The sequence below is a fragment of the Anguilla anguilla genome, chromosome 4, assembly GCF_013347855.1.
Source record: "Anguilla anguilla isolate fAngAng1 chromosome 4, fAngAng1.pri, whole genome shotgun sequence".
NCBI lineage: Eukaryota > Metazoa > Chordata > Actinopteri > Anguilliformes > Anguillidae > Anguilla > Anguilla anguilla.
The window spans coordinates 16,296,758-16,368,846 of record NC_049204.1 but is presented as its reverse complement, the minus strand read 5'-3'; the positions used below and the strand labels follow the sequence as shown (position 1 = coordinate 16,368,846).

The 72,089-nt window shown below is 40.9% G+C and overlaps 2 protein-coding genes across 2 annotated transcripts in view; both read left to right on the top strand.

Moving 5' to 3' along the window:
* LOC118226596 (PX domain-containing protein 1-like) overlaps positions 1–9,020 on the top strand; it is a 16,245-nt gene extending 7,225 nt beyond the window's left edge. Inside the window, exons 2-5 of the mRNA XM_035416360.1 lie at positions 5,699–5,790; positions 6,334–6,451; positions 7,395–7,506; positions 8,332–9,020. Coding sequence (XP_035272251.1) covers positions 5,699–5,790; positions 6,334–6,451; positions 7,395–7,506; positions 8,332–8,452 — 443 coding nt within the window. The 3' untranslated portion in view covers positions 8,453–9,020. The remainder of the gene's footprint in view (positions 1–5,698; positions 5,791–6,333; positions 6,452–7,394; positions 7,507–8,331) is intronic.
* A 5,163-nt stretch (positions 9,021–14,183) lies between these two features.
* Positions 14,184–50,294, top strand: LOC118225709 (protein disulfide-isomerase TMX3-like). Its single transcript, XM_035414572.1, has 16 exons — positions 14,184–14,292; positions 14,582–14,633; positions 15,505–15,544; positions 18,048–18,171; positions 19,326–19,371; positions 20,793–20,873; positions 25,251–25,350; positions 26,619–26,696; positions 28,718–28,784; positions 36,878–36,976; positions 39,008–39,065; positions 39,373–39,426; positions 41,753–41,809; positions 45,791–45,920; positions 46,456–46,524; positions 48,656–50,294. The coding sequence occupies exons 1-16, from the start codon at positions 14,199–14,201 to the stop codon at positions 48,920–48,922; spliced, it is 1,416 nt and encodes a 471-aa protein (XP_035270463.1). The 5' UTR covers positions 14,184–14,198; the 3' UTR covers positions 48,923–50,294.
* Positions 50,295–72,089: the final 21,795 nt, after the last annotated feature.

Sequence of the window (72,089 nt, the reverse complement as noted above, 5' to 3'; positions counted from 1 at the left end):
TTCCTGTATCCACACCAAAAACTTGCACATGAAAGCAATGTGCATTTGTTGTGTGTTTCTTGCCTTTATGTGTATCAGGCTTTGTACATTTACAAACCATTTTTATGTATTTGTAAGCATGATATTGTGTGTGTGTGTGTGTGTGATTTGATTACGTCATTTTGTGTGTGTATAGCTTGTGCAGTTGTTTATCTTCAGTGCCAGTTGAACTGTGCCCTTCTATTGGATACCATGAACAGCTCATGCTCACATGATGATGTGTCCATTCTTCACATTTGTCATGTAGGTGACGAGACTCAGCCTTGGCTAAACATTGACTTGATATTAGTTCACATCAATCATCAACCATGTGCGCAATCTGGCCAATGTGCACTGTGACATGGAGCGGTCTGACCCATTAGCAGAGATGACCCTTGAGATACGTGCTGTGGCGATAGCAGGGGATTGACCTAGTTCCTATCTCATTTGGTGACGAGTATTTTCTTGCACTGTCACTTGGATCTCTGTTAGCCACATACTGTATGATTGCATACAGTGCCCCAGCTGTGCCCCACCCTGCGATTACGATTTGTTTTCCGCAACAAATTACAGCAACGTTCATGATAGGCCTCATCTATAGTCTGGGAGTGGGAGCCCCATAGGGTGGAGCAGTGCTGGCTGTAGTGTTGCCCTGGGATGAGAGATTTTCAGTTGGCTGGTATGATAGTATTGGGCTTGACTGGGCACCTCCAAGTCCACGTGTTAAGCTGTCAATGAGCCTCTGACTCATGTCTGTGTGAGCCCAACTTGCAATCTGCAGTGCGATAAGTGGTAGCAGACGTCGTATGGTTCAGGGGAATTGATAATGAAGGTTGTGGGAACGAATAACATTTATGGAAATGTTCTATTTTGATATTAGTGTGAACAAAGCCGTAACGTTGCTGGATAAAACATGCAAAACTCCACTTTTTTTTCCAAAAAATGAATCCCAGGATGTTGTTTCTTACTGCAAAAAATAAGTAAACAACACATACCCAAAACACAGCACATGTACAAAATAAATTACCTAATAAATGAACTACCTAACTAACTGGATGCACAGTATACAGTACGCTGTCAAAGTTCCTAAAGTTCTCATAGGTTTTGAAAATTAAGCTTTTTCTATTCATTTTGTCTTCATTAGCAAACTACTTAACAGATCATTTTTGATTGTATGAACAAGAAAAGTCACTATAGATTGCTGGAAAAGTTAATAGGGAAATGTTCTGTATGAAAGTGGTTATAACAACTTTGCCTTGTTTAGGAAATACATTTAGAAATTTATTTTAAAACAATGTAGACTTTGTTCAATTGTCTACATATTTGACAATAATATGTCTCAATAATCATGTTGAAAAGGGTCGGTCATTGGAAGAGATTCCCAGCCACTGACTCTGTAAATACTTTTAAGAGAAAGCCATTGAGGAAATAAGGAACTGGCTAGGAAACACCCATTTGCAACAATACCACATGGTAGTATTTTCCCAAAGTAATGGTATTAATGTGGCCAACATATGAAACAATTAAATAATATTTTATAAATATTACTATAAAGCAAGGGCTTTGGCAAACCTATCAGTTCAGTGGCAGATTAATCTTAAAAACCTGAGCAACATTGTGAGTGTGAAGAGGCCAGTTAGTATAAAGATACTTTTCAAGGTTTTCTCAATGAGGCCCAATACCCACAGGAAGTACCCTCAGGAAGTTTATTCAGCCAGCCTAGTAAGAACAAACCTCAAATAATCTTTGGTATTCTAACACATTAGCAACACACAACTGTAGGACAGTTCACAGAAGCCTGCCTCTTATCAGACCCAAACAGAAAACAGACTGTTCACTGCTGACAGGGAGTCAGCAAGTGTGATTAAGAGACAGTGCTCAGTTGCAAAACATCTGATTGGATCAGCATTGTAAAACTTAGGTGCTTCTGTAATACAGTGTAATCATGTTTTGTATTGATTTAAAACCGATATCATGGGGAACAAGTTGGAGTCTCAGCTACAATGGTTAACCCAGTGTGATATGCTTGCAGAGACAGTGCAAGCAGGATTCCTTGTTGTACTGTTTTGTCATAGTTATGTCTTTATTTGATGACTTGGGGTTTTTCCTTGTATATAAAGAGAGAAGTGCACACACACTTTTGCAACATTGAATATCACTGAACACTCTGAACAATAAACTGCATTCATTTTAACCTGCCATTTCTCTTTGACTCTTACCACTGCACACCTAACAGTTTTAAGGTCCTAACATACATATAGAACTCTGCACCCCGTAGTCACTCGCCTGTTCACTAGTGTTGTAGCAGGATAAACAATTTCATCTATGACAGAGACATGTTTGCTTGGACCAAGTTAGATAGTTTGCAGAGGGGTTTCTTACAGTTGTGACCTCGATGTGAAAAGTTTTGATTTCTTGCTGTTGGTGACCTCTACGCACTGTTTGGTGTATCTGAGGAGTTTCTTACACAACAAATTATCTATTTATTCTCTGGGCTGGCACATAATCAATGAATGTTATAATTACACCAGAGGATCAATCTGCATATTTTTGAATCTGTGCAACAGTCAGAGTCATGCCCATTAAGTCTTAAATGCTAATTCTAGCATTTTGCCCATAACTACTTTGCGTTTTGAATTTGCCTTCATTTTTTTACTTTTGTGAATTTTCGTCTTGTTCTGCTGGTCCTGTTTATATTATATATATATATAAGTCTTTTACTCCAAAGAAACTGGGAAGATATGACAAAAAGATGAAAAATACAAATCTGTACTAACATATAATCAAAGCCTGATTGAAATCTTTGTCAAAAGATCAGACTGTTTCACTTTAATTTAATTTGACCTAAGTGAAATGATGTCATCAAAACATTCGTGCTGGCAAAGAACAGATATGTATTAATGCCTGTTATCCGTCCCTGATAAAGTGTCCATTCATTTGTATTTTGCTGGCATGTCTGTAAAATAACATCATTGGGACCAATAACACTATTCAATGGGAGAATGGGAACACCATTTTTAAAGAGACAGACATCCTGACAATTCTGTGAGTGGGAAGAAAGACAGATAGAGCTCCCAGCATGCACCACTCTTGTTTCCTTCCTTGCAGAGCACTCCTTTTATGTTCACAGAGGGACACTTGAATAACAGAGGATGAGGCAACGGATTAGGCCCTAATTTTGGTGCAGGTTTTATGAGAAACCATGCAATTTTGAAATGAAGGTTCTTTAAGGGGCCTATTCTGGCCTATACAGATCAGTCTGTTCTAACTTGAGTGTTTTTTTCATGCACATTTAACACACAAAAACATACTTGTGAGTGATACATATTTCATATTTATGTGAATTTAAATGTACACTATATTTTCATATATATTTATTTATATTTTTCAATTACGAAATTATTAACCCACGTGTTCTGTTTACTTACTAGCACCTGTGAGACTGTTCTAGCCTGACTCAAATATACCCAGGACATTATTGGGGTTTTATAGCAATACAGAAATAGATTTATGTAAAAATGGTCAATGTATATTATTTTTTACCTCTGCTAGATTGCATTTAACAATGAAAGTGTCATTCATTTTTCGTGATAAAGACCTAAAATTAAATATGTTTTTCATGCAGTAGATTATTGATATTTATTGGTCTGAACTGACATTCTCATTATATTTAAAGCAACCATATAGGTAAAAAGGGTGGCATGGTGGTGCAGTGGGCTGCACTGTCGCCTCACAGCAAGAAGGTCGTGGGTTAGAATCTCAAGCTTCTATGATGGACCAAAAGTTAACAATTCATATTTTTTGAGGTTGAGGAAAACAGCAGTGTCTGTTTGGGGCTTTGTCACATTTCAGTATTACATATTCCAAAAACATTATGTGAATGCTCTGTCTCGGAACTTTAATGTCGTAATGTAGAAACACAGTATCCCTGTTCAACTCCATGTGCCATGCTTTACTAGAAATAATGTCCTTATATAAAAAGTATACAACAAAATTGTATACCAATAATAGTGTTTGAGTTGACAATTTTCTATTGTTATTCATTCAACAAAATATATATTCACGTAAGGAAACCCAATTAAATTAGAAACAATCCTACTGGATGAAACACGTTTCCTTAAACATGCTGGATGAGATTTACATTTTTTTTAGTAATTAAATAATTAAATTTTTCCTCATAACTCTGCAGGTGATGTCACTACTGTAAAAAATGGCAGGTTAAAAAATGTGTGGGCTTTGGTTGCATGAGAAAACATGACCTCACCACTGCAACAGAAATGCATATATTTAGCTGTTATTTTTGAATGGTTGTTTTCTTAAATGGTGTGGTTTTATTGCTCAACCATAGCTTCAGTTGCTTCTGCTTCTCCTTCAGTGGAAAGACAAATATAGCAAACTTATTCTGGAAGTTCAGTACAATTTTTAAAGTACAGTATATTCAATGACTGCCAGACGAACACATAACCAAGCTATGGGTATAGTTTTTCCAGAGATATCTCCAATGAAAATGCAAGTCTTGTAATGATATTGAATGCAAATGTGTTGCATACATGAAAATGGTTTATTCCTTTTTGTGTACATACTGAAGAGCTGTTACCAATACAACCAAATGTAACCTGCTACTGAGGAAAAGTGCATTACTATGCAGGATTTTTATAAAATTTAGACAATGCCAGTGTGTTAGGCCAAGTTAAATTGAGCTCTGTATTAAGACAAGCAGCTGGCCATTTTGAGTCCATGGTCTGTGATCTGCTTTCCTGAAGAAAAAAAAAACAGGAAATGAAAAATGATAATGGTAGAGTGGTGTGAGTACATTTTATCATTTGAAATCAGTCAGACTATATTAGCTCTCTCTTTCTTTCTCCAAGATGTTATTATATCAGCCAAATCATTAATGCTTTTTACACGGAACTGAACAGAAGAAAGGTCAGGACACATTGGTTGTTTTGTTGCAGACCTTCCTGCTATTCCCTCTTTTTTACATTACATTACAGGCATTTAGCAGACACTCTTACCCAGAGCGACTTACACAACTTTTTTCATAGCATTTTACATTGTATCCATTTATACAGCTGGATATATACTGAAGCAATTCAGGTTAAGTACCTTGCTCAAGGGTACAACGGCAGTGTCCTACCCAGTAATCGAACCTATGACCTTTCGGTCACTAGCCCAGTTCCTTACCCACTGTGCTACAGTGCTGCCCAGTAAAAATGTTGTTCTTGCAACATTTTTCCCCCCAATTATTTCCTGCCACGAATATAGCGCCATTAATTTCACCTTTGCGGGAGACCTCTGGACCCAGATAGAAACAACATTAATGGCCATACACCATATTTTAGAGTGTATAATTCAGATATGAATGGTGACTACATTTAAGTGTGTTAAGCACACAGATATGTTCATGGGCTCATAGCCTGCATTTGGAACAAAGGCTTTGTGTCACTAAGTATTTGAAGTCTTGATATTTATGGCCTTTTTGAATGGCCTCAAAGCTTTTGATGTTGACATAAAAAAGACTTTGTTTCGAAGGCTATGAACTATGGGCTAGTGTGCAAAATGTATCAGGAAGATGGATTTGTCCTTGTATAAGCTAAGGACTGTTCAATGTTAAATAAAGTGAAGTAGGCAAACAGCAAGAATAGATTGATTTCTGGTCTGTGCACATATGGTTCAACAGGATTGGTGAAGATTAAAGAAGCCAATGACACTGAAGTCAGGCTGAATGAGGTGGAGAGACTGCTGAAGAATGCTATCAACATGCCCTGGAAGGTGGGTGCCTCTGCTACAGTACTTGTATTTGCATACAGATACAAACACAGAGGTGTACCCATACATGCACTCTCACATACAGACACACTTGCACATGCTCACACATGGGTAAACTCACACACATTCATAAATATAAGTGCGCTCGCACAGATTATTTTATATTATATTATTCTATAATATAAATAATAAGAAATTTGGTAACAGTCCAGAATGGACACACTGAGTACCTGCTGTGTCTACATACCCTTTAAGTGGTTTTATACTCATTGAACGAAAAGGTCTGTTGTTTATCTGTTTGGCTGGACCGAAACAGCGGGGCCAGCCCTACAAACGCGAGTGAGTGACTGAGTGACTGAGTGATGAAGTTACACTATTGGTCGGCCGGATCACGTGTGTTAGGTCCAGCCATATACTAGGTTTTGACCTGTTCTTATTAATTAAAAAAAAAAAACAATAAAGGGAACAATAAAGTTTCAAATCATAAACATTAATGTCTCCATTACAAGCATCACAATACTGTGTGTGATATCCTCTTGTGCTCAGTTTTCCAGGTCAGAGGTGGTGCTGACGTTTTTTGAGAGATCACCGTTGGACCAGGTGCTAAAAAATGACGATGTTCACAAGATCCAACCGTGCTTCCAGAGTCCAGTGAAGATATCAGGTATGTCCTGTTTGCCACGGTCTTGACATTATCATTCAAAATATTTGGGGTTTTCTGTTTTACATCTGTAAAAATGTTCTAAGTTTTGTTAACTTGTTACAGAAATAACAATTGCACGACAAGGTGACATATTCTATGTAAAATGAATATTTGTGGGAATTTGGATGTATAATTTTTTTTTATATTGCATCCATTTCACAAAATTGATTGATTCACTGTTTAATCTATGTAAAAGTAACTTGTATTGTTGTTGTATTGTAGTTGTATTCTCTCAAAAATATCAAGCCACATCAGAATAAATAAACAGCATAAGTATGTACTAGCACTGTGGGGAGTAGGTAAGCCTAGGGAACTAACAAAAGGTCAGTTTGTTTTCTCTCTAGAATATAAATGCAGTGTGTTATTTATATAAATACTGAAGGAGTCTGAATGTTATTTTTCATGTTAGCATTCAGTATGGTTTGCATTAGCCTTCACTTATCATTAATTCTATATAGAATAACAGTTTTTACTCAAGGAACACTGCTGTATGTTTACATTTAAGTATGTTTTCAGCTTTAAATATTATATGCACTGGACTCCTTATAATATGACAAATTTTTCTTGATTTGGGTCTTTACTCCACAATTTTAGATTTTTAGATCTTAAAGTGAAGATGTGTAATGTAAAATGCTGTAATTTTACATGGTGGAACCAAAAATGTATAAAAATACCCTGTAATAAAAGCTGTACATTTTAGCCACACATTAACTGTTTTATTACAAATCTAAAATTGCGTAGTACAGAGACCAATCAAGAAGAAATGTCTTTGTCCAATAAATTATGGAGCTCACCATATATTAGATATCAGTTTTTTATACTAAATGATGAATGATCACATCGTAAGTATATATCGGCCAAATCTGCAGATTTGAAGTGAATTTCACGTAATGTGTTTTTGCAGAGATCATGAGATCTAACGGGTTTTGCCTGGCTAACACTGAGACCATTGTATATGACGACAGTCTGTCACATGAAAAGGAGAGACCCTCATCTACAGACTCAGCAGAACATGTGTAAGTTATTAACTTTTCATCATTATGAATTAATGATAAACTACATCCGCTGATAGCTGTTCATGAATATAGGGCCTAAACGATTTGCTAAATGCACGCATTTATCCTGGACATCTCTTGCGGGTTAAAATTTTACACGACCCTCAATAATTTACATTTCACTCAAACAATTTCTGGGGAAGAGCAATAGGTGCTTGACTTTGCTCAAAAATTCATCCACAGTTTCCAACTGGGTGTTTGAATGTGCAAAGCTCGGGTTCTAGCTGTGTCAACACTGCCATGCTGCTCATCCAGTCTGTTTCATGTGTTTTTTTTCTGTTACTTTCATTATAATGCATTGATGCAGTGTTTTGTGACAAATCTAACATGCAGGATTTGCTCAAAATCCTAATTACAATGAATACTTTGGGGATAGAATGTAAAATTGCATGTCGTGTGTGGTTGGGGTTCCTGGAATGCAGTCTAAACCCAGGGTCCCCTCGTTTGCAGGAAGTGGCTCAGAGCTGCATTTCCTTCCCTGGGTGTGAACAGGAAGCCAGGGGGAGCACTCTCAGTGCACTCTCACCAGAAATCCCTGATGTCAATATCAGGGACGTCTCAAACAAAACCGAAGTGATCAGATTGCGTACTCTGAAAATATATTTTAGTGCAGTTTTATGGCAGTGCACTAAGTTTGTCATTTACGCCTGTCAGAGTTGAATTGTGTAATTCTGAGTGTCTTGATTTTTTCACTTGTTTTTAGTTCATAAGTCAGATAATAAATGCCATTTTACACAAGGCTAAGATTTCTGTGCCCGCTGTAGTCATTGATTTGTTTCTCTACAGGTTTGACAATGGCGAAGAGTTTCTAACTGAGCCAAACAACAGTGACGATGACCCAGAGGCCTACGTAACCAACTTGTCTTATTACCACTTGGTACCCTTTGAGACAGACATCTTGGAGTGACGCAGGCCGCACCCACACCTGCATAGAAACGGTCCAGCTGTGCAGACGCTCAGTCCAGCTGCCAATCCCGGCTGCATTAGCGTGCCAACCGTGCTGCCATCGCGACGCTTGCCATTTGGGGGTTGTAGCTGGAGGGTGGAGAGGCATTCTGGACACCCATGGCTGTGTGGAGATTGTGATCCGTGACATCAAACTCTCAGAGTCACTAAGCTCAGTCAATCCGATCAGTAGTATGGACGAGTCCCCAACATCTTTCTCTCCATCACCAACGTGCCTCATATTTTCATCGACATAAGCAAACAAACATACACTTGCACACACATGTACAGAGAGCGGTGGCAATGTTCTCATTTGGAGCACAACCAGGGGCCTCACATTACCCCTGGACCAATCACTGCCTTCTCGTCAAATACATTTGGGCATATGAAGGAGCAGGATATACCCCCGTAACTCTTCAACGCATCATGACTCCAGTCTGCATTTCTGTTCTTCTGCTCTTCCAGTGAATCTGACATCTTATCAGTTTAGACATGGATGGGCTGATTCATCAGGATAGCACTCACCTGTTGTGTTTCAACAAAAATCAAAAAATGGGCTTAAATGTTAAAAAACCTTGGTTTGTAATCCGTACATGAATTATCTTTCACATTTTATTTAACACAATGCCTCCTACAGTGACTTTCACAAAATGCTTTGCAGTGCAAAATGGGAAAGGTATTGTAAGAAATTAAGCACATTAAGTGATCCCGCCTTGTAGCAACACTGTCTTCATCTGGATTTTCAAGGTAGAAAGGATGCAGTGTTTCTGGGGGAGTGTGTGGGATTTCAAACGCTAAGGGAGTGTGGGGGGTTGGGGAAGTCGGTCCTCCAGAGGGACAAAATCCGCAAACCTGTATTCACTAGAGGCAAGCACCACAAAAATGGAGTGAACGATCAGAAAAGCCTTGGGATACAGTCTGGCTTCTCACACTAATCGCCTTTCAGTCCTGTTTTCGCTTGCTGCACACAAAAACTGTCCAGTCTGGGAATTCACCTCACAAGAGTGCCATTAAGAGAGATTGCTTGGGTTCCTGTCTGTCAGGTGAATCAAGATGGAACTGTTCTCCTTTGTTGTCTTACAAACAGACAAGACTAATTCACACGTAGAAAAAAAACTTGATTTGGAATGCGTAATTTAAAGCCAAAATAATGTGCTGCCTTATTCTGATAAGTATTACGTGAGATTTTTGTTTTCTTGTGAAAGCCCTGCTTCTTCTATGTCTATAGTGGGAGCTGAATGGGAATTTAGCTTTTGTGAGAGCAGGCTGATTATGCAAAAGCTTCCTTTAAGGCTCTGGCCAAGAAAGCCGTCTGCAGTGCCAGTGTAGGGTTGTTACCCATGCTCCAAAGCTAGAAGGATAAGCTGCTTCTTTATCTGTGGTAAGCACATGTCCGTTTTGGGTGGAAAATACAGTAAGTACATAGGTAAATTGTTTTATTTACAAAAAAAGAGAGCTTTTATGATGTGTATGTGAATGTAATAATAACTGGAACAGTGCCAATTCAAGTACAATTTTGAGTGTGATTGGGCTATTCAGTTTTTTTTCGGTTTGTCCTTGTCCCTCGACAGTACATTTGCAACTAGTGTAATGTTTTTTCTTACAGAACATTATGGATTCAGCAATGCAATGTATTGATAGTATAGAAGTGTACTGAATAAACAAAAAATAAGGCCTAGAATAGGCTTACAGAGTTAAGGACAAAGCACAATATGGGTAGATTGAATATAGCCCTTCTGATTAGTACAAGAGATTAAAAGATGACGTAAGTATTAGTTGGAAGGTCGTGTGGTCCATCTCTCATTGCAGTTTGCAGTTGGGTCAGGCAAGTTCTTACTGGACTGTTGTGACTTGTTATTCATTGAAAGGATGTTGGTGGTTGAGGCCTACACAAAGCGTCTGTCTCGTCTGCTCAGAGTCTGTTCCCCAACTGCTGTTTTTGCTGCATTTGTGTAGTTACTCTGCTGAGGGGGCTCTCTTCTGAAGAAACCACTTCTATCAAGGCAATGTACACTCAGAAACTTGGCACTGGAGCCCCTTGCCTGTCCTCGCTTAGTCTGTTTAGTAAAGCAGTCATGTCTACTACTCACTGATGAGAAATAGCTGTTCTCTTTCCATGTGAAAACATTCCTGTTTTTTCCCATGGATTTCTTCTTCCTTTTTGGTCGTCAACTGAGAAGAGAATCAAGAGGTTCCCAGGATTTGTAAAGTTTACATGTTGTTTGAAAAAACCTATTTGGGAAACTTGTGTTGAAATGAAATTGAATACTGTCCATTGTCTTCATGTTCTCCGGTTGAGGGTGATACCCCAGTGGAGATCATTTCTATTCCTGAGGATCCTTAAACATGCTGCTAAATTCTGATTGGAGAATTTCAGAGGTTCTCTATCCACTTTTTGTTGATGTCAGCTAGTCATACCAAAGGTCACACAGACACACAAGTTTTCAGGTATGACTATGATTTTCAAACACAATATAATCAAAGTCCCACCTGACATCTGCTATATTGGTGTGACTGTATCAAGCTGAAATCCAGTACAATGGACTTAGATGTTAGATGCCCTGGACCACACAAACGTACAGTTAATAGTAGATTAATAGAATAAATGAACTGAAATGAGATTTTATACTAAAATTGTAATTTAATATAATGTGAAAAATATTTATTTTTGTAGTTACTGATCACTTTAAAACAAAAAGCCTTTCTCTATCGTCTAAGATGACTGGCAGTCTAGAATCGCTGTTTCTGCACCTGAAGCACAGCATTGCAAGCTTGGTGCAATGTTTGGTTATTGAATGGATACCTGTGTGTACATAAAATGGACTTTGACTTTACACATATCATTTTAGCATACCGTGTGACAGACATTTCAGTTCAGTATTATTACTTGTATAAATTGCTTAATACAACTGCTCAATGATTTTGTGAACCAATAGTGTATAACATATCTATTAAAAATCAATTCTAATAAAACAAATTCTTGTTGTAGTATCATTGAATCCTCCCATAATTGCCCAGATATGTCACAGTATTCTAAACATTTGAACAATTTCAAATGGATTCCAGGAAAACACACGCATTTCAGGAACTAGCAGCTGGGACATGGTTTTAGATTCCTCCAATTTTTGTTTATAATTTATTTTTGCTACAATCACTCTAATTTAGAATCAGAAAAAAACTCATAATGCAATTGGAGCTATTGTGGAACTGTTCCATTAATTATCCAGAGGGCAAATGAAAGGTTTTTAATTAGATTCAAGCTATAACAGATAAAAAAAAAACACGTACTCACGCACACGCACAGACACCCTACCGTAATTTCAATAAAAAAGAAGTTACAGACAAAATGCATTCAGGTTCCATTTAACAGTTGAATATTGTTCAGAGCAACATAGTCCTATTTATGTAATACTGCCACCTTGTGGTTAATTCTATTCTGTAAAACTGAGAGATGGTTTACATCCTGCACATTTCCTGCACTTCTTATTTTGCAACAGGTTACAAGGGGTGTCAAACTAAATTCCCAGGAGGCTGCTGTGTGTCTTTGGGCTTTTGTGACTTCCCTTCTGTCAGCTGCCAATTAAGGCCTTGAGAACAAGGTGTGTAGTTTCATTAGTCGATCAATGACTTAAATGAGCACCCCGAAAACCAGCAGAAGCTGCAGCCATTCAGGACCGTTTGTCACGTTGAGACCGTTAAATAGTTTCATTTTTAAAGTAAGATGATTGATGTTAATGTCTCAACTTTTCTTTCTTCATCAGCCTTGAGAGATATATGGCTGTAAGTAGTATGAGATATTTATTGGCTATTACGTCATGTCCTCATGACCTCATGAACGACCTGGACCCAACAGCTCAGAGCCCAGCAACAAACTGAACTCCACCCATTCAATCTGCACATGAACTGATGGAAACGTTTAGACTGATATAGGTCGATATTGCAATGCAACCGATTTATCTTACTGTTGCTGAAACAGATTTACCCGTACAGTCACTTTAACTAAAACTGCCTTATTGTGAGCATTTTTCCCCATTGAGGATCTTACGCACACACGCACACACACACACATAAGCATAATCCCATGTACAAGACAGGAAATACACAATTAACTTCAAAAAATGACAGCATTCATTGTCCTTTTATCTTTTAGTCATTTTTAGCAAGAAAGTAACAGATTTACGTTACTAATAGTTATGATGGCATAAAATCATATACACAAAACGTTAATTTAATAATCTTTTACGATTCACAAAGATGCAAAGGAGTGTTTCTCAACAGGCCCACAGTATAAAGATTTCAACAGAAAAATATTCTGTCAGTATGCCTAGTCATTTTTTTAACTAAAACTCATGATGTATTGAACAAAATGTAAAATGTATTGAAGAAAACTCTGAAATGAACTATGAAATAACAGCTTTTTAAAACCAGCCCGTATGTCTATTACTATACTGTGCCTTAGTACGCCGTTACACAGAGACAGCAGTTTCTTTTATGTAGGTTTTGACTGATACACAGGCATCATAGGAATTAGGGTAATCAATTATGCAATTAAGCAATGACATTTAAGAAATAACAACATTAAAAGCTCATGTTCACTCCACCTAGTTCAGAGATTCAGCCGGAGATTGCTTTTGCATTGCATCAATGCCTCTATGCTGTATTTTCAATGCTACGTCTATGCTGTATTTCTTCCTTTTCAAATGTCTTTTGGAATTTCACATCCGTATAAAAAGCAGTGACAGGAAACCACAGAATTAAAAGGCAATAATTTCACATATTATTTAAAATGACTTCATCTCACCAATTTCACTAGTGAAAATTACTAACAGGATTTGAAAACAGAGCTCTGTAAAGACATACAGAGACCACTGTACCTCATGACACAACATTTTCCAAGGTGAATCACATTCAGTTCCATTTCCTTTGCTATAGGAATTCAGGAAACTATGGTATTAAGTTATTAGGTACACAGAAATGCCCAGTTTTCGTTCGACTCTAACAGAGTAGGCAGCATATGTGTCCAGTAGGGACCATATGTAACTACCTCTGTTTACCTGGTCTCTTTATAAAAACGGAAACCAGTAGACCCTGTGCCTTTCCAGGACAAGGGAAATCCTGCATAAGGATGTAACACCCCTGTAAATGATGTGCATATATCGAATTCAAAACTGTATTTGAGTTTTTTGAACGTTAAATAGTGCCATATTACATTTAACCTGGATAATTTAAACCAAGTAAAATTGAAGGTTTAGGAATTCGGCAATAATAAAAATACAAAAACAGCGACAGCGTACGGCTACGCGCCTTTAGTACTACAACTACACTGATTACACAGCCGATAAGTACACAGCAGGTGATCTTGAACACACAGTGGGGTATAGCCTACAGTCTTATAATACTAATTATAACGATACTACTACTAGTACTACATATAATACATTAATAGAGGAAGAGCAACAACGAAAACAACACGATTAGCAACAACATTGTTTCCTTACAAGTTACCGTTAAATTGATTAACTTTGGCGCCAATTAATGATGACTTGGCATTATGGGGGGTTGCTGAAGCGTCACTTTTATAATTTCTTATAAACTGTATTTGAAACTGAATGAATTTTTATCCAGTCGATGACATCTATTTGGCTGCTTATTTGAGTAGCCTCTTTTCTGAATTCAAAATTGTCTTCCTGTTAAACGTTTTTCGGCGCATGCTCACGACAGTTGCTTTTACTTTCTGTATTTCCTGCTTGGTGTTTCCACTCGTAAAGATGGCAGAAGTGAGATCCACATTGGTTTGTGCAGGTAGCTTTCCTGAGATTTTTATTATTTTTCTTTCTGTCGGTTTACACCTGTGCCATTAACTGTGCCGACTGTAACGTGTCTGTACATTATTTACAGTATTTATCTTCTGTTAATACATTGTTTTGCCTTTTGTGCTTAGCTGGTATTTCACGAGGTTGAATCCTACCTAGCTCGGGAGCTAGCCAGTAATTACAGAACGTAGCTAGCTAGCTAGCAAGCAAATGTGTTCTATCTTAAATGACAGTGTAAGCAACTAGAGTATTTATCATACGCCTTTCTTTTACTGCAGTGGTTTTGTTAAGCTCAGCGGTCTTTGCATTTGTTGAAGATCTCGATGACACGTAAGTGAACAATACTGGCTTGTTAATGTAACATTTATTGGTAACGTTCATTATTTAATTGTCTGTATCAGTTCGTGGCTTCTGTACTATTTTGAGATTATACTAGTGTGGACCCCATGCATTTTGCTTTATGTATCGAATACAAGCGGGCTATGTTAAAGTATTGCCTTTTCTACGGCAACTTTAGTGGGGGCACCTGCATGTCCTTCAGCCTGCTTGTCACTAAAATTTATTTGTAACCTTGAGCTGGAATTCAAAAATTGACGTTCCATGTGTTAATGCATTCTCACAAATACAGGCTACAGATTTAAACGGAAGCCTGTGTAGCTGTGGTGTCACAGCACCACAGACGTCTTAGGCTGTGGTGTCACAACCTAAGACGTACGTGCAGACTGTTGCATAACTGATTTTGATTTGCTAATTGATAAGTTGTCAGTTTTTGATCTGATATAGGGAAGTGATAACTCCATTAAAACTTTGAAGCCCTCTTTGTTCATGCATTTCAAAGACCAATTCTTTATGTTCAGAAGAGATATGATGTCGTTGGTTTGCACATTTTCTATGCTTTTCATGTTTTGTGTGACTGATGGATTGGATTTTCTGTTTTCTCAGTTGTCTTTCATCATTATAACATATTATGAAATAACAGGTGCCGAGTTGGTTTTTATTTTAATATCGTTAGACTTGTCTGTAAACTGTGGCTTGAGATGTTTCATTAAAAAGCCTTTTCAACTTAATGCTTTGACTCATAGAAACTAGGCAATAATCAGCAAATGTTACATTTGCTCTGCATGAGCAATAATACAATGTTTTCTTCTCACTTTATATTTCCAATTGTAAGCCATTATTAAACATATTGTTTCTGGTGCAGGTTTAAGGATAGCAGAATGGATGATGTGTGGCTGGTGGATGTAAGTACTGTCTACTTATTCATGACCCAGCTATCTTGATGAGCACACCAACGAGTTTACTCCAGTGCTGCATTTCAGATCATCCCAAACGGAAGTGACTGTGGGCTGCATTGTGTGTTTAGGATAAGTGAAGTCATGCATGCAGAGTTTATTCCCTCTCATAGACTAGGCCCTTTGCAAAGCCAGCTGTCCAGTTGGCACTGATAACAGCTTAGTCTAATGTCTGCTGGAGCTTGCCTGACCAACACAATGGAGTAGGCTGGCAGGTAAACAGGAAGACATGAATTGATAGACAGATGGCAAAATGGACACTGAAGGACCGAAGTGTGCAGGAAACAATAGATACACTATATGGCCAAAAATATCTGGACACCCCTTGGTCTGGTGCTGTTTTTCATGGTTTGGGCTAGACCGTTTAGTTCCAGTGAAGGCAAATCTTAATGCTACAGCACACAATCTCATTTTAGATGGTTCTGTGCTTCCCAAACAATTTGAGGAAAGCCCTTTTGGTATGACAGTGCCCCCCGGGCATACAGCGAGCTCCATATAGAAATGGTTTTGTCAAGAACGGTCTGGAAGAACTTGACTGAGCTGCCCAGAGCTCTGACTTCAACCTCATTCAGCACCTTTGGGATCAATGGGAAGGCCAGCATCTAGTATGAAGCCTTCCCAGAAAAGTGGAGGTTGTTATTAGCAGCAAAGGGTGGATCATATTCATAATAATGCCAATAATTTTGTATGAGCTGTTGGATGTCAGGTCTCCACATACTTTTGGCCATGTAGTGCATGTACATTCCTGGGCAAAAAAATGAGCCACGCCATATTGAAATATTTTCTTCCTGCTGTTATTTAATCATAAATTCAAGGGCAATAATAGCACTGGAAAACAAATAATGAATTAGTATGGGATAGCTTTTCCATTAGATTTCCTTTGATTACTTAGTCTTTTGGGCAAACGTTCAGAAAGTCTCTTGCACAATGAAATATCAATAATGTTTAATAGCTTCCCGCAGTTGATGAGAACTAGAAACTTTTTGTCTTACTTGTGCTGAATTTGGGATATTTTCAAAAGAGTTCAAATCTGGACTCTGACCTGGCCAAAACTTGAGTTTCAGGGACTTTCTCTGTAGCAACTTTTTGGTTGCTTTGGCTGTATCGGCAGGAGCATTGTCTTGCTGTTCTTTCCTGTTGAGAAAATAACTTGTGGATGCTAGGAAGCCATCCGTTCTCTAAGACTTTCTCGTACTCCTTTGCATTGATTGACTTGTCACACCACACCAGCTCACAGACACCATCAGATGAAAATGCCCCCCACACCATGACTCCACCTCCTCTGTGCTTAACTGTCTTTGAGATGCATTCTGTGTTCAGTCTTTTCCCTGATCTATGAAGGCAGCTGTCTGGAGGCATTCCATAGCTGGAATTTTGACTCATCACTCCATGGGACTTCATGGAACAAGTCTGACTCGCACTTCCCATATTTGGCTACAAAGTGCATTCTCCCACAAATGTTTTTCTGAGAGAGCAGTGGCTTTTTAGTGCATCTTGTTTAGACGAAACCAGCATCAGTCAGCCATCTTAAAATTGTTCTTCTGGAATCAAGTATCAGTAGTTTTAAATTCATCTGCCAGTTTCCGTTCGTTTTTCTTTGTTTCCTAAGGAACTAAAAATTTTAGTCGGTGGTTGTCGGCCCTTCCAGAGCCTTTCCTCCTTTCTGTGGAACCAAATTTCTCAAACTGCAGGCCTATTTTCTTGATTGTTGATAAAGACGTATGCATTTCCTCAGCCTTTAGAATTTTGTAGATTTCGTAATAAAGCTTGCGGGCTTGATGAAGACCAGCTAGTCGATTCTTGACAGCCACATCCTTCAGAGGAAATATAAAAAGCATTGTTCAGACTTATTTCACAACTCATGTTTAGGAAAATTAGGCATTGTTTCATAGAGACCAGCAGCTAAATGTGAAAAAAAGACCTTAACAATGATACAGACCTTTAGGGCTCTACTTTTTAAACAATAAATGCTCCAGTCTATTCATTTCTTATATTTTACAACCCAGGATATATTAATTTTGAAATTTTAGATAAGAACATGATTTACTTTTGCGATTTAGCCTCTCTGAGATAATGAATATGTAAGCAAAAATCTGAGAAGGCAGACATTTCACTATTTTCAGATTATTCAGAATAAATCATATAAATCCATTTTGATGATGAATATTGATAAACAGGCTCAGGAAGATCGGAAAGCTGTTTTAACATAATGTGGGTATTTATATTACACTTGCGTTAATTCAGAAGACATTAATGACTAAAACAGCATGGCTCGTTTTTTATTTATTTTTTTGGAGTGTACTTGCATGTGGTGCAGTGGCCTGGACGTTTACTGAAGGATCATATAGATGCACGGAAATGGTCTCCTACAGCAACAAAAACAGGCAAGACTGACAGTTGTGACCACAGTAGAGGCTGCTTTTATTCAGTACGTGTGGGTTGTGTTTTGCAGTTCTATGCACCCTGGTGCGGATATTGCAAGAAACTGGAGCCTGTGTGGCAGGAAGTGGGGGCAGAGCTGAAGAGCTCTGGATCACCTGTTCGTGTGGGCAAGGTCGACGCTACTGCTTTCTCTGGTAAATACACACAATGGCAACATTTTTGTTCTTCCAGATATGCTAAGTAACATTAGGGGTTAAGTGACTTGATCCCTTTTTTCCAGATTTGATCAAATAATTTTGTTTTTTGTAGGCTTGGCGGACATTAACATTTGCACAGTGACATTAACTATGCCAGCCTTGAATAAAGGCGCTTAGGTGAATCCAGTACATTTTGAACTCCTTGAGATGGACAGCTCAGATGAACAAATGTTAAGTATGTACTTCTAAGGATGTGAACCTGCAGTTTTGGTGAAACTGGATCTTCATAGGCCAGAAAACATAAGTGTTTGCAATGGAATAGTGGACTCTTAAGGCTTGCAGGAGTATCTGTAAATATTCTTGGTTGTTTTAAGAAGTACATTACTGGCCAGAACTTATAAGACCATGGACATCTTAAGGTGCCCAGTCAAGACTGCCACAGCTGTTCACTGACAGGATTACTGTGTTTCTTAAATTGGTATAATTCTCTGTGATAGGTAATAGGGAATTGGCTTAGGGTTTGGTTAGGGAGTTTTGCTTGTGGGATAATTTTCTATGCAAATCCTTTAATTGTGGTAATTCCTATGAGATAACAAGGTTCATTCTGTCTTGGACTGCAATGCATTGGATCATCCTGGTTTTTATCTTCTGTAGTCATGAATCCTCTCAAGTCATCCTAAGAGGCAGACAATGGTCAAATGGAACACAAAGGAAAAGGGTTACCATGGTTATTTGCCTAGTATTAGGGATCCCCTTTATAGCCCGTTGAGTTCCAGTGCTTGACTCATGATTTTTGGGCTGTTCGTTTCATTCCAAGATAATTTCACTTTATTGCAGCTGAACTGTCAGGCGGTAGGCTAAGCAATTGGTATACAGCCCCCAAGAGCGTGAGAGCTAAGTATACAAAATGTGTAATGTTAAACCTGGGAGTAACAATCCTTCAGGGGCAACCAAAATATCATGCTGTGTTATTCCTCCATTGTATTGGATTATTCCATTTAATCTGCAAATAGGAGGTATATGTAGATTGTTACAGATGCTAGGATTTCTAAGCATGAAGGGAAGCATCAATACTTCTGTTTTTAATCATCAATACATTCTGTTTTTAATATTCAATAACTGTGTCAAATTGAACTTTTACTGTTTTCTAGGTATTGCCTCAGAGTTTGGAGTGAGAGGTTACCCAACAATAAAGCTGTAAGTGTTCATAAGTTAACTGTAAGAATATAACATTATTTAAATTTGTAGCATAATCAATAAGTAGCATAATCACAAGCATGTGACCCTTTACTGTAGTAGGGGTATAATCACCAGTGGTGTTTTACTTTAAAATGACCCCAAGGTTTAGTCTGGCTCGTGCTGACTTATTGTTGTATTAATTTGTTTTTGACTAATGTGAATAAATTAAAACTAACATCACTGATATGCCACCTGAATGATTCTCTAATAGCATAATTATGCTACATAATTTGCTGCCAGTTATCTGTTGCTGTTCTGTTGATGATATTAAGCTTTGTTTAACCGGAGGATTACCCAGTGCCCTGCACCTATGTGGTTTAACGACTTGGTCTGTGTGGAAGCTTGCACCTTGCAGCTCTGAGATTTAAGTGTTAAAGTTATCTATTTAGAATAAAGCAAATGGGAAGTGTAATAGAGGCCTAATTTCATTTACTATATTTATTATTATCACAGAACAACTTGAAGCATGATAAATCTCTGAACAATAAAAATCACAAATAAGCAGCAGGAAACAAAACGGCACTGGATCCCGCAAGCATTGAAATTTCATGAAAACTGTACGTTTCCTCAGAAAAGGTTCTCATGTCCGGTGATTTACTGTTAGCCCTGAGCAAGTATTCATGAACAGATAGAACACGGTGTTCTGCTCGCAAAGTCATTAGTTGTTATGGCCTCATTCGGTAGCTGTAACAGGATCATTTTTGCATCACTAAGCTCAACACTTGACAGGTGTTGAATAATACTGGTTTGGTTGATGAAGTATTGTCATGAGGTTACTGTGTAATAAAGCCTTTGAGAAAGGCTTCCATTTTCATCCTGGTTCATTAAAATAGGCTGCTTGTGTACCGCTGTAACCCTGGCGAACAGTCCTTGATGTATTTGTGAGCCACAAGGGTCTACCTGTAACAACAGCAACGGCCACAGCAGCGCAGCGCTCCCCTTCCCTTAGAGAACCACTGACCCGAATCATCTCTTCATTCTCTCTGTGTTGAATGGGGGGGGAAAAAACAGGCACCCGAGTGTATTTGTACTGCATGTAGTTCCACCAAGGCCTTGACCAGATGGAAAACACCGCCCTGCCCCGCTAATTTGGGAATGTGAAACCACATGGAGGCCTCTTATGCCTCACGGTTAGCGTTTTATAACCGCCACTGTCAGATCAAGACTACCAATTTTGCACCATGTGGTGTGGGACCACATTTCGTGGCAAATGAGTAGTTAGGAAAACTTGTGTCCAGGTATGTTTTTAGGATTTTGGTCGAGTAGGAGGCCTTCAGTTTCCAGTTGTGCAATTAGAAATGTGCCGTGGTACGCTCCCTTTGATTCTAATTCCAGTTTTGCTTCTTTTCCCTTCCGTATCTCTCCCTTTGCTGCCGTAGATTAAAGGGGGATCTGACCTACAACTACAAAGGGCCCAGGACCAAGGATGACATCATCGAGTTTGCCAACCGAGTTGCAGGGTAAGGGAGGTTGTTCTACATCTCCTTTTTCCAAGCGGTTGTTACGGGCTTCTCTTTCTTCTATTACACCATCAGTCTTTCTCTGGATCCCTTTACCTTGGGACATTTGGTTTACCTTTGAATTTTGAGAAGAGTACAACTTTGTTGCACACAGATAACAGTCGTGAATCAAACTATGGATATGTTTGTGCAGTATAAAAGCAATTGAAAAGAGAACTTTGCCCTAATAAATTGTTATTGTATTTTATTGATCTTCAATAAAATCCCTCAATTGATCCCTCAGGTTAAAAAACAAATGTTTTTGTGTGGTCTTTAGATAACTTGCTGCATTCTGCATCATAAACATGGCTCTTGCCACAGTGGATGATAGGGAATGTTAATAAAATTACTTTTACTAAACCATTTAGACAAAGAGCTAGCTACTGAAGACCTGTGTAAATTAAGAATGTGGCTGGTGTGATTGATTGATAGACTACTGGTTTGCTTGCTATCCAGGCTATCTAAAGAATATCAAGACATCTACTGTAAGCCTGCCACCTGCTGCCTAAACACTAGTTTGACCAGCTGGCTATCAACTACATAACATTATCCAGCTGTTGCTTACTTGTAATAAGGCTGCTCTTCTTGTCCACTTTGGCCTTGCTGTTCTTTCAATTGATTCTTACACTGGAGAAGAAAGTTTCTAAAATGGCATTGTGTAGTGTTAAGTACTGATACCTGAAGAGGCTGATGAAGAGGCTAAGGTTGTTGCTGCCTTTCATACTTCCTCGTTGGTGTACTTGGTTGGGCTTGAAAGTAAGTGTCCTCAAAATGAGTGTCCTTCGAGTAGTCTCCTCAAAATCATGCATTAAATTGCATTCTTAATGAAATTCATCCAAGCAATTGCATGTCCTTCAAACCTATCATTGCTGGTGAAATATGGCTAGCACAAGCAGTTCTTTTGATGACTTCTTTTCATGTATATTCATAATTTGTTCATAAGATGAATACTTATTAGGCCTAAGTGGATTTGGATTCTACTGTGTTGTGCACTATAAATAGCCACTCTCCTTGCAGTTTCAAAGAACCATTTTGAATCCATTTAAATCCAAAGGAACATTTTGAAATTTTGAATGTTTACATTTTAAACTTTGCGTATTAGTCCAAACTCGTGTCTGAAATGTTTTATGTAAATAGATATAGCCTACATTTCCTGGGCCACCAGCTTGAGAAAAACAGTCTGGCTGAGTAATACATCTTATGTATTTCCCAGGTACTGTAGAAACGGCATTTCAGAGAGCAAGATTGCTGTGAAGTGGACTGTTACTGGGCTGAAAGTGCTCTGCAGCCCAGTAACAGCTGAAGTTTTCTTTTCCTTTCTGCCAACAGAAAAACAAACAGAAATCTTCATCATTTGGCCTCATGGTGGTGCTATAGCAGTTTTCTCTAAAAAGAATTTCCCGTAACAAACATATTATAAACCATATAGGCCTGTAGCATTTTTGCCCTTGTACTTAGTGATATGAAATATCACAATGAGTGATATGAAATATTACAATATCAGTTATAAATATCAGTTATAAAACTCAACAAGAGCCAGTGCAGAGAGGGTGTTTAGGAGAGGTATAGGCTCTGTAGTTCAGCTAGAAAGTGGCATTTTGGACTAATTACCGTACAGTTCATCATATTTTTTTGTTTGTTTTGAGAACCCATCCAAGCAGGGCATTACATTTGTCAAGTCTACTATTGTGGTAGTGAAAGTATGTCTTAAGCTCTCTGCATAAGCTTGTGAAAGGAAGTCTCTGTGTTTCTTAAAATTCTGTTTTGAGTGCCTTTCTAGTATGAATGTCGAAAGTGCAAATCAGCATTGGTGTCAACTAAAGCAGTTTAACCAGTGCGATTATCATGAAAGCCAGACTTCAGGTTCTTAGAAATATTGTTTGCACTGAGAAAGGAGTCATTTAACTGTTTCAGAAATAACTTAATTTTGTTGAAAAAGGAGATTTGAATGGATCAATAATTTCCAACAATAGAGTCTCCAAGTTGTTTTTCTTAAATAGCTGTTTGCTAAGGCGGTGTTCAGACAAGACATGAAATTGAGTGTTAATAAAGGGCTGTTCACAGTTGCTAAGATGTTGCCTCCTGTGTATTCAAAAATAGTTTCAAAAAACAATTCTGTATAGGAAGAATAGAGCATGCCATTGATTTAATTTTCGTGACTGTGTCACTTTCCTTCAGTGGAGCCTTCTGTTTGGTGCAAGCCCTCTTAATTTTAACAGGTTCAGCAATAGGGCAGTTTTTAATGAATAAATAATTAGTCATGATGGTTTAATTTCAAAGGTTTTTATTTTCTGTGTAAAATAATGTACCTATTGTTGTAGCCATGTAAATCCTCTTAGTTTGTTTGAATGAAATATACTGGCTAATGTGAAACCTTTTGTGCCCACAAGACCTCATAGGCTTACCCTTATACTTTTCCCAGAATGCACTGCTACTCCTCTCCTCCTCTCTGAATTTAATTTGCTAATAGATTTGTTACTTATTCCTTAAAAGCAGCTCTTAATCCCTTAACTACTCAGCCAGGCTTTAGGAATGGTCTGTAAGCTACGCTGTCTTCCTGTGTTGAATCGGAGTTTAAATCCCTTTTCCTTTGAGATTTCTGTGTGGTAAAAACACTTCAGGTGCAAATAGCTTCATTTTGTATTCTGGGAACTGGCAAGCAAGTATTATGTGAATTGTAGTACAGTCACTTCCACATAATGGTATTTCAGTAGAAAATTGTCTTATATTATCTGCACAGCCAAATGTCGATATTTTGAATGATGATCAGAATTTTCATTTCTGAATGTAGTAAATAACTGACAATTATAGACTCATTGCTCTTGCATTAGGCCAAGGAAATGCCATGTTCAGATGAATGCACTGATTATAAGCAAATACCGGAAAGAAATCGAGATTTCTGAACTGTGAAACTAGTTCCTTTTTAATTTGCATATCAAAAACTGAAAACCGATTAATGCAATATTTGAGAGTTTTGATGAAGTTACCCTTTAATTGACCCCTTTCATTTAAAAAGGTAACATTTCCTCCAGGTGAATGCGGGTCACTGCCAGACATGGAATAGGTGAGCTCTGTGCTCCGCCCGGTTGTGTGGGCCAGCACTTTCCAGAGAGTCCATTCGCAGGCGGCTAATTCGGCCTCACCCTGCCTCTGGCTTATGCCAGGAAGCGGTCGGGAATTAGACGGCTTACGCTGAACTCCACCCCCCCCACCCCCCGGCTTTCAGCCCCAGCCAGGGTCGGTTTCAGCAGGGCGTTGACTGAACGAGAATGGGCGGGGCTATGGAGTGTACAGATGATGACGATGATGGTGATACAGGAATAATGACACAGCTTTATCACAGTTTAATCTTGTTCTTTGCTTTTTCATTACCACACACCCTGCTACTAACCCCCCACCCCCCCCCCCCTTTAATTTTACGTTTCCCCATACTAATCAGGTCATTAGCGTGCATCAATATTTGCTGCTTCTCTGAGCTCGTTACTCTGTTTACCGTAATGTCAGTAATTAGATACACAGCTTTCTCATGTACATTTTCTGTCTTTATTTTTAACCTTTGTCCCTCGAGTTATGTCGCTGTTTAGATGTGTGGGTATCGGATCCCTGTGTTTTGACACGTACAAATACAAGTGCACTTTGAGTACACGAACGCACGCTCTGCATCACCTGCCAGCAGTTCAGTATATCACTCCGACGGCTCCACCGGGTTCCGGTGTTGACACTGAAAAGATGATTGCCGATGAGGGTAAAGTAGGATTAGATGGGATGGAGTGAACATAAATCCTATGGAAATCCTTGCTGTCCTTGAGGCTCTCAACAAAGGCAACCCTTTCCCCTGCAGAGCACTTCCAGCCCAGTAACAGTCCACTTCACAGCAATCTTGCTCTCTGAAATGCCATTTCTACCTGGGAAATATATAAGATTTATTACTCAGCCAGGCTTCAATTTTTCTCAAACTGGTGGCTGAAAACGTTCCGTTTGCCTCGATGTTCTCAAAGTCTCCACTAGATGGTGCTAGGTTTGTACAGATCGCTCTGCAATGCCCGTCTCCAGGCAGAGGCACCTCAAGTACTTGACGGTCATCATGTCTTCCAGTTTTCACTCTTCCTGAGCTCACAAGGGTTCGGTTGGTCATTCTTTATATACGAAACGGTCTCAGGCCATGCACAATAAGTCAGCTGTATCAACAGAAGGAGGTACACATATTTCATATATAGGGGACACTGACATTTTTGACCCCAGAGTTATTGCACTGCATCTCCAGCACCTGTAAGTGTACCTGTGTATTGCTCCCGTAGAAACAGAATGGAAGGTTTTTTGTGTGTGTGTTCTTTATAGACCAGCAGTCCGGTCTCTCCCAAGCAAACAGATGTTCGACCACGTCATGAGACGGCACGACGTGCTCTTCGTCTACATTGGCGGGGACTCGCCACTCAAGGTATGTGGCTGCGGCTGCGGCCGCGGCTTCTGGAACATTCCGGGAATCAGCTGAAGTACACTTGATATGTACACCCTTGTTAGGAGATTACAATACACTGTTTGACCACGCTTTCCCACGTCCTGCTTTACCTATTATCAAGGGCTCATGTGGAAACAGTCCAGTAAGTCTCTTGTGCTGCAGTGCTTCTCTACCAATGAGGTGTTGGTTATAGCACGATGTGAGTTTTGACTATCTGTCAAGGAATGACCTATAGACGGAAGAGCGAAAATACAATGCTCGTTTTCTCTTGTACTTGTGCAATACACGTATTTGCAGTTGGGCACTAAAAAATGAGATAATTTGTGATCTCTGATAGTTCAGCAAACATTAGCCATATGGTCCATGTGCCGGGTGAACTTTTTCAAGATTAGATTATGGCCATTTTTAGAGTTTATTACATTGTGTTATAGACAGCGTTTCACAGTCAAGGGAGGAAACGGTGTGTAGAGGCGTGCGATTGTGTAAAATCTTTTTCAAATTTTAAATACCTGCTTTTGGGATCACCTAAGGCCTGAGGGCCTCTTTTGCCATTCAGCATTTGGTTGTGAGTCTAATGCAGAGTTTGAAAGTGGAAAAATCGCTACCCTCTCCCTGGGGCTGTTCTGTGCTGGAATCAAATCTATTTCTCAACTGATCACAGACTAATTCTGACTGGCCTGTGTGTGAGGATGCCGTGTTCTTTTTTTTTTGGCTTGGATATTTCAGGGATTGATATCAGCTTAATGTGAATGTAACATAACAGTAATGGTGTGAGAGCATCTTATTAGCTTATTATTATTATTATTAGCTTAATGTTCACCAGTTTTGCTTTGCTCTGCTGTGAGTGTTCATGGTGTAGAGCAGGGCTGCCCAACCCTGGTCCTGGAGATCTACCGTCCTGTAGGGTTTTCTGTCCAACCCTAACAAAGCGCACCTCATTCAGAAGCTAGAGATCTCTTTGATCTGCTAATCAGTAGGCTCAGGTGTAACAAATTCAGGTTGAAATGAAAAAATGGTAGATCTCCAGGAACAGGGTTGGGCAGCCCAGGTGCAGTGTGTTCACAAATTTCCGAGTGTGAAGAAGGAAAGTAAACTGCAATATAAGCGCGGTTTCGGATTATTCGTTTTTCCGTCCCTTCGTTCTGACCCACCTGTCTGAATTTGAGAGGTGTGGAGCGAGGAATCGCCCCGCTGAGACCTCACCTCTGCAGCCTCTGCTGAGATCTCCCTCCCTCTCACCCTTTCAGGAGAAGTACGCGGAGGTGGCCTCCGAGCTCATCGTCTACACCTACTTCTTCGCTGCCTCGGAGGATGTCTTGCCGAAGGTGAGGTTAAGTGCTCTGAATTCATTACTTTAGAGTGTGCAGCTGGAGAGTTTTCCCCTAACGCGACCCCGGAGAGGAAAGCAGTGTCTTCATCCTCTTAACATTTCTTTTCATAACTGACTTTCCTCTTCTGGGAAGGGAAAAGAAAACGACAGTTTTGAAAACAACATTTTTGAGTTCAGTTTGACGTTTGGAGTCATTGAGCGGATGGTAAAAAAGACATTAAGGTAGGCTTAATGGCGAACAAATCATTATGGGTTACTGACAAGAATATTGTAAAATTTGTTTATACCCTCCTGGTAATGTAAGTGTCAGTGTTTAGAAGCATTCGTTTAGTTTTTGTGTTCTTTTAGTCGCATTACTGGGCTCAGTTTTTCAAAGGGTAAGAAATCCAGTAATATGCTTTGTCAAGGTCCTGTGTCTGTTATTTTTTCCTTTATGAAGTTCTATTCTTTTTTTCTTTCTTTTTACTTTTAACAGCCAAAAATGTCAGAAAAGAATGTATTAACAGCAAGGGTTCTTAGTAATGTAGGCAGAATTTTTCACAAAGTTGAGTACTATTGACTAAGGCAAGCTCTATTGAAAGTGTGTACCTTTGATAAAATAGCGGGGTTCTCCCACAAATATATTAGTTCCTATTTAAGGTCAGGAACTTGCACTTGTTGTAAAAGCTCGCCTGCTGTCATTGATCAATACTTCACCGTACAGGCTATCAGCATGGGCAGAGTCAGGAAAATGCAGCTGAGAATTAGGCGGTTCAAAATGAAACATTGTGGTATGTGATATTATCGCTGATTCATTTAAAGGTCATTGATAAGGACTCACTGTATAGCATCTAAAATGTCATCAGCAGTGGAAGGAGCTGAATGCTTTATCATCCCCTTCCAATCAGTAACGTGCTCAATTCGTTCTCCGATACCGTGCAGGTAACTCATCTTTTTGGGCCAGAATCGTCTTTTACTGATTGCTTGGGGGGGAAAAAAATAAATGGATGCTCCTTCTCAGACTTGGAACCCGCACAACTTGATTGTGCCCAGACACTGAGGGCTGTAATTTTGAACTCGCAGTTCAGTCAGCCGCAGTCTGATTGAACTACTGTAAGTCCAGTGATTGCGCGATGGTCCAGAATTAATGGAACAGGTCGTAATGATGAGGTTCAAGATGTTCACGCGTGGCAGGAACCCATGGGTTGGGGGGGGGGGGGGGGGGGGGGGGGGGGGTTTGAAGGGGCTAAGGGGAATGAACCAGAAGCCTCAGCAAGGTGCTCTGCCACTTAAAATTTGCCCCTCTGCCGCTTGTTCCTTTGTCACACCATTTTACTTTCACAGCAGAGTATTGTCTATGACAATAAGTTGCTATGCTGTTCTGAATGGCAAGTTTAAACAAAAAAGAACAAACAAACAAACAAACAAACAAAAAACACTTGTTTGAGCCTTGTTGGAATTGCCTCAAATGAAGTGTTATTCTAGCCAACCTCCCAAAGCAGAACATCTGTCTGTTTTTTCTGGACTTTCTAAAAATAGCTGAAGTATTAAGATCACCTCGCCTGAAGTTTTCTGTGGAAGATAATTCAACTTGGATTTTTATTATTTCTCCTGGTGAGCCAGATATCCAATCTGATGTTTTCATATTTTGAAGACATATTTATAGAAGCTTTTTTCCCAGTTTTGAATGGCTAAGTGCATTTTTCTAGGCCCAACCTGCAGCCGCAGCAGGCTCAGTCCTACATTCATTCGGGGCGGGGGGGGGGGGGGGGGGGGGGATATTGGATACTTCCTCTGAAGTGGGAGTCGCCAGCCACCATTTCTCACCCTCCAGCACACCAGCCAATCTGTGCCGTCCCTTTGCCGGCAGAAAGCCAGACCGATGCAGCTGGTTATTGATGGTTCATTTAAGGGCAGAACCAGCAGTGTTTCAGCCGAAAATGTTTCCAGCTTGGTCATTTTGACAAGTTGGCAGGGCAAAGGTTTATTCAAACTAAAGCGTAACATGTATTTATCGAATGATGTATGTGCTTTCAGGAATTTACGATACCTGAGCTTCCAGCAGTTGTCGTCTTCAAGGATGGTACCCACTTTACTTATGACGGTGAGTGAATGGGTTGATTTAATCTCTTACTGTTGGGTAACTTGTGCTGTGGTGATTGCTTGTACTTGGTGCGCTATTCTTTGTGTTAATGGAGTTCTGAAGGCTAAAATATTGTAGGAAGTCTTGCCATAGGCACAGAGTTTATTGTATCCCAGTTGTTTAATTGTGCACATTTATTCCTGGTGTAGTACAGTTGCAGAAAAGAGTGTGCCTGCACATGAATTTGTACTTTTTTGTCCTTTCTATTCTTGTTGATGTTGCTGAAGAATGCTGACACCTCTCAAGAGGCAAAATTGCATTTGTGACCTTTCTGACACTTCAATAAATGACAATCAGTGGAAGAATAAGTCCGTTAAACTTTCTTGCAGGGTTTTCCCAGTTTGGAGAGTCCGCCCTTCATGTTTCCTTATCCGACTTCTTCTCTGTAGAGTGCATTCCGCAAAGTGGACATGTTAATTTAATGACTTGAAGAGCATGTCATTTCTTCTGTCCCTCTTTTGTTGTGTACGTTTCTTTTTTTAACCCCCAAACCAGAATAACAGTTTTCTCTCACGGCTTACCACATGCTGTTTTAGTGTTGTTATCCAGTGCCATGAATGTGTTTGGAAATGCTTGGCCTGTGGCCTGGGGCCATTGCAGTGGCATCTCTTCATGGATATGTGGGCTGAGCAGCATTGCACGCAGAAGCAATTGTGTTGATGTGGTTTCAGCAGGCTGGCCTTCAGAACATCACATGCTCCAGAGAAGCCATGTCATGATCCCAGCCGTGCTGATGTGGTGGCATTCTTTCCTGAGGTGACTGATTGGTCAAGTTCAGAGTTGGATTCTGTGGTGTTTTTTGGAGAGCATTTGTGAATGCTCTGACAACAACGTAATGTCCAAACCTTGTGAGTCTGTTCACGCAACAGTGGAATTGTCAAGAATTCATCACTAGAACTCCTTAGATTCAGCGCTCATATGTAACCCCAATAAAGACCTGACCTCTGGCTCGACCACACCGGAACACGGGTGCTGTAGTAAGCCCTAGTTACCTACAAACTCTGGTGTGAGGTGCAGAATGATGCATGAAAAATCATGTGAGCAGCGGGCAGTGTCTGTCTGTGTGATGCGGGGATGTAAACCAAACTGCTTCTTTTGTGGGGAAAAAAACCGAAGTACTCTGGTCCTAAAATAGAAGTGACTTCATTATAGCCGGGAATTCACAGGTGAATGACATTCATAGTCGTAGCTTCTTGACATTCTTGGATGGCATGGAAGCATTGATAAAATATAGAAGTTGTTTTTTGTGCAAGCTTGTGATAAGATGTTTTGCTGGAAGGTCAATCCATACCCAGAGGTAATACTTGGATGGCCACAGTTACCAAGAGGAAGTTCCCACAAGCACTTCTACAGTCCCTCAGCACAAGAACCATATACACCAGTTCAGGCATGGATTTGAACCCGTGGATCACAATTAACAGTCCTGGTCTATCACACCGCCAAGCAACATAGAATCAACACTCTTTATTTAACAGTACATGTTCGCGAGCAGTAGTCTGGCTGCCTCTAGCGCACGAGCACCAGTGTGTCCTCCGTCACGTCGTCCTGACCGTCGCCGATCCAGGCCCGTCTGGGAGCCAGGCGATAGTGGAAAAACATGGCGTCCAAGCAGAGCGCCACGGCGAAGGGGCTCCAGTAGTGGGCGTTGGAGAGGCGCGGGGAGCGGCGCAGCGCGCGCAGCACGAACTCCAGGGCGCCGTCCTCCGCCATCCGGGGCGCGGCGGCCTGCTCCACCTGCCCATTGCTGAACAGGGCCTTGCCCTGCCAGAAGCCCACCAGGGACGGGTCCCGGCAGGAGACCCGCACCACGAACACGGCGCTCACCGCCGAGTCCTCCAGAACCCGGATGCGCAGCGTGTCCCGCCCTCCTGCTGCCGCCATGGCGACCGGGGGGGAGGAGAGTGAGGACGAGGGCTTGTGATTGGAGAATGGGCAGAGTGTAGGGGAGGGCCTGAGCTGGGGCTGATCGCAAGGCAGTTCACTCAAGCGGCAGTGAAGCAAATCGGGGTAATTTATTTCTCCACTCGCTTGGCACCGCTAGTGTTATGTTGTCCAAGAAGGAATTAACTGCAGAACGCATCTTGTTTATAGCAATCCTATAATGGAAAACAGAAGAGTGATTGCATAAGTTAAGCTTCTTTAAACAAATGAAACAAGTTTATAATCCAAAAAGTAGCAGAATAACATCTCATCTGACCTGGGTCAAATACCTATTTGTTTTGGATTCAAATACTTTTCTGTGCTCTGTTGATTTTGCCTGGTGTAATTGAGCCTGCCAATATGACCAGAAGGCGGGGTTTGCACTTTTTGAAAGTATTTCATTGGTTTCAGTGCACCAGGCAAGATCAGTAAAGCTTAGAAAAGTATTTGAATCCAAAACAAATACGTATTTGACCCAGGTCTGCATCCCATGTACAGTTACTGTAAACAATATTCAAAGGAAGTTGCCTGTCAAATAACAAACGGTGATGTGGACTACGCCTTTAAGAATTTTTGTTCTTTCGTATTGCAGTCCTCAAAGAGCCACTTGATAAATACACGGCCAGGCATGTGTAAAACTAGTTTTACTTTTGAACTTGCAATATACCAACCTAATTTCCAAGTGCCCAACAGCAACAGAGCTGTGTGGGCAAAACTAATTAATAAAAGGCAATTTACAAACAAGTTTTGTTTATGCGATGCAGTATCAAGTCTAACTGGCTGTCACACTGCCCAGAGCATTGCATGATTACTGTACCTGTGTGCAGCTGAAGATGTCGGTTAGAAGAGAGATTGGCCTGTAGTAATCCCAGGGCTGTCTCGTGTCCTGCTCGGAACTGCGAGAGCCACTGAATCAGGCTAAACGTCCGCGGAAAGACGAATACGAGCCTGGCATTTGCATGCGGTATTCGCCCGGAGGGAACAGAGTCATAAAAAGCTCATTAAATGGAGAGGAGAGTGAAAAGGCAGCTTGATATAGCCTAAGTGCTGAGACTTCCTGTTGCTCCCGTTCCCATAGCGCATCTCTGCACTCGGGTCTGAACCCCTTGCCGCCGCAGCAGAGCTCAGGCATTGTAGTAAGACACTAGCGTGGCCTAGTGGATGGGGAAGCGGACTCGTAATCGAGATGACGCAGGTTAACATTCCAGGTGGTTCCACAGGTTCAAGTCTTGGGTTGGTACAGTAAACGAATAACACCGCATGCTCCTCTAGTATAGTATCACATCATATGACTTTCAGATAATAATACCAAGAATTGCTTTCATATTTGAAACCATTCTTTTACATTGTATTTGATGACTTTCCTTATTCAGTTTATGCAATTGCCGGTAAGCTTTGAATTTACTTCTTCAGCCTGTTTGATGGCTGTAGTGCTGCGTTCAGTCGTAGAGCCAATATCAGTTTGTGAAATTTATAACTGGTGTTTGCCTTAGTAAAAATAGTGCAGAATATTTTTTGTGAACTCACCTGTAAGTCATTGAAAATAGAGACCATACTGAAGCCTGAAAAATCTGCAGAACATACGCTCATCTGTCTGATGTACATGGATTCGAACGATCAGCCAGCAGAGCTAAGAAATACAATTTAAAAGGTTGTTGTGTTTTCCTATCTTGTATTAAAGCTTTTTTAAATGTAATATTATATACCTGTGAGTCTGGCTTTCTATCGGAATAGAGTAACCCAGCTGGTGTAAATTCAACGTGACACAATCCTGTCAGGCTTTGATTGTTTTTGCAACCCGTTGCAAAAAAAGATGCAAAGTACATTCCGGCGAAACCTTCTTGGGGATTAAAGTGGTTTGTGAAAATTACGCCGACTTGACCCTTGAATTTCATCTATTGCAGATTTGTAAAAGGTAATGGGTTTCCCAGATTAAAATTCGCATTTGAGAGACTCAAAATGCCTGCTTTCGATTGTGTTCCATTTGCGGCTCACCGCTCCCAGCATGGTGAAAAACAAATGGATAGCAAATATAAAGGGAGCTGTGAATATGGCCTCAGTATATCCTACGCCATTTTTATCTCCTCACAGGAAACCACTACTTTGAGTTTTTAAACTGATATGTGGTCAGATTATTTGTGATGTGATTTATGATACTGCGTGTTTTCTAGCGACGGGCTTTTCCACTAGCTTCATGACGTTTAGACTTAAGTTTTGTAAACGGCTAACCGACTAGTCTAAAACTAGAAATGCTCGAAAAAACAGTCAATTGGCAACATTTATAAATCTCTTAGGCCTAGCATGCTCAAAAAAAGATTGTGCAGTATGAGCCATATGAAATACTTAGTCTACTATGCCGGTAAGCAAATATAGGCTTTGCCAGTTTTGTTGGCTCATCTGCTAGTCAATTAATTGTGCGCACATCCCTAGTGTTTTTTGTAGCGGGCGGCAAAAGATGAAGGCTCAAGAAGACTGGCTATATTTTAGATTTTCCGCTCAGTCTTTGTGGATCAAATTCAAAAGATCGGTACTGTCGTTTTGAAGATCACACTGAACTCTGCAACATTGTAAGGACAATAGGACAGTGAGTCAGCAGTGTGTTGTTAGCTTCTTCAGATGCTACCTTACCCCTTTGCCCTGAGTACTTACGACACTGGGCAAAGCGTAACGCGCTCGAATCTCAAACTTCACCCACACAGAGAGAAACGATTCCATCCTGACAAACAGAAGGAAAGCCCTATAAAGGGAGAAATTCCTCTGGCATTGTGGAAATGTGTGGTTATGCACGGGCTTTATTTAAGTCATTTTAGGCATGCTACCTTTTAACGTTGGCTCCTTGAAGGGTATTATTCCTTAAAAGCACAACCAGTAGGGCTGTTGATTGATCAAATGAACTGCAGTACCTGCTGTCGGGAGTTATTTCACCGCGGTGGTGTTTGAGTTGGGGACCGAACACCCCCCCCCCCCCCCCCCCGAACCCGATCAATGTTTCCTTCCACTTTAAATTTCACAAGGTGAATTCAGCGCTCTACTGCTGTGTGACATTTTTGCATCCCGCCCTGCTAAGGCAGAATGTGGAACCGCATGGGGTGGATTAAAAGGTAATAAGATAGCGCCAGGTCTAATTTGGTTTTATGGCATCCACCCCGCTTGCTCACCCAGGTGTCCTGCGCTGTTATTTGCACCTCACCAAAGGAAAGCCTGCAAGCATGAATATACATTGTGAAATATGTTGTAGACATTGAAATCCAGTCTGTTCCTTTTTTTTCTGTTGTAAGGTGTAATTGTTTCCTTCTGCAGAATACAAATGTTATGTCTCCTAGTCACTAGCTCTGTATTGGAAGGCTTTGGCTATAAGTGGAATGTCATGCAGGAGAGTAATTTGACTGGATAAATGTTCAAGGAGATGTCCTTGTATATTGTATAAGACAACTTTCTGTTCATTATGTTACTAATGGACAAGAAGTAGGCCGACAATGCATGCATACTGTACATACATACAGTACATACATGCACACACACACACACACACTCTCTCTCTCTCTCTCACACACACACACACAGATACAGGCACACAAGCACACAGAAAACAGACACACACATTCTGACACACAGCCGCAGGCGCACAGACAAACACACACACGCACATCATTCTAAATCATGAATAGCTGCTTTTGATCGTTTTCCAGTTCCAGCGTACACCGTCTGCTTAGACTCATCACACATTCCGTTCCTGCCATTTTAAATTTAGCTCCCTACTTTAAGTGGTAGATTTGTCAGCATTATAGCACCATCCTCTCCCATCTTGCTCATTATTTTCAGAGCGCCAGAAGCATTTGGAAGGTCACTACCTTCCTATCTGCTCGGGCCTTGTTTGCTGAGCTCTCTGATTTCAATGTTTCATTGTTTCGCAGAATTACTGTGAATGATATCGCAGCCCGCAGCAAGGCTAAATGAGTTTCGGTAGCTCCTAATTGAACCCCAACGCAGCGAGGAGAGCATTTAGCAGCGCTCAAAATTTGCATATCTCAACCATTAGAAACTGCAGTGGCGGAGGATAACTGAACATAATTGCTCTTAATGTACTTCCTCCAACATAACTTGTTGATTGAACAGAAAGACGTGACTGTTGAGCACACAAGAAGCATCTTTCATCTGCTGTAAAAAAATGAATAGATTAAGTCCCATTTTTTCCACTCCTTGCATATAATGGTTTTGCGATCCCTGCATACTCATTTCAGATGAGTGATTAAGCATAATTTTCTGCATATATTGAATTAAAAGTGACTTCCTGGGCTGCTGGGTGGCTCATTCCGTAAAGGCACCACGCTGTGGTGCACGGATGAGTCCTACGGTCTCGGATCGATTCTGGACTGTGCCAGTGCGCGACTGGTCATTAGCTCCATAGGCCGACGTTAGGCCAATTGGAAGTTGCGTTTTTAGTTGATTTGTCCGTGCTTCATCGCTCTCTGGCAACCCCTGCTGGCCGGTCGGGTGCCTGTGGGCTGCATGCCGAAGCCGTGTAGGAAACGTTTTCTTTTGTGCGAGCGCGGCTGCGGGCTGTGGCGTGAAAAGAAGCCGTCCGCGACACCGCGCGCTTTGTAGAAGCGCAAACGTCTTCACCCCCCCCAGCCGGCAGAGGACATGTTCGGCCCCACGTTGGGCAGCAAATTTATGCCTTTTCGCAGGTGTGCTGCAAGGACAACTTAGCTTGATAAACAGTGCCTGCTGAGCAGTTACCAAGAGGCCAGCGCAAACCGGTGATCCTTCTCTAGGTTCTGCCTGCTTAGCAGGTGCACCTCTTCTCTCAAATTAATGCAAGAACATGCCCCCCGCGGGCAGATCGCTGGGCGAGGAAGATGAGGGCTCCAAGACGATGGGGGGGGGGGGGAGGCATCGTCTGTTTAGCAGAGTCCCCTCCAGGGCTCTCTTTGCGAGTGTGTGGGCCCCTCCCCCACCCCCCACCCCCCACTGCTCGACTCCGGAGGGAGAGGAACGAGCGTTCTCTCCCCCGTCTCTGCGCCAAGCTTCTTTCTGACAGCGAGCTGGCCGCAGAGCCGGGGCTGCGGGCTTCGGAGCTGGCGGAGACGGAGAGGACGGAGATCAAACAGCCGGGCGAGCCGGCGGCCCGGTTCCCCGCGCGTTACTCACAGACCGCCGACCGCAGCGCCGCCACATTCCGCGCGAACCCAGTCAGAAGCGGCCCGGCGTTCACATCCATGCTCTGTCTTCAGAAATATACGAGCGTGAGAGGGGGTGTTCTGATGTGAAGTTAGGACCTAACCTACATGCCCACCCATTCCAGATACCGGCCTGATCTCCACACCACTTGCATTTAAGATTTTCTGTGTCTCAGGTGGAGTGGTATAGAGGAGTGGTTTCGGTACAGGTGTCGAGGGTTTTTAAAAAAGCTAATTGAACTTTTTGAAAACTAAACACCTTTTGCTGTTTGTCTCTTGGTGTCAATTAGTCGAGGTAACCTTGAGTGGTTTCGCTAATTCCTCAGCATCTCATAAATTCCGTAGTATACCGAGCTTCGGTTTCACTTAAGTCACATGAGGCCCCCGAAGAATGCTTTTCAAAAAGAAAAAAAAAGGCTTGTGTGTTTCAAGGCTAGAAAGCATGGTTTTTCATTTTGCTTGTCATGCATAGCCTTAATACCCTGATTTCACTTTCTGACCCCAAAGGAACTATAAACATTTGTATGAATTTCTCTCATCTTTAGCAGCCTGTTCATCCTGTATCGGTGGTTATTCTGGTTCAGTAATTTTTCGTGCTTCTCCCAAAGGGAGCCATTTGCGAGGAACTTTTGAATACATTTGTCGGGTTGATATTAATTTGCAGATATTTAAGAGCAAAATATTAAGCTAAGATAAGCTACACATTGAATTGAATGTACATTTTTTAAATTATGCATACATGCTTAGTTGTAGCAATGCCACAACTACACGGGTGGAGTTGTGAAGGCTTTTGACTCCAATATATACACATAAATATTCATAGACATACACACACACACACACACACACATATACATAGATACTTGCAATGGATTTTCGGATTTTCACTTTTTACTGACACTATAAAAAGAAATGCATTTGCATCACATGCCACTTCTTTATTTTGTCTTTCAGAATACCAGGAAGCCTCTCTCTCCACCTGGGTAAATAAGGAGCGCTTCCTCGGCTATCTCCAGATCGATGGGTTCGTTCTGTACGAGCTCGGAGAGACAGGTACAGTGCGGCTCATCAGACTCGAAAAGCACGTGACCTCGGCGCCGTCTTTTAATGGATCGGGCAATGCGGAATCACGAGCAGGGAACTTCTGAGTGACAAGGGCATCAGCAACGAAGGTCGTTTGGAAATTATCGTAACTTTGAAAGTGATGAGAAAGCACACCGGTTTTCAGAACATTAATTAATTAGAATTGTAGCCTTATTTCAAATGGGATGCTCTCAGTTTGTGGCTATAATGCTTAAAGATAATAGCCGGTAATAAACCTGGCAGTAATTCAGATCTCAGTAGAGTGTTAATTATCTTTACTGTATTGGCATTCCAAGCAAGCCTTTTTTAAGCGCCCCGCTGTCATTGGCACTGTGCTCACCTCTGAAACAGTCCCGCTACTTTTTCACTCCATGGTCACCAACTCTGGCTTGCTCGGAAATTAGCCGCAGGAAGACAGGCAATGCGCAGTGCAACGGGCAAACCTGGAGCGCGCGGTCGGCCAGCAGGGGTCGCTGTTGCGCGATGAGACATTATCTCCCCGCCTGGCTCAAACACTACCTCCCCGGGCCACTTTGGTGCCAGTCATGCATTTTTACTTTGGTGATGTAGGAGCTAAATAAGGTGTACATCCGTGTTGCATTTGCACACGCTACCAGGTATGTGCCACATCAAGTCTAAGGTTTTACTGTCCAGTAAAGTGCCTTGGTAACCATAGCCACGGCTAGACTGGGATGAAATTGGTAGGTTTGGGTTGTGGTGCAAATGAACAGTGGAGCCATGCACAATTGCAGTACCTACCTGAGAGCTCTGTAATACTGTGTTTCTCTTGGCACTGAACAGAACTGTCATTATAATCATGGAGGCACCACTGCAAACGTGGTTTAAGCAAGCCTGGAAATTTCACGTATTCCTACTCTCAGCCTCTTCACAAAAATGGTTTAGCAAAGGACCCAGTCAACCAGAGCCATGGAAACGTGGCTCTGGCTACAGTCTTCCTCTTCCATGGTAGGCCCAGGGCAGTTTTATGGAAATTATGTCATCGGTCGAGCGCTTTCTTGTTTATCTACGTAATTTTGTAGAGCCTGTGCTTTGATGGTTGTTTTTTTTCCCCTACCTTCTAGTTCCTCAATAACATAATGTTGTCTATAATTCTAAATCGCTGTGTGTATAGTCTGTGGCTGAAGGGAAACTGCATGGAACCTTCCAGAGTCCATTTTAATGCACCTGCAGTTCCTGAGCGTCTGTGTTTTAACCAGTTACCGAGAAATTCATAGTCTGCTTCCTGTCACAATGACGTGTGCATGAACCACATCTATATTTTCTCTTAGTTATATATTGGAACAAATGCTCTAATAGTTCTAATTTATGGCAGAAATAAATTTCTTGAAAAAAAAGAAGACCGAGTGCATCGCAGCTCACGGGAGGAGGGAAGGTTAGCGTGGCCTAAGAGCAAAATGATGTTAGCGTAAATGAATGTGTACTCGCTGCTCTCGGGATACGTTTAACAAGCAACGCCCTTCGCGCCCTGCTGTCACGATCAAAGCGCCGTCGAGCAAACCGAGCCAAACGCATCGAGGCAGGGATGGACATTGCGCAGTCCGTAGCGTTTGAAACGAAGTGTGCTATTTCTACCACTAGGAGGCGCAATGTGCCACACAAAGTTTTTTGCACGGGCTGGGAACGTTTAAGATCGCTGCCTGGATCCCAGCCTTAGGCACCCCCGAAGAGATTTGGGCAGATTTATTTAAAAGTTATTCTGTCCACATAAGTTTGTTACACAGCGGGCATTTAAACCTCCCAGAGAGTCTGAACTGAATTTGCTGTCTGCTTTTTGCTTTTTTTTTTCCCCCCCCAGAAAACAGCTGATGTAGTTAGAAGGGAAGTGTGATTAATTCATTGTGCCGTAATTCCCCTCTGAGGCTTATTTTCTCTTGATAGGCGACATGCTCCTTGAAGCCATTTATCTCTTTTGCTCTTTCTCTTCTCTCCTTGTGCCAGTTATAAAGGGAAAGGCTTTGTAATGTATTTCCCTTACAACAGGCAAATTGGTGGCAATGGCAGTCGTTGATGAGAAGAACCTGACGGAAGAAAGCATCAGGTACAAAGAACGTTTAAAAAAAAAAAAAAAAATCGCAGCTCGTCTCTTAGACAAATTAGAAGCGAGAGTGGCGAAAGTGGAAGCGATTGTTCGCGCTTTCAGGACTTCTCACAGCCTGCAGCTGCGGCTCATTTTCAGACTTCGAGAGCCGAGTGATTTACATTGATTGCACAATCTGGTCAACTTCAGTTGAATAATTCAGTCTTTATTTAGGCTGTGGATGTATGCGATGCATTGCTCGTCAAGGCCTCTGTCCCCTAAGGCTGTGTATTTAACTTATCGCCGATGGTCTCTCCTGTCCCCGAAGGTTAAAGACTCTGGTTCAGAAAGTGGCAGCTGAGTACAGAGACCATTTTAGCAGGTGAGTTAAGGTTTTGCCAATTTTACCACACGCTGTACATTGCAGGTTAATGTTGCTCAACAGTACATGCCACACTGATTTTTACCAGCCACAGTACATTACCGGCTAATGTTGCTGCGTATTTCATGACACACCGGTTTTATCGCACATACAGTAGTACATGGAGGCACTTTATTGCTCAAAATGTAAAGCTGATTTGTGAAAGGATGGGAAAGCTAAATGTTACTGTGTCAAGTTAAAAGGAAACAGAAAAGAAATGCTCTAGTATGGGATGGAGGTAATCACTAGGTACCATAAATATTGACATTTACTTACCATATCAGGTATGTGCATCGCACACTATTATAAAACTACCAGAACCCTTCAATGTTGGAAAATTGTTATGTTTCCAATTTTTGTAGATGTATAGATCACTGGTTAGTGTTTTTTAACATTACTTTTACTCTGGGACACAGTCTCATGTTATCTCTCAAAGCCATCCTGGGTATCGTAGATTTTGATCATCCTTTGTAATTTTGCACCTTTATAAAGTGAGATGGTGAGAGGAAGGAGGGAGAGAGAGAGAGAAAGAGAGGTAATGTAAAGAGACAATCCATCTCTCTCTCTCTCTCTCTCTCTCTCTCTCTCTCACACGCACACACACACAAAGCGCGTGCCTCTCAGGGTGACTTTACCAATGAGAGAGCCTCGAGGCCAGCTCTTCATCACTCCTCACCCAGACAACGGCGCGCGTCTATTTAAACAAGCCTTATTAGTCAACAGCGGCACCAGGTCAGCGCTCGCTCTCGGTCTTTATTCCGCGCGTCACCCTCAGAATGAGGCAGGGTTTAGGAGCCCGGACAATAATGCCTTTTCATTTGAAAGAGCGCCTCGGGCCGTCTCGTAAACTACGCTTGGGCTCACGACGGCACGCGCCGACTTCCGCTGCGGCCAGATAGTCACCGGGCTCGGAGGGGGCTTAATGCGTTTTATATTTACTGAATATAAAATGGCGCGGTCCAAAATCGAATACGTCACGGGCGACTCTGGGATGGAAAAAATGTTCCCGCTTTGATGAATGTTTACCTGCGAGCGCAGCGGCGGCCCTGGAAGGCCTATAATCAAACACCTTCATAACCGCGCAAAGAGCTCAGATAATATCCGAAGCCGCTGAAGTTGATTGCGGCTGACGTTCGTTCGCGCCTTTGACTCCGAGCGGGCGTGGACGGAATGGTAATGCGCGAAGGGGTCTCGCCGGCTCGATCCCGTGCCATCGGAAGACGCCGCTTCTCAGGGACGGTCCCCGGCCCGTTCTCGGTCCTTCGGATTTCCCACAGTGCACCGCGGCTCCTGCTATTCTGCCCCGACACAATGCAATACAATGAGGCTAAAATTGAATTTCTTCTCGGCGTTATCGCGTGGGGAAATCTCCTGGCATTTTTCAGAACGGGAAGAAAAGGAGCGTTTCTGTGAGGGCTGCCAGTAAGCTATGGGAGCTGGAAACACAATGACAGCAACAGCTTTGTCTCAGACACCAAAGGGGGAAAGACGGGGACAATTAAGTAATATTCTTACTTTGAAGTGTGAAGAAAAAGAGGCAGCTGTTACTGCGCCAGCCGAAACCAAAGGACGGTCCGATTGGCAGTTCATCCAGGGCAGACTGCAATGCCGTCACGACCCTGTCCTGCTTCACTTGCTGGCCCTCTGAATTGCCAAAGCTGAAGTGAAGAAGGAACTGCAACACATTCTTGGGTTGTGTACCTGACATTTCACAGAGCCGGATTTTGACAACTCCTTGCACAACGTCAAGTTAGTTTAGTTTGTTTTAGTCTAAGAGATCCGAATACACATAACCAAAAAGGTATTAAACCTAGTTCTCCAAAAGTGCCCTGGGAAAAATGCCTTTGAGTAGTGAAATACTGCCTTGAACTCATGGGAATGTGTGGCAAAAAGCCTTACAATAGAACCAATTATGTAATTAAAAGTGGAGATCCAACAAGAAACAAATCTCCAGTACAATGGTTACCTGCTCTGCCTCTTCCTTCTTTGTGAAGCACCATCCAACCCTTTAATATGTCATCAGGAAATTTTGCTGCACATAAATATTGATAGAGATAAAATGACCCAACTGACTGATGAACATCATGTTGTAGTATCTATATTACATGACTTACTGGATCAACATTCTCTTTTAACCTTTTTTAATGATCGTTCCATACTTTACACAGTTGATTAATGGCTTTTATGTGCTTTCATGACTAATTTTTCCATTTGTTTTTTGCATTTGTACCACGGTCATGCCGTATGATGCACTGTCTGAGCTGAGGTTTTGGTTCTGTCTCTCCAGGGATATTCAGTTTGGCCACATGGATGGTAACGACTACATCAACGGCCTCATTATGGGGTGAGTGTGTCCGGATTCTCTCCAGCTGCCATTTGTCTCACCGCTTCCCCTGGCTATAGCATGAACAGCAGTCGCAGAAAACCAAGGTTTGCTTTCTGTTGGCCTTGTGGGGGGGAAAAACAAAACACCATTGGCGCTAACCATTAGGATGCAGTTCTGTAGATTCTCCAGCCAGCTGGACTCCGCCTATGTTTTTGGTAGCCTTGTCGCAGCTAACAGCTGTAGCTTGTGGCGTCTGAAAAGACGAACACACACTTGAACTTCATTGCGCGTGTTCTCAAAAAGGGGCTAATGGCCTTGGTGTGAAATCTTCCTGCAGCTTTTGAAATGAACAGGGGAGCCATCTCCCTAATGATCTGCTTATCCAGTGAAAGGCTGGTGTCAGGCTGTTCTGCTTGCACGCATGGCAGCCCCCGTGTTTGGACCCATGCTTTTTAATTAGAAGTGTCCCCGGGCCTTGTAACCTCGCAAGGCGGCAAGAGCGCAACCCTCGGTCCCTGAAGGCAAGCTTGCCTGCGCGTGTGCCTGTGTGTGCGTGTGTGTGTGTGTGTGTGTGTGTGTGTGTGTGTGAGTGCCTGTGTCTCTGTCTGAATTTGTGTCTCTGTTGTCTGTGTGGGTCTGTGTGCCTGTGTCTGTGTCTGAATGTTTGTGTTTGTTGTCTGTGTGTGTGTGTGTGTGGCTGTTGTCTGTGTGTGTCAGTGTCTGTGTGCTTGTGTGTCTGTATGTGTGTGTGTGTGTGTGTGCGCTCGTGTGTGCGTGTGCATGTGTCTCTGTGTCTGTATGTGTGTGTGCGTGCGCACGTGTGTGCGTGTGCATGTGTGTGCGTGTGTCTCTGTGTCTGTATGTGTGTGTGCGTGCGAGCGTGTGCGTGTGCATGTGTCTCTGTGTCTATGTGTGAGTGCGCGTGTGTCTCTGTCTGTATGTGTGTGCGTGCGCATGTGTGTGCGTGTGTCTCTGTGTCTGTATGTGTGTGTGCGTGTGCATGTGTGTGCATGTGTCTGTGTGTCTGTATGTGTGTGTGCGTGCGCACGTGTGTGTGTGCATGTGTATGCGTGTGTCTGTGTGCATGTGATATTTGTGTTGTGGTGTGGGCTTTCTGGACCAGGTCTGGTCAAACTGCTGAGAATAAATTGCCCTCTACAGAGAGCAACTCCATGCTTGTCAGTGTCCTCTGTTAATTCAGTCCCTCGGGAGGTGAAAATAAAACTGAAGCTTTTTTCCTCAACCCATTTTATCATGGAGATTATTCACTCTGTGGTGGGGGCATCTCTGCCTTGTAGCTTGTAGCCTTTTGTATTGTTGAATCTAAAGACAAACCTTAAAAAAGAGTAACCTAATTCAAAAGCATAAATATCTGTGCATTTAGAACAAGCACACCTCCACTGGGTGTTTTCATTACCATAGACAATATATCATCACAAACACAATAGTATAAATAGCAAAGGTAAATGTTAACCACGATGAATCTGTGTGCAAAATATAGAATGATATGAATAGAATAGCCATTATAACATGCGTAAAGGGAAAGTGTTACTATTCATTTAATGTAGAAGTAGCAGTTAGCGTGCACAGTCACTTAGACTCTTATATTTCATAGATTGTAAAATGCAAAGCAAGTTACGAAACGACATATTTTATTGGAAGCACATTTGCATAGCTAATAGATTAAAAGACAACAACATATTTAGGCAGGAGTATGAATTTTAATTTTTAAAAAAATTAACTCCTGCGGAGCTTTGCATTAAAAATACGTATACTTAGAACAATGCTAAAATGATAATATGAAGGCTTAAAACAATTTATGTAGTACAACTATTAATATGTTGTCATTCAAAATATGTTCATGAAGGTTGAACTTGTGAACTGCTGACGTGGTGGATGAAGCCGTTTTAAATCGAAAACATAATCTTGGAACATGGACTTAAATACAACTTCTGCTTTAAAATGGCTCTCATTCTTATTTAACCTATTCTTTGTTTGGCCAGATATCTTGATGTATTTTAATGGCCAAATGGCCCATTATCAGCAGATTGCGGTCTTTGACGGAGCAGTTCGGTGGAACTTACCGGACTCTGTCTGCTAGTTGATAGCAGTAATTTGTAAAGGTCCCCTGAAATGTTAACAGAATGGCGCTTCAATTCCCTGCTCAAATATGACTGCGGAGCACTGTTTGCATAAAGATAGAGGTTATGATCTGAAAGACCATCTTGGTCTGTTCCTCTGGGATGCCTTGAACATCTACTTGCAAGAAAGAAATTTGGTGATGGACTGATTAGATAATTCCCTGAAGTTACTGCTATTGTTCAGTTTGATTGTCGAAACAATATATTAACTACTGCATTAGGTATTCTATAGGCCGTGAGACAAAGATGGATATGCACGATTTTAGTTAAATGTAATATGATAACTATTGTACTATTGCAGTGGTGATTATATATAATGACCTGACCTTGCAGCAGGGGGAGGGACCTATAGCACCAGGGGTGCTGTTTATTATTTTTTATCCATTTGACGGGCGGCTGTTGTCCGGAGTGAATAACAAGGCTATCTTGAAAAGATAAATGCCTGTATGGTCTTGAGAGCAAATGGAGAATGCAAGGTCGAGGTAGGGTGGGTGATGATGCTGGAGGAGCTGAATGCTACAGGCATTTTAATGCAGTCTGAACAGTTTTAGTTGTCAATGTGGTTGTAAAGCATTCAGTTCTTTAATGATAAAATTGGATGAAATGTTGAATTGATGCAAGCCACCAAACTTAATTGTCAAGAGATGCACAGCCAACAATGCTGTGGCAATCCAGGGCGCCATTGATATTCAGCGATGGGGGAATCCCATCCATATAAATTCATTGCTATCTGGAGTGTCATTGTAATCCATGTCAATTGAATGAAGAGAGGGTTAAGACTCCTCTAATTTTTGCTTTTGTTCCTTCTGATGGAGTTACACAAAGCCAACCTTAATAGCATTGACAAAAATGGTAGAAAACCAGTTTACAAAATAGCTAGAGGCTGTCTGTTTTGTTGAATAATATTGAATAAATACAATAAGTGCAGGTGTAGATTTCATATCTGTGAAAATGCATTTTAGCTTGCTCGCTACCTTGCCTGTTTTACTCATTTCTAACCTATATTCAACTTATGATCAAATTTACCTGCATATGAAAAATCTGTTAAATGAATCCTGGTGATGATTTTATTGAAGTGTGGACTGAAATGACTAGCTGCAGCTTCTGGTTTAACTTCCTACAGCTGGGGAATTGTATGGAAATGGCCATTTTACTTGGCTAACTAAATGGGAAGATTGAAATACTAATTTTTATTGCAAATTCTGAAGAATAGATTTACAACAAATTCACACAAAATTAGCAATACACAATTGAAGTTCAATGAAATTAAATAAACCTGCCAGGTACATTAGATACATTTTTGATGTAATAAAATGCACAAGCTATTGTTATGCTGATTTCGTACATTTTTGCGTACAGTGATGTTTCACTGTACGCAATGAATAGCATTATTTACCCTCATCATGTACACAAAAGCGTGATTGCTTGCTTAAAATTCAGTTTTCTTCACATGTATATACCATCTCCATGGTTACCCTAAACAGTCAGTACTGCTTCATTCAATGAATTGGAACCTGGCCTAGGAAAAGTGTCCAGGTAAGTAATTTGGGTGCAGCAGTTCCAAATTCTGCCTTTATTGGATCCAACTGAATCCCTATTGACAATTTGTATAATAGATTACATTAATGAAGGGGACTTCACCATTAGGAGAGTGATGAACTGCTATGTGGTGATGAGACAGGAATAGGTCTATGCAGCTCACAAGTTTCATGTGTGTAGGTTCTGCAACATGTCAATGGAAGTGGTAAAGTGGTCGTGTCTAAGCAGTGCTTGTTTGAAATAATGTCAAATTTTATATTGAATAAAATAAGCAAAATACAAGTACTGTATGGATAACAGGTACATTCTCATTTCCCAGTGAAGTTGCGGTTCCCTCCATCATCATTTTGAACACGTCCAATGAGCAGTATTTCCTGCCCAGCGGACCGGTGGAGACTATGGATCAGCTGCTCCACTTCATCAATGGCGTGCTGGATGGAACCGCTCAGGTCAGAAAGCAGCCTTCTTCTGTATGCAGTTTTTCCACATAAAGTTAAGCTAAGCTTTGACTTCTTGAGGTATTTGCCGATTTGCATGTGTTTAAAAAAAAAAAAAAAAAAATGAAGGAAACCTTTTGACATGTTTTTGGAGAGTTTGAGAAAGGCCATTTGTGCTTCTGCAGCAATAGCTAAAATTGAATTCAATGACAGCTGTGCAGTGTTTGTGTACGTGTGTGTTCGTGTATGTGTATGTGTATGTGTGTGCATATGCTCAGTTTACTGTCGGGCAAATCCAAAACATCCAAACCATATTCAAAACAAGCATCCCTCAGATCCAAAGCATTGGTTGTTTTAGCTTTCCAAAAATAAAATGCTCGCACCAAATAAACAATATTGACCATGCTGCGGACGTCACTGCCAGCAAACAGTTTGCCTGTCGGTGTATAAATGGATTTGGGTTTGAAAGCCGTGTCCCCGAGTGAATGGAGAGAGGACGTGGCTTCTTTTCAGAAAAGCTAACCCCGGTTTCTCCTGTCGCGAGCAGGCCCAGGGAGGGGACAGCTTCCTCCAGCGTGTCAAGCGAGTGGCTTACGACGCAAAATCCACAGTGATGGTGAGTGAGCGCGCTGCGACTTCGAGGCCGCGGCCGTAACCACCAGCGAGTCTTCTCGGGTCTTCTGTTACTCCTCGTTCGTATATAAACGAAAACCGCTGGTTTGGTTCCAGCGTCACAGCTGGTCGCTTTTCATTTGTAAAACTCGCAGTCGGGACGGCGATTCGGAACGGCCGACTTTCAGGGAACGTGATGAAGGGAGGATGCCCCCAGCCGGAGCGGCGCCTTCGCCGTTGTTCTCCGCGACCTTGCGCCGCGGAGCCCGAACTCGCGTCCGACATAACAACGAAGCGGCTATGCTACGTTAACGCACAAGACTGGTGAAAGTGTTACCCGAGCTGGCCCGTCCTTACCTGATCCCACAAACCAGGCCTGCAATCACCATCATTCTCAGCCATCGTCTGGAGGGCAGGAGCTATCTCCCCCGCTCCCCCTCATTCTCTGTTCCCTCGCTGACTGCAAATGCAGCCGCGCGGCTGACAGAACTGGCTGCACATTTCAGCAGCTTGCAGTTTGTCGGAGCTGCTCTGTAGCACGTACAACGTGGGTAGCGGGAAGTAACCTCCGGACTCTGATATAATGCATATGCAACAGTGGTGAGGTTACTGTGACCTCATTGAACAGAGGACAGCCTAACATGAATTCTTGCCCAATGGGACGAGAACCCCCCCCCCCCCCCCCCACCAAAAAAAAGAAAAAAAGAAACATGCTCCATTTAAAAAATTAAAAAATTAAAAAAATCTGTGAAAAACAGTTCGATTATTCTTGATTCTACAAGACGCATGGAGACAAAAGCTGCTTTCTCATTTCTCAAAGCCTCCCGAACACCCAGTGGAATACTGGAGGAGTCCACATCACTCCAGCTGAGAGGCTGCTCGCGTCCTCCTTTCACACCCTCCTTAAACACCAGGGAATAAAGCCGCTCTTATTATTCTTCAGGAAAATGCGCTAGACCAAAAATGTTAAAATTCAGTCACACGCGAAAAGGCAGAAAGCATCCGCGCGGTTGCTAGCGTAGTTAGCAACAGCACATTACTGAAGACGCCTGCAAATGTAATCACTGCAAGCGGCGTCAGATGCGTTTTCTTCACGATAAGGAGGTAAACAGGGTCAAACATTACCAGCAAAATAGCCCTTTGTGATTGATGCAAGTCTGTCCAAATGCTCCTAGCGAGCCACTAGAGACCACCGTTTCCAGCCAACAAGAAAGGAGCCACAGGAGACCTGGACTAGCCGTATGCTAATTACTTTTTTCTTCTCGCCTACTCCTGCCTTTTATTTCACAGCCGACCATCCATTTCCTAATTCACGAGTGTGAGTTTAGGATAAGGTACAGAGCAGAAAGTTTCAGTGATAAAGGATGAGCTGGTTACAGATGGTGTGAATAAAAACTTGAAATGAATAGAGCAGTGTGAGAGATTTAAGTAAAGGCACCTGGATGGGTAAAATCTTGGGGAAATTACCTTCATTATGAGTTTTGTAAGGAAAAGGGCATTGTCTATATCAAAAAAGAAATCCCTTCCACATAATCACGTGGGCTGCAGTTCCAGAGATGAGTCTGATTGTTGCTCTGTCTGAACGTGATTAGATAAGTCATTCTGATGTATAAATGCAGGTGTGGTAAAAATTCAGTTTTTTTTTTTTTAAAGTTTTTTTTTTTTTTAACCTGTGCTGTGATTTACTATTTGGACTGACTTGGAAAATGTGCACCTTCGAGACACCCCTTAACAACAGAATTGCAAACACCTGCCTTTATTTATCATGTCACTATGCAGAAGTGCATGGAAAAAACTAAACTGACGTATCTGATCACATTGCAGCTGGAAAAAAGGATTTACATATCGTACATCACACTGCCCAACATTAACTTCACAGGCTGTTGTTGGCTTCTTAAAACATGATGAGAAATTAATATAGTCTATAATAATGAATACATAAATAAATACTTCTGAAGCAAAGCATCATCAAGTAGTGTCTCTACGGGGTGCTTCGGAGCACCACCAGAACTTATGATAACTTTGACAGGAACAAAAAGTGATTGGGGGGCGCAGGCACCCAGATTGTGTTTACTTTCGGGTTACGGGCGCGCCAGGACCGGAGCGCCCATCGGTCTCCCCTCTCGCCCCCGCAGTCGGTGTTCCAGAGCTCCCCGCTGCTGGGCTGCTTCCTGTTCGGCCTGCCCCTGGGCGTGATCAGCCTCATGTGCTACGGCATCTGCACCGCCGAGACAGACGACGGCGCCGAAGACCTGGAGCCGCTCAAGAGGGAGGGCCTCACCGACGAAGAGGAGGACGACGAAGGCCAGACACGGCCCATGGAGCTCGAAGGCCCGGAGGACGACGCGGAGGGAGAGGAGGAGCAGGAGGAGAAGAGCAGTGCCGAAAAGAAAGTGGATTAACGCAGGAATTTGCTATTAGAACAGGCTTACATTCAGTAACAGTACTTCAAAATATCAGTGCTTTTTCCCCCCTCCCCCTCCTTGTAGTCTGTTCCCCAACACCCCACCCTGCAAAAAACAAGATTTTGTTTGGTTTACCTTTTTAATTGTTACGTTTTCTAAACTTTTATTTTGGAACGGTAATATAATTGGCCAGTCAGGGCTGATCTGGCTCCCACCTCATGGGAGTGTGGAGATCTGAGGGGTGGGAAAGAGGTGATATGAAGCCTCAAAAAAATAAGCAAGATTTGGCTTTAGGAAAGAGTAGGACTCTTTCTGAGGAACTTGTTCCTGGTTGTACTTCACTGTGATCTGTGGGTCTTTGTTGAAATTTCCATTGGAAATCATTGCAGCTAGTGAAGGTCCCAGATCACACAATTTATTCCAAGCAGCGGTGTCTAAGTGCTTCACCTTTGATTAATGAAACTCTTTGTTACAGAATGTCAGATTTTTTTCCATCGGGGTCTTGCTGAGTTGATACTTTTATTGTCCCCATGGAAACGGAAGCGTTCTCTGGCGGAGGACGCGGGTTGTGATTACGATATACCGACACCTTGTGAAAACGGTTATTGTGTGAAGGCCAACTTCATCTGTCATCGCTGTTGCCCAGGTCCACACATTGACCATTCTTTTGCATACAATTGTATTTTTATTTATTTTATTATTTTTTATTATTATTTTTGTCAGTTAGGCCTAGTTGAATATTGTGTTAAGTCACCCATGCAGGAACTATGTTCTATTTATTTTCCTTGGAGACCAATAAATCAAACAAATACTTATAAATACAGAGGCGGCCAGTTAGAGTAAGGAAACTGACTTGTTTTATGAGGTTTTAGTACCGTGTCTGCTAATGGTTTCTGCTGTAATGTACAGGGGTTCCAGGTTATGAGGACCAACCCAAGAAGTCTGAGGAAGCTAAACAAATATAAAACAAATGAAGCAACTTTTCCCAGGTTACAAAATGCACTGAATTCCAAGTCCAAGTGGCTGCATACAAGTTTGAGTTCTAGGTTATTTAATAAGTAACTACTTTATAAAAAATGAAAAGGAAAATAGCAAGCACATTGCAATAAATATATTGCACAAATATGTCTTATGGTTGCTGGTTTTCTGAATCTCATTTCATGATCCTTGCATAATGAAGGGTTTTTTGGATTAAGACTGTTAGTCTCTGAACTACCGCATAGTGTTTGCAGTTTCAAAATGATGAATACCGATGTCCAACTGTGAAACCCTTGCATTCTGAACAAGGCAATCCTACTTTTCAGTCTGAAAAAGATTGGCACAGTTTATTCTGGGTTTGAAATAAAGCCTCTTTGCCCTGTTACTTACACCAATTTGTCCAGCAAACAGCAGGCTAATATTTTTCCTCTTGACATCCTCTCCTCAGCATATTTTCACCCTTTCCTTATCTCTCATTTTTGCTGACTTCTCTCTCTCGCTTTTACTCTCCTACCCTCTCTCTGTCCCTACGGAAAGAAAAAAAAATAGACTTTTCCACTGTAACAAATTTATTGAGCGGTAAGCGTTTTATTTCCTTTCAGTTTATTTGGTTTCACCGTAGGCATGTCAGGTCTTTAGTGTCCAGTGCCTTGAATGTCTCCATCTGACCTTTAGGATTGAAAAAGACAAGAGAAACAGAGTTGGAACTTTGGATACGCTGATGAATTTAAACAACTTGGCAACTTCTTGTTTGCACTGCTTTCCAACGGGCCTGGGTGATAATGGCAAGAATTTCCTGTTTAGTCAGGAAGGTGACTACCGCAGATACATTTCGCTCAGAGAAACTGCAGTTCTTTTTTGTTGATCATGAAATTCATCGTAATTTTTTTTTCCAGAGATTAATCAGAGTGAATGGTAAGCTTTGGAAATATGGTAAAAATTGACGATTTAAAGCTGAAATTTGTTTTTGACACACTTACAAAAATGTCAGCTCCATGTTAATGGAGGGAAAGCTGGTTTTCCATGTAATGACGATGAACCTATGGGTTTTTTTTCAGTTCTGAGAAAAGAGACAGATGCATGAATATGCCCAATTTCCTTGCAAAGTAATTTTACAGATGAATTACTGTACAAAATGAAATGCTATTGTTACATCTCTTTTAGGAACCTTTCATGGCAAAGAGACATTTGTTACAGCATGTAAAAGGTAATTTATAGCTCATTTAGCTCATTTATGTGCAAATGAATCTTATTGTATGGCAAATGAAGAAGAATCATGAACGGGCTAAATTAGCTTGGAACATTATTGACATTGGGACAGATGAATACCAAGTAAATGTAATTTGCTTCATGTACTAATTCCTTTGATTTAAAATAAGAATCACTCTGCCAAAAACGTACAATTGACTGTAACCTTCAAACTTGCAGGAAGTTAAAAAAAAACTGTGTGTGTAAACACTTGCACCATTATGCATTTGCGAGTTGCATTGTTATAAGATGTTTCGGGTAAGGTAGTTATGTCTGGTAAGCTTGCGGTATTTTTCTTGTCTACAGATTACCTGGTAGATTTTTTCTTTTACCAGGTAAGTTAAATAGGAAAGCTAGTTTTACGTAAGTTAAAGTGAGACACACTTTGGTTGAAATACAAGTGATCTCAGTAGAATTGGCTCTATAATATTAATGGGATTGTTTTAAACAAAGCATACACAACTAAGCATTTTAATTACTTTGACACATTAGACATACTCACTTTTTCAGTCCCTTTCTTTGACCTGCCGGGACTTTTGTTCAAGGACAGTGTATGCATTATACACTGCAACAGTTAAGTTTGATTGTCCATATATACTAATCTGGCGTGCCATTTTGTGCTGTTTTGGGAGTTCTGATGTGAGAACACAAATAGCAGAGAAAGCATACAGATAATTTCATGTGGAGTAAATTGTGCTATTTATCAAGGCTGGCCACAATTTTATGAAAGTTAATCACATGCTTTTACTGCCTGACAAAAACAGTGCATAACTGGAACTGGCATAAGAGCATTGGCTTGGCTTCAGTAATTAGTGCCAGGTAGAAATAGCATGGGTTTAAAACATGACAAAACCCTCTTGGAACATTCTCCTCACCCCGAAACTAAAAGTTTCCACAGTCATTTACATTTCTACCTTCATGAAGTACCTTGCTAAATCGAGAACTTACACATATTTCCAGAATACATGCATTCATTTGTAGCAGTTTAAGTAAAATTTCCCATAATTTTCTTTTGGGGGGAAGCAATTATGTTAATGAAAAGCTAAAAGGAAAGGTATGTGTTGTTATTTAGCTAGTCTCTCCATTTAGTAGTGAAGTACTTTCAAGATAATTAAAGGTAAAAAATTACTTATGTTGGATAATGGGAATAATTCAGCTACTAATGAAGCATAATTAATTGAGATAAGTGTTCAAGAAGCTCCTTAAAAAAATTGACAACATTTATTTTACAGAGAACTTGATGCTAAATCAAGGTCAATATTCAATCAAAGCTCTACCGAACCAAATTAATTGAACTCAGGACAAAAATAATCATATGTAAGGATTTCTACGGGCAGGATTTGAGGATGACTTTTCTTTTTTTTTCTTTTTTTTTTTTTTTACACCTGTGGGATTTACCTGGGTGTCATGGGTAAGGAGGAGCAAGGCTCCACCCCATATACATACAGTATATTTTGCTTTTCTTTATTCCTAGTCCTGCCCAAGGTACAAATGTTCATTTGTGAGCTAAGGCCCACATTAAAGTGGAGACATTGCCAGTTATAAAAATTGGATGTAGCAGGGGTTTGCATGTTGCAAGAAATTCGTCTATGTAAAATGTGAAATGCGCAGTTATAACACAAAGCCAGAATTGAGTGGGTTGTTGTCAAAGGGCTGCACTTGTTACAATGCTTTTTGCCTATCCTGTGCTGTTACTAAAATGACAAAATTGTTGTTGTGGTCAGTCAGCAGACTTGCCATGGAAACCAATTCACATCCCACTGCTGACAGCGATGGCTGAGGTTTTCGCATATAATTATTTTGTGGGTAAAACCACAAGGGCCAGTGTGCTGCTACGAAAATGTACATCTGTTATAATTTGGTAGCATGCTTTTCTTTGTCTCCACACTGAGTCAGAAAGTACTGATTTAATTGTCCTGAGTAGTGTGTGACCCTGAAGAGCAATGGAAGAATTGCGTGCTTTCAAAAAGGATGAGACAAGAGAAAGAGTTCATAGAGACAATACCCTTAGTTTCTTTCCCTAGACGGGCTTGCCAGACACCTACTCCGGTACAATATTATAAATAATGATCCACAGATAGTTTCATAATTACTAACTGCTGTTTGTATGTCTCCTAAGCTTGTCTGAAGATGCTTCAGCTTAGCCAGTACCTATCCCGAAGTTAGTGTCCAGACAGCCCTGAGAACAGGGCGACAGAGCTGGACCTTTCTTTATCCTCAAAATTAATTAACTGAATAAATGTAGCTGTAGGCTCAGCTCAATTACAATAAGCCCGTATGGCTGATCTGGTGTATGCGGTGTTGTAACTTGAATAAATTTCTAGTGCAGGTCAAGTACGACAACCAGGCTCATCAAGTCACAAAACTTGCTGCCAGAGCACTCCTCCAAATATGGCTCACACAGGAATGCCCATTTATGATAGCATAAAATGCCACCCATTGGAATATGTATGAAAATAATGGGCATTACATTACATTACAGGCATTTGGCAGACGCTCTTATCCAGAGCGACGTACAACAAAGTGTATAACCATAACCAGGAACAAGTGTGTCGAAAACCCTAGAGAAAAGTACCGTTCCAAGTACAGGGAACACTGCATAGTTCAACTTGGACCCTGTAGGTTAAACTGATTAACACTAACACAAACGAGAACAGCAACAATGCAGTCTATGCAAAAATACAAGCAGTAGTTAAGATGGGTGCATTAACTAAGTCAGCTACGAAACCGCTACCTAGTTATAACCCTAAGCTTACAGTCAATTTAGAGATTACAGGGAGGTAGGGAGGGATGGGGAGAGGTGCAGCCTGAAGAGGTGAGTCTTCAGTTGTCGCTTGAAGTGGGTCAGTGTCTCAGCTGTTCTGACCTCCACGGGGAGGTCATTCCACCATCGTGGGGCCAGAACAAACAGGAGACATGTTCGGGAAGCGCAGGTGCGAAGAGGGGGAGGTGCCAGGCGTCCTGAGGTAGCGGAACGGAGCGGTCTGGCTGGCATATAGGGTTTGAAGATCTTGTGGAGGTATGCTGGGGCTGATCCCTTGACTGCCTGGTATGCTAGGACCAATGTTTTAAATTTGATGCGAGCCATAACAGGCAGCCAGTGGAGGGTAGTGAGCTGGGGAGTGACGTGGGAGTGTCTGGGGAGGTTGAAGACCAGACGAGCTGCAGCATTCTGAATGAGTTGCAGGGGTCTGATGGCAGATGCCGGTAGTCCAGCCAGAAGAGAGTTGCAGTAGTCCAGGCGGGATAGTACCATTGCTTGAACCAGGAGCTGGGTTGAGTAGGTGGTGAGAAAGGGGCGGATTCTCCGGATGTTAGCTTTTCCGGCGTTTACTACTTCATGACCCAATCAACAATATTCCCTGGTGTTGTCTAGCAGGACTGCAGGCATTATTCCAGGACCCTGTAAGGTTCGTCCTGACTGTTAGTCCTGTGTATCTTGCATTTTCTTCCACCAGGAATAACCGTTTTAAGGTCTACCCCTTTATTGCGCCAGAATGGCCAATTATAGTTATGGCTGCTTATTGCTACAGCCTCCACTATCGATCTAATCTAATGCACACTGAGATGCCACTGTCTCTGCTCAATGCTAGAACCACGGCCCCTGCAGGGCTGTGGCCATAGTTAGAACTGGTATGGTCCAGATTCACAACCAGATGGTGAGGCACATCCATACACTAGAACAATACCTTAACAGGATAAGTCATCCAGCAACCCACCAGGCATATATTTATTTGAATATAACTGAAATGGTTAAGTTGAGTGAAATGCCTTGATAACAGGGAACAGGGATGAGAGTGTTATACCCAGATTAATGTTCAGCAGAAATAGTTATACCATGTCAGAGTGCTTTCTTTTCTTTTCAAAGTCCCTCTGAAATATGAGTAAAAGCATCATTTTGTCTTGCATTGTTTCTTGTTATTGCTTCCGTATGTATTCGAGACACAACACATGCTTGTTTGTCAGCATTTAGCCACAACAATATTCTTTCCAAACACGTCCCGAAGTGCTCCAATCCAATGCTTAGTGGAGCCAGATTAAGTGTGTGCCAATACCCTCGGTTTATTTTCTGCCACAATAGTTACAAGTCTCAGGTGATGGGATCCTCTGGCCTTGAGCCATCCTCCTACCTCCTTTTCTAAGAGTCTAAGCTGGCCCTTCACCAGCTTTTTAAATTCAGAATTACACACAGACACACACACACACACCTCGTGTGGATGTGGAACTTTAATGGTTCACTGATGCACTTCTCTGCTCAAATATATGGAATACATTTTAGCCTGTCCACTTGCCACACTTATGTTTCTCCAACTTTTTACTTTGTGCACAGTGTAAAGATATATAGGAAAGCAATTATAATTTACCAAAAGTGCACAAAATAAGCACAGAATTATCATCATGCAAGAGGAAGGCATAGTGTTCATGAACTGCTTTTCCTGTCAAGCGTTTAAGATTTTTTTTGACAGACTTTGGAGGTGCAGCAGTTCAGGGATTACCTAAATAAATAGCACAGCGAGGACATAAAAATATATTCCCAAATTGCATGTATCCACAAATTACAACCTTATGACTAAAGGGTGAATCAAATACCTCTTAAACATTACTTAATACACCAGGGTGTCTAACCGTTCACCGCAGAGGCACACTGTGCAGGTTTCCTCTTTCCTGATCATTTATGAAATGAGGGGATAAGACGTTAACTTGCATTGCGACGTTGCACACTGTGATGACTAACAGTTAACAGCAGAGGGTTCCAGCTTGGCGTTCCCATTTCAGATCATTTGGGAAATGACATTTTTCCCTCGACTGCTCAGGATGACTTACCTGGCGTGTTCGCCCCTGAGGATGGTGACACGTGTATAGGCGTCGCTGAGGGCTATTTTTGGGCCGACAGCCTGATTGTTTGAAAAAAAAAAAAAAACAGCTTTCATGGCTCAGGGACCCAGATATTTCATTATATGTGGATAAGCACACATAAAAGTATTACGGATTCTGCTGGCTGGATTTAAGCTGCCGCACTCTCACGCACAAGCTTGCATGCACTCTAGGCTGAGTGCTTATCAGCTCATTCCTCCTCGGCATATACTGCCCATAAGCCACAGGGTTTAATACGCTGGGCAGTTTAAGGTGCAATGAATCCTTGCCTTTTGCTAAATAGCAGTGAGGAGGGTAGTAGCAAATAAATTCTGCCGGATCTGCCTAACCTCAATGTATGGCTGCATAGAAACCAGAGGTGGCTTCGAAGAGTAGAAGTACTAACCATGTATTTGCTCCACCAGCATGCACTAAACCAGCTGATTACACTGATTAGTTCTCCTACCTGGCTAATTAGAGTTGTGCTAATTAGAATCAGCTGGTTTATTGCATGTTGGCGGAGGAAATACATGGTTAGTACTTCTACTCTTTGAAGCCGGGTTACCCACCTCTGATAGAAACACACTCTGGTGAACTGCGAGTCTCAAGACCCTTTCATCTCACATCAGTGCTGGCACGGATGGCTGAGGGCACATGCACCCATGCGTGTTCCAGCGCATGCTTGCATCTCCCCGATCAGTCTTTTACGCCCTTAATCAGTCCACAGTATGCCATAAGCACGAGCTCAAGATGCGTACAAAGTTCAGAAACATCTGGCATGGTTGACATGTGACACATGGAATTTTAAACTAGAAAAAAAACATGCTTCTGTTCGTGTGCCTCCCTCTAATTTTTCTGCTGGTAAGGTTCAGCTATTCAGTTCATTATGGAGCTGCTCATATCATGTCGTATTGCCGAAACCATGGAAAGGAAAGCTGTAAACAACTAGGGGGACGTGACCTTATCTCTTCTCTGGCATTGTTCATGAAAATGTGACATCAAAATTGTCACTTCTATTTCTCAGTAATTTGGAGCTTCACTCTGTTGAAGCATCCTTGGGTAATCAGGCACTAGACTATGTGCGCAATGCAGTGCACTTAGCTCCATATAATGTGTGATAAGAGATGTTCCATTTGAAGAGCTTTTTAATTGGACATGGCAACCCTTTGAAAAGAAACCATTTCTTGAGTCGTGATTGCCATTCTGAGATGGCATTGTTTCCAGATTATGAGAGATTGCATTGAGAGGTACACAGGGAAGAAAATTAGGATGAGTAGATAGATGTGAAAGGTCAGAATATAGAAACGGTTCAGCTACAATTACAGTTCATCCACCTGTTAATACCCAGATGATCTCCTCAGATATGCTCAAATACTGATGATGCATAAGCTGTTTGGAATCCATGTGCTCTGACCAGTCTTGGGTAGAAATGGTTGAGCATGTGGAGTGGTTTGTGCTGGCTTGGCTTCTGCTGTCTTCAGCCATACTAAAGTTAAATTATCACTGGGGACCACAACTGGACATTTATAGATGAAGGATTTGATGGTTTCCCACAACTAGGTCTCCCCTCCCCCCCACTACAGTTTTTCATTAAATCTGCCTGGAAGCTCAGAAGAACATTTTTTCCGGTGTGAAGATTTAACCCAGAGGATATGAATACTGTAGGTACCGCAGCACATTTGTACTTGTGTTTTTAACAGCCACGTTGGCAATAGCCACTTCCCGCCCACTTTTCCACTCACGAAGAGCCACCTAGTGAGTCCTGCCACCAGTTGGAACATAAGGCTGAGCCCAATGCTCTTTTAGGCACTCGCCTTGGTGGTCATTCTAGCACATAAATACAAGCCTGAGGATATTTCCTTGGTGGGCCCTGCAGTTACGTGGGAAGAGCACATCCTGTTTTCTTTATTTCTTTCTTTCTTTCCTTTTTAGCAGAACGAGAGGTGAAAGGCGCTCTGTGTGTGCTGTGTGGCTGAGTCCTTTAATATGTCCCAGCAGAGAGGCTGCGCAACGTGAGCCCAACTGGAATCGCAAGGTCCTGGATGAGCAGCCCCTCCCCGCCAAAACAATCATGCTTAGTTACCGGTTACATTTGTCACTGTCTCCAATGAGGAGTTACCATTCCTGCTTGTAAATTGTCTGCCTGGATGTTTGTATCAATCAACAGGAAGCAGAATACATGTAATGTGACAACAGTGCAGTGGAACACATTTTTTTATACCTGTTGGGAGACCAGGACAGATCATCATCTATTTATACCTTAAGCAAAAGCCTTTGTGGAAGACACTGGAAATAAGGTGAATTGCCTACAGGAGTACACAAAGAAATTGATTCTTCAAGTATGAAATAGCCTGCCACCGTCAATAAGTTTCATGTTTCTTCCTCCTTCAAGACAAATGCCATTGGCTCTTATATTCCGACCACTTCACTGACCCATGCCCAAGGGTGTAAGTAAAAGAGACAAAGGCACAGAACTGTGAAACACGGAAAAGGTTTATGAGAGTATCACATTTTCTGCAGCTCGACTCACAATTTACTGTCTATTTACTGACAGAAATCGCATGAACAAAGTTACCTTGTTGCTTGTTGCAAAAATGTAAGAAGGAATCTGGCCATCATTTATGAAAGGGGCATGACTCTTGCTTCCGTTATGGGGCAGGTAATGCAATTCTGTCATTTCAGATGCCTGTGGTTGTTTATTTTCTGTCTGAAGAGCCACTGGTTTGGTGTATCGCACCATATTATTCATGGAAATGGAAAGATGATTTATATGTCTGAGATGATTAATATGGAGCTGGGATGTCTGTTCGGTAATCGCTCAGCGGGAGAAACCAAATTAATTCACAATAAAAGTGCACATTACAATCAGCTCAGCCGTTGATTTATTCTTCCACCCAATCTCCTTTGCCTGGGCCATTTGTCTTTCTTTTCACAATTAGACAGCCTTATTCTGGAGTTCATCCTGCTCTCCATCACAGCTGCAGTGCGCAAGGTAGGATTCAGCAAACTTTCTTAGTTAACCATTGTTTATTTGGACTGGCAAGACTTATGACAGAAGTGCTGTACACATTCCTAGTTTTCTAAAGAACCACTTTAAAGTATTGTATTTACTGTAAATTGCTAAAAAAAAAAAAAGATAGTAAAAAAAGTGTGACCATGTAATTCTTTTAATTATCCAATCACTATTCATTGCACAAACACAAAAATGCTCTTCTTTTTCTGATCTTAGAAAGTCAGTGATTCCTTACAGCTGCAGTTTTGAGACAAGATCTCTCTGATTAAACTTACCCGCAGTGTCCTCAACCACCAACCGTAAGAGGCCAACTATTAAAGCTCCCTTTTAATTTAATGAAAGCTTATGACGCTAACAGAAAATGTTTAAGCCAGTTTAGTGTTGCAGCTGCTCTTTCAGAAAACCGATTTACTGAGTGAAAAATGAATCCTAAGCTGTCAAAAAAACCTAATTTTACATAATGGAGAGATGACCATGGGTGACTGCTCCTGCCAGTGTTCCAGCTGTCTGACCATCATTTCCATACTCACAGTAGAGCAGATCTCTGCAGATTTCTTAATGTCTGTTCTTATTTAGCACACATCTCAACACATACACACTTACGCAGGTCACCGTTACACACACACAAAACAGATTGGAATTTCATCCATCAAAAATGGAATTGGGCAAAATTAATTGGAAAATGTGTGCTTCGTGATGGCACGGTATTATGTTTTTCTCCAGCATATCCTTATTTCTTGAAATGCTCATTTTAGACCTGCTTTGAAGAAAATCTTTTTACTGCAAATACATCTGTACACATATGACAGGGGCTACATTATATAAAAGAGCTCCATAAAAAAGGCTTTGTGAGTGCTCTATAAATTGGTACTCACAAAGCCTTATACTCATAATGTACTCGTAATGGCTTTTACAGAGCAATAATACGCTAATTATGTCCCCATATTTTAGCAAATGGATGAATGAACAAATTCCAGATGTCTCATTTAATTTTAGTTGATTCAGAGCTGTCAAGCAGTTGATAGGCATACAGTCTTTCCTGTTATCTGAGATGTTTTCTTTGCGAGTGAACAGAGTATTTCTTCCCAGAGTTAAGCTTACAGATTGTATTCCTTACCAGGTAAATCTTACTGATCATTTTACAGAGATTCCATCAGAGATATTCCTGCTAATCCAGAAACAACCTACAGAATGTTGCAGCAATGATGGCTATCTTAGCACAGCAATGTTTTTGATCGAAATGTCTGCACTGTAGAATGTTTTTGTAAAGAATTTAAAGGCTAATGAAGCATTTTTGCTTTTAAAATAGTTTTTACAAAATAAATGTACCATAAATCTGAATGGAATAGTTCCATTTCTATTTATTTTTTCAAATTCCCTCTTACAGAGGGTACATAGCCATATTTTCTTTTAGGTTACATAATTTAAATAGTTTATTGAACAAACTAAAACATATTTGGTTGTCTTCCTAGTAATAGCAAGTTTCACATTTATAGTCAAAGGGCAAATTTTGTATTGCTTTTTGTTTTGTACTGTTCTGAAGCATTATATAAACAATAACAAGTTCAGCTCTAGAGATTGCCTTCCAACAGTAAAGAATTTAAGAATGGCTTCCCCATAAAAAGAAACAATTCTCCCATTTATAAAGAAACCTGTGGCTGGAGTGACTATTTCACAACCAAAGATTAACTATGCAAGTTGGTGGAATACAACATAGGCTTCCCACTTCCTATTTGTCTGTGTCCTTACAAAAATCTAGCAGAAAAGATACACACCAGAAGTCACACTTTGATATTATTCTCTTTTCCCCCTGTTCGTGTCACACCATGCTATTAGACAGTATTCTAGAACATGAACACTTTTTTTTTTTTACCGGAGCTGGTTATCTTGACCATCCGAACTACCAAAGTTAACTGCCTTAACTTTTATATTTCAGTGTTATTTGGGTGATTTATAAAACCAAAACATTCTTTTTTGCATTAGCAGTATAGTCAATTCTTATTGGTCAATGACTACTTATTATTTATCTATTATAAACGTTGTATAATAGCTGTTTTTTCACACCAGATAACATCCCTCTGCATTCTGGGTAGCCATTTAGTCTGCATGCACTTTTGTGTCAATAATGTTTCCTTTAGACCGTATAGTAAAAAAGCTAAAAAATAAAGTCAAATTATAAAATTGATCATGCTAGGTGACCAACTGACACCCCAAACCTGTCCATCAACATCTCAAAAAATGCCCCCTTTTACAGGACACACTAGCCACAAAAGCATCCAAAACAGCTTGTTTATACACAGTTTTGCAGTTATCCAGTAAGGATGATTTAATTACTATATATGGTCTACAATATCTACCATGTGCAAACATACACATCAGTCAGACATTGTATTCAATACTAGTAAAGAAGACCTGGCATAATCATGCTCCTAAAATTGAAGTCATGTCTCCCCTCCCTGTTTGTATTTAAAAACAAGCTTTTGTAGCACAAGTCATGTGCATGATTAAGATAACAATATTGCACTTGTAACACCATTTTCAAATATGTACTTATTCACTTATGTCTTTTCCCCCCAGTGAATTTCAGAGATGAATTTGTGCTGGAGCAACTGAATTGGTCATAAGCCTTGAGAAGGACCAAGAAATGTAAACAGCAAAAACATTATTCGCTTCATCGTAAATGACACATCAAATAACCCTAGCGGAAAGTACCTGCTTGTGTGCAAAAGCTTGCATTTCCATTTCGTAAAGGTTTCGGTCTTCATTTTTTCTCCTTTCAGTTCCATTGATCGTAAAGCCTGCCTCACCCATAAAGCAAAAAAAATTGGCTGAATCTCAAATGTCAGCTCTACAATTCAACTAGACAACCGTATCTCCCCTGAATCGAGTCCGACCTTATGAATGCTTATCAAAAAATTAAATTGCCCCTTTTCCCCACCGCAATTCCACCCAAGGCGAAGACTGTCTGACACCAGATGAAACAAACAAGCCCCTGCAAATTTCCATTCAGGTGAGTCAGTGTTGTTTGGCTTCTTGGGACAAATGTAAATAATTACAGTTAGGCAGCGTTATTCCAGAGTAATTAGCAAGTACAGAAATAATCTCAGCTCTGCAGTTCAAATAACATTCACCCCCATGGTGTGGTGACTGGTGCCGAGTCTGTGGAAGAGAGCTAACGGTCTGTCACTATAGCAGCCACCATTAGTGCAGTTCCACAGAGACTGCAGTAGGTCAATATACATGGAAATTTTGACATGAATACATAACGTATTTACACACAAATAAATACACAATGTAAATTTCCATAACCGTCCTCCAGTTTAAGCTGTATGTCTTCACCTTATTTCAGGCTGTGCATTATTATTGGCTTTCCACTGACATGCCGTTATATTTTGAACCCCTTCAACTATAATGACATATGTAAGGCAGACACTTTCAGACTTGTTTTGTTTTTCTCTTAGCATAATCCACAATATTTCAACCCTTTCACCTTTTCCAGATGCAATTTGCATTTGAAATAGCAAGGCCCTCTACCTCACTGAGCTCAGATGGTAGGCAATCAATAAAGGCAACATTACGAAGCAGTATGATTAAGCTTTGGTGGAAATGCTCTTCCACACGTTTAATGGAAGGAGTGGACATCCCTCCCTGGCCTCTAATCCATATATTTTCATTAACAGGGAGTTGGGCAGAAGAAATAGCCAAATATTCTAATTGGAACATCTGTAGGCCATTATTCAGTCCTCTCACTCGCAGATGATGGAAGTGCTGTGACGAATCCAAAATCTGGGAGGCGTCCGTGGGCCTCCTTTGTGACAAAGTAGGGCAAGATCTATAAAAAGAACAAGAGGGACTGCTGGTGCACCTCAGAGTGATGTACACTTTTATGTGCAGTTGGGCAGTGGGATTCTTACACAGCTGCCAATGCTCATAAAATGTGCATGTTTCCCTTTTCATATTGATTACGATAAATGATCACATTATTTATTTGGGCATAGGTTTGCTAGCTGTCAATCCGATATGCCTTTTATCTTAGCGGGCATTATTCAACATCTGTAACATTTATTATTTAACGTGCAGAAAGATAGCCATATAACCAGCTGAAAGCATGCCTGTGCTTATTTAATTAGACGTATATTACTGGCATTATGGAAGACGTTTATGAATTCCTTTGTATGTTTCTGTTCTAGCTATATAGCGACAGGGTAATAACCTTTCCTGTTATTTCATTGATGACATACTGTATATGGAAGTATGAAAATATCTGATCAACAGTGGCTGTGATATTGTTGATTCCCTGTTGAAACAGTTCTGGAAATGAGTGTTGACAAAGTAAAGATTAAAAACTGTACAATGTTCTGAATTACACTGGTGTCAAAACAGTAAATTTGTATGCTCTCAAGCAGGAGGCAAAAGTAAAGGTTAATCAGGGAATCTCAATGGAAATGGATGGAACAAAAATGTACTTTTTGTTTTAAAATTATTTGCCAGTAATTAGAAAACTGGAAAGCCTGGCTTTTCTTGGTTACAACAAAGCTTATTTCCCCCCTTTCTCTTCCTTAAGAATCAGAACTGTTTTGCATACTGGCAGCTCATTCAATACACAACTTATCTGCCATGTCATTGCATTGTCATTTGCAGTCATTAGTGCCATTAGAGTGCTATTCCACATCAGTCTATTGTTGATTTTGTGTGGTGAGGCTTCCACAATAAACAATACTGTCATCAGGCATACAGACAGCACAGATTAATCCCGACACCTGCATTAATGAATTTGAAAATGTTGTCCTAAGCTGACAGATATTAACTGAGGCATGCTTGTGCCCCAGGGGAAATCAGTGGTCTCACATAATCAAACATAATCCTAGCCATTCCCAAGGTTCAAAAACTTTTTTCCAAGCTTGTCATGGACATTTTTTTTAAACCCATTTCTACTTTTGGAATTGCTAGCAATGGCACAGAAGGCTCTTTCCACAAATTTGAAACCGCAACATCCAACGCGGAAAGGATTCATCGATTATTAGCTATTGAAGTTACTCAAAAATACTTCTGCCATAGTTTGTGTGCCGGTATTTGCAGTGGTCACATTCCAGAATTGTACATTACATTTCAAGCTGGCAACAAGAATGGCTGCTTTCTTCCTGACTGAGTGCTATTGACTGTCATTCACCCTGAAAATTTACATTCTTTGACTGAGGTGAAGCAGTCTGTTTTATATTGGGATTGTACCCAATCCTTGTCTGAACATGATAATTGGCTGAAAATACTGCTCGCTGAATGCTGGACTATCAGCTATCATCTAACTATTGACTTTCCTTTGCTGCACCGGGGTTTTTCTCTATTCACTGTTATTTATATGTGAGGACAAGTTAGACTTTCTCCAACATCACGCAGTATTGTCTGTCAGATTGATCCAAGTGAAAAAAAGTTAATCGGCAAGATTCTAGTTTTATGGAGGGAAGAATCATGAATACACCATGCAGTCTTTTTTCCATAATAGTAACAATTTCAGAGGCCATTTTTAATGGAGGGGAGGGAACATGGATGGTGCAAAACAGAACCTATGTGAGAGGAAAATTTTCTTTGTGAGATGTAAGGATGGCAGTCCATCAGCGCTAGCTAGTGATCTTCTCAGATGTGAAGCAATTTTGTCAGAAAGAAGCAATAATTATTCCATCCCATTGTGCCCCAGGAAAGACCTATCAAAAGAGACACTGCATGAACTGCAACTGCATGAAGTTATTATTTTACCCTACTATGGGTATCTACAGTCAATCGGTACATCAACAAGTACAAATGTCAGTGCTTTTACCATACCATAATGTGTTGTAAGGCATGTTACTTTTTTTTACCTTTATGAAATAATAAAGATGAAGTTACAATCCTCTGCCAATGAATACTCTGTATTGCTTTACAGTGCACCAGAGACGGAAACATTCGTCCAATGAGAAGTTTTTCAGTATGGTTTGGACTTTTGAACCCCCTGAACTGAATTCCCGGGACATTATGCTGGTTTGCTCAAGTAGATTGCTGTAGGCCTGTATGGCTACAACAGTTATACATGGAAATGTAATTTAAAAAAATATATATTTTAAACTTTTAATCAAGAACAAAACAAAAAATCTGTACAAATCTACTTGTTATTTGTACTAGAAAAGTAGCAAGTACTGGCACCAGTGTAAGTCAGTGCATATGAGCAGTCATGCTCCTGGTCCAGTGAGCAGAAGGAACTGGTCTTTTCTGCTGCTTAAAAGTTATGCATTCTTTGCAAGGTGAGATTTGATTAGGAAGCATATTTGTACCCTGATATGAATATTGAAAGGGAGTTTGTAGTGTAGCATTAAAACAGAATTTGAATTATGTTTGTTTTTTCAACTGTTTTATCATGCTAGCCATAAGGATAATATTATTTTCACATTGCTGTTGAAGAAATGTCTCAATGATATTTGAACTGTAATATTTTGTTCAGTTTCTTGGAAAGAAAAACTACTTAGTTAAATGGACTAGTCCAAGTAAGGGTGACACTGCAGGTTGACAGCTTAACTAACCTGCAACTGGGAGTAACAGCTTATTGTGAGGCTAGGGTTTGAGATAGACCATTATGTGTTGTCCTTCTGATTGTTCATTAATACATTGTTTGGGAGCAACAGCAGTACCCAAGACCATCTGGTCTCACACATTTGTGCCTTGAGGTGGCGCTGCCAGGCTCATCAAAAACTATAGCTGATGCTGCTTCACTTCCCAACCTGAAAACTGTCAGGTCACTGGTATCTTTATTTCTGGAATGGTGCTGAACCTGATGGTGAGCGCTTCTATTATTTACTTCGTTGTGTAGTAGCAGAAGTCATGTTTTATTACAAAAGCAGAAAACTTGACTTTCATGAAGTTGCCTTGCCTGAAGTTTCCCCCACTCCTGGGACTGACCTAACATTGTTGAATTTTACGCCTCCTTTTCTCATATTTGCTGCTCCCCACCTCCACCTTACCTGTCAGAATCAGTCTCTGTGTCCACCTCTATCTCAAGATTAACCCCCCCCCCCCCCTCCCCCCACCACCACCACAATCTCGTCCCATCCCCATCAGTGTGTGATGACTGTCATGAGACAGCCATCTTTGGGGAAACCAGCTGCCACTAACCCCTTACGTTCTCAAGAGGAGCTGTCAGCATCAGTTCGTTCCAGGCTGAAACTCCCAGAGATAGTGATAGTAACGGAACAGATTATCAAGACCAGAACTGGAAGATACCTATGTATAATACTTCACAGAACAATGTTTGGGGCAGACCTTCACCACAGTGTTAGTGTCAGCAATGTGACACAACATGTAATTTCATTCTGCAATATTAAAACTGGTAGATGCCAGTATGGTCAAATTTCTTTATGGCTCTCAATTCAATAATACAACAACTGTGTCAGTCTTTTCTGTAGTCACAATTTCAGAATGTCAATTCAAATTTTTTTTTGGAACTCAATTGCTAAATGGCAACAAAAATGTTTTGCTAAAACTAAATTTTTTTTAGAAGTCGTAAATTCCAAATAAGTATTCTGCCATGGTTACATCCTTCCATCCTGAAAAAGTGTGTTAGTTTGTAATGAATTTGCATCTAAACTATTGACTGGCCCACAAAAGGTTCCAGTTGTGACCACCCCCCTCCCCCCTTCCTGTGTCCTCCATCGGTTCCAAAGCTCCTCCACTATCGGTTCCAAAGCTCCACCACTTAATGATTACACTTTCAGTTGTACATGCTGTCTGATTTTTACAAATTCTAGTTCTGGCAATCCTAGCTATATGTAACGGATTTGGATCAGAACTTCAAGCACCTGTTCTAGGGCACCAATTGCCATCTTGTGTTGACACTACTTTTTAAATACCTCAGGACCTCAGTCTCATGATTTCCTTGAGAAAAATGTTTTGATTGACATTATGCATGCACAAGGACAGATGTGACAGATATCTCAAGAGATGTGGTCATGCCCCCACTGGAGAGCTGAAATAACACATGGCTTCGAAAGTTTATCATTGGGTTTATAGTGCTCAGAAAGTAATTTCATGGAGGATACATCAAACTAATTATACATTTCCAAATAAACAAATGGATTGGTTCAAGAATGCGCTTGTGAATTTTGATTTATGCACCACTCTGAGAGCTGTCTTTGAAGCCATTTGCCATTTATTTCATAATACTGTTCTCAGCCTGTTCTCAACAGGCAATTACACCCTGTGTTGCCAGCAACCTTTGAAATTGACAAAATTTTCTATCATTTGCTAAACACAGCTAAAGTGCATCAAGTCAGCTGCATGCAAACAAGGAGATTAATATTTATGCCCTAATCTGGCTCGTCTGAGGTGGACGGACAGGAGTCCTCGGGCATGAAATTTCTGTCAGCTCAAATCACCGTCACTGGGACCACCCATGCAGCCAGGGATGGCGTCTTGTCACTGTTCAAGAGCAAAGCAATAGTCTGGCTGAAAAATTAAACTCACTCAGTGTGCAATGACAAATAATTTAACCAAGCCATCAATACTGACTATCTGCAAGTCTTAGCATTAACCAATGGGCAAGCATATGGTTACTCATCATCATTGCTGGATAATGACCCTCCCTCAATCCTGTGTTAATTCCTTCTTATAAAGAGTTAATAAGTGCAATTTGCATATCCTGATCAAAACCTTTCTTGGAACATCTGCTCAGGCACAATTATCTCTTTAAATACAAACCCTGTACAGAGAAAAGTATGGTCTCTGGGCAAAATGGCTGCAGGCCTTAGGCAATGTTGCTATACAATAATGATACATTTGAAGTGCAAGATAAAAGGAAAAACAATGACTGAAAACTGCTTATAGCCCCAAGCAAGAAGAGTCCCTTCTACGAACTTTTACTTTGCTGCAGATAAAGGGCACAGTTCACATAAGAACATTGCTCGTACAATAAAGAAAGATTGAAATATTAAGTGAATATTAGCTGTTTATAAACAAATAAATTGTATGAGCAACGGTGGGAAACACATCACATGGATAATTTGATGAACAAAAATGCCTTATTTTTGACATTTTAATTTGCACTCTGCTGCATAAGGCAGATGGCTTACACAACACGTATTCCCATTTGCAAACTTTAGGTTCCTCCATTTTTATTCGAGTTGAAGTGACACGTTGTGCATACTTTAATAACAATCGTTAGTAAAACCTGCACTTTAATTTATCCAACTTGCCATGCATTTAAATGTATTTGGGACTGGAGTTGAGTCCTTGATTGCATTTGAACCCTGGAATGCAATCTGTGGTGTGACCACCATATGTCATACACACTTTAAGGTTTTAAAAACATTGATTGTCCAAAGGAAAAAGCTGAATGGTGATTAATTGAACCTGTATTATTTAAACCCAGTAACCATCATTGTGTTGAAGGAGACATTTACAGTATTTGAGTGACAGTGATGATCTGTCACTCAAAACAGAAGATAACCATTTCAGAGCCCCAACCACCAACCCTTACACCCTAATCCGCCATTAAATAATGTCTGGCAGTGCTGTCTAATAATACCTTTTCTGGAAATAGATTACAGCACACTTTCTTAATCCAAAAGGGAAGGTATATTAATGTAATCAAAATACAATGCAACTACATTATATCAGTATCAAACAACAACAGATTAACAAGAAGACTTAAAAATGCTGTGCTTACAATTTTACTTAAGTAGAAATTATATTAAAAAACCTTTTTAACAACTCTTTAATTGCATGCATGCAGTAGTTGCTTGATAGCTATATTTAAGTACTCATTTGTAGTAAACAACTAAATGATTTTGCTGCCAAGATTGAATTCAATATTTAAATGGCTTAATCCTGATTTGTTTTCATGGTTCATGATCTGCTGTATGAATTTTAAATCAAAGTGCTGACTCCTTTTGATCAATAGATTTCCCATGGCACCCATCATAAAGACTAAGCATTTGGAACCTGTCTCTGTAATATTCCCATTGAGACCCTAATTTTTGCCATCCAGAGAACTAATTAAATTTGCCTCTCAATTGCAATGGATGTCATAACTTATGAACGAAAATGGCCCCAGTCCATCACCCTGGTGACTGACATCTATGGTGAGTGAGGCTACTTACTCTGTGATTTAAATATGCTCCATAGATACCCACTAGTCATTTTACTTAGTTTTGACAAAGGAAAATCCCAAATTTTGACAGCCGTTTTATGGAATGGAAAGTATATTCCGATAAATAAACAGAAAGGCAGATAAAAGAACGACACATTTTACAAAAATTAAAAAAATAAACAAATAAACATTTTACTGAGTAAGCTAACTGAAATAGTAGGGTGATACAATAAGCAAGCTGCCACTGTTCAATGTTTATTCACTTAAATGTGCTAATTAATGTATATGATGCATCAAGTGAAATATATGTTGGTATTTTTAAGATACATTCTTTGTTCCAAACTAAACACCGATACAACTTCTGAACCAAGTGTAGAATAATATATCTAATAGCAGAGTTTTAAAAAAATAAAAAAACTAGCTGCTGCTTGTTCTTTGGAAACAGTTCTGCAATGAAGGTCAAAAATCTGAGGATCTTTGAAATATCAATGCAATATGTGCTGTTAAATTGTTTCCTTTATTTCAGATTAATTTTATCCATTATCTATTTTCAAACCATTTTTTTTGTCTAGGCGTAATGCTGCCATTATCTTCAAGTAGAGGAAAGAGGAGGGGATCAAAACAACAAGCATATCTCCCATGGTCCCTTGTGGTCCCCTTCAACAATACCCCTTCCTCTTTTTTTGGCTGTTTTCGTACTCTGCTTGAAATGGTTGACCTTTCTTCTCACGGCTGCTTGTCCATAAAACTTGGCTCCTTTCAGCTAGTTTAACAAGGTAATCGATTGTTCCTTGTCAGCAATTAGCAAGAAGAGCACATGCTACGTACGCATATTTTTTATAACAGTTTTGACTGCACTGCTTTTCTGCCTGAGGCTGTTTTTCCTGATGTGCTGCTTGCTCTTCTGTGCCACAACCCTTGCTAATGCTGTTCTCACATGCATTTACACCAATGCCTCATTCCTTTAAAAAAAAAAAAATGCAATTCTCAGGAACAAAGACAGTTTATTTTATCCATTTATATTTCAGAAATTCACAAGGGGGTTTTGAACCAGCTTTATTATTTGTTGTTTTATGAGACATTCACAGCACATGAAGCTGGGTGGGAAATTTCAATAAGTGTGAAAGGATGACAAAAAATTGGGCAATAATGTTTTTTGCATAGAAGAACTTATTTTCTTGTTTCTGCAGTTAATAAGTGTCAAATAAATGTGTGTTTTCTTTTTGGTTGAATCAACAGGGAGTTCTCTAGTCGGTCCACAGTGCCGCTAGTACAACAGCCTTAACTCTCCTTACGTTTCGCTGATGCCTCTGTTCCAAGCATTCATCGCCATTAACCCATTAACACTGTCACTCACGATCAAGCAAACACATCAAAATGTCTTAATGTGTTTGTCCAGGATTTAGTCACGCAATAAAGTACGCCCCAAAATAAGTCACCCGGCAACGACGCACTCTAAGGACGTGTATTTATTTATGGAGATTTGTGTCAGTCTTCCATCTTTCCTCACATTACATCTGAGACCGGAAGAAAAAAATGAGACATGTTGCACAGATCATTAGATCATGAAAGAAAGTTTGGCTTATTGATCTGAACAGAGCCTTCTAGGTCACAATTGATCCGAGGGCTTGCTTCTTGTTGTTTATGTTTCAGCACTGGGCTCCCCGTCTTATTTTTGGGAAGGCGGTGATCGATTAGAAAACTCTCTCATGGTGGCACTGCGCCTCCATAAGGACTTCACGCGGGTCAGAGCTGCACGCTCAATAAGGCCACGGGTCCGAGGGGAATCAATGTCCAGAGAATGTAGGTCAGTGCTGCCGTTCGCCACTGAGTTAACAGTGCATTAGAGGACATAGACAGATGCAGTGTGTGCTCTCTGTTTCAGGCCAACAGTCAATTCCTCCCTGTTACAGGCCAGTGAAAGAAGGATAAAAGATTCAGACAACACACGAAGGTGAACACAGACAATACTCTATGTTTGCAAGGGACCCTACCGTAACAATGCCGTTTTATGCTCTCAGGAGGCAGATTTGCGCTACAGATATAGGGCTACGCTTTTCAGATATTTAGCAGACTGTGTTCTGTAGTTTTCCAGCAGCATATTTTGATATTGCCATAACCAGCAGTATAAAATCCTTATGATTGGAATGATCACCTACATGATCCACGCTTCTTGTGAGCTTTGCATGTCTTCCCCAATGGCCACAGAGGGCAGGCCTCTTTTAGAAGAGAAGCGTAGGTACATCGTTTCATTTCATTTAACACATGGCTGTGAGCAAGCGAGCCCAGGCATCTCATCTGCAAGTATAATGCCATTTGTGCTTCAGCACTTTGTCAGATGCACGGGGGGAAAAGTTGCAAGAGAGTAGGAACAAGTGGCCAATTTCCACTTCAAAGGTCACGAAAGTCAGGGTGACTTCTGAACACATCAAATCCAGGGTATCAGTTCGCCTGAACCACCGCCCTCTCCCAACCACCGAGGCAGAAGCATCACGTGTAGTGCTACACAGCAGAGTGACTGAGTGCAAAATTCTACAACCAGAGACACATTGCAGTTTATCGATACACAAAACAATAAGCATGACTTCATAAAGCATACATAAAACCTTGGCATGATAAAAGGGCATGATCTAGAATGATGGCTGCAGCTTGTGTTCATGTGAATTTGTACGTCCAATATGAAATTGTCATACTACACATAATTAAGCTGTCATGGGGGTATTAGAAAAGTATTGTAAAGTTAGTTAACATAATGCGTGAACCAATTTGCTACATTATATAAGCATAACCATACTGTATGTAGTTAAGAATCTCCCCTTTTCAATGATCAGATGGCAGTTACGTCTTAATACTGGTTCTCAAGAATAGAAGGCCTACTGCTTTAAATTGGAAGCTGTCAGGATGGGGGGGGATTGGGGTGGCCCTCCTCGGAACAAACCTATAAATCCTGTGCTTGTTCCAAA

Coding starts and splice junctions, on each gene's coding strand:
- LOC118225709 (XM_035414572.1), top strand. CDS start 14,199: ATGCTCACGACAGTTGCTTTTACTTTCTGTATTTCCTGCTTGGTGTTT. Junction 18,172..19,325: donor CGACGCTACTGCTTTCTCTG/GTAAATACACAC, acceptor ACTGTTTTCTAG/GTATTGCCTCAGAGTTTGGA. Junction 28,785..36,877: donor TACCCACTTTACTTATGACG/GTGAGTGAATGG, acceptor TTTGTCTTTCAG/AATACCAGGAAGCCTCTCTC.